Source organism: Heteronotia binoei, chromosome 15, assembly GCF_032191835.1.
Source record: "Heteronotia binoei isolate CCM8104 ecotype False Entrance Well chromosome 15, APGP_CSIRO_Hbin_v1, whole genome shotgun sequence".
Classification (NCBI taxonomy): Eukaryota; Metazoa; Chordata; class Lepidosauria; order Squamata; family Gekkonidae; genus Heteronotia; species Heteronotia binoei.
In genome coordinates, this window is record NC_083237.1 from 23,581,515 (window position 1) to 23,650,395 (window position 68,881).

Below are 68,881 nucleotides of genomic sequence, written 5' to 3' on the forward strand. Positions count from 1 at the left end.
TGGGTATCCCTCTCCTCCATTGAGCAACGATCTCTGCAGTACCAGGATGGCAAAACTGTTCAACCCAACTCTCCCCTTCCCCACCTCCGCTTTGCCAGCCCTCTGGACAGGAGTCAAGGTCATTGGCCTGGCACAGATGCCCATCCGGAGTGTCTACCGGGCACCGGAATGGGTAGATACAACCATCCGACAAGGAACGAGGTCTCTCAAAGCCGCTAGGGGGCGCCATCGAGTACCGCCTTGCCAGGCTGTTCACCCTTCTCTTCTCTTCTCTTCTCTTCTATAGTATAGCCACTCACGATGCCTCACGAATACCCAGCCCTGACCCCTGAGCAGAAGAAGGAGCTGTCAGACATCGCCCATCGCATTGTGGCACCTGGCAAAGGCATCCTTGCTGCAGATGAGTCCACTGGTAAGGATTGCTGCAAATGGCCCTTGCAAGGTTTGGGGCTTAAGAACACAAGAGAAGCCATGTTGGACCAGGCTAGTGGTCCATCCAGTCCAACACTCTGTGTCACACAGTGGCCAAACAACCCAAGTGCCATCAAGAGGTCTGTCAGTGGGGCTAGGACAATAGAAGCCCTCCCACTGTGCCCCCCCCCCTCAAGCACCAAGAATTCAGAGCATCACTGCCCAAGATAAGAGAGTTTCAACGATAAGCTGTGGCTAATAGCCACTGATGGACCTCTGCTCCATAGGCAGTCCCTTCTTGAAGCTGTCTATGCTTGTAGCTGCCACCACCTCCTGTGATAGTGAATTCCATGTGCTAATCACCCTTTGGGTGAAGAAGTACTTCCTTTTATCAGTTCTAACCCGACTGCTCAGTAGTACTTGAAGTACTTCCTTTTATCAGTTCTAACTCAACTGAGGATGGGAGAGGAAGAAGGGTGGAAATTTGACCCCCCCCCAAAGGGACTGCAGGGTCTTGACGAACTCCCGCCTCACCCCTCTGCCTCTTAGGCAGCATTGCCAAGCGCCTGAGCTCCATTGGCACAGAGAACACCGAGGAGAACCGCCGCTACTACCGGCAGCTGCTCTTCACTGCTGATGACCGCGTCAACCCTTGCATCGGTGGCGTTATCCTCTTCCATGAGACCATGTACCAGAAGGCCGACGACAGCCGCCAGTTCACCAAGGTCATTAAGGATAAGGGTGCTGTAGTTGGCATCAAGGTAAGTAGCGTGGAGGCTGCGGCAAAAGCCTGTGACCTCTCCAGCACCTCCAACTATAAAATTAGTGCTCCAGAAGCTAGGGAGTCTCTTGAACGCCGAAAATTTGTGTTTAGGAAGGTTGTATGACCTTTTAAAAGGTGACCCAAGTTGGAAGGGATAGCCTATAATTGATGTTAGCTCAGACCTGCATGGTATCAGTGAAGGAAGGAGCATATGTTGCTGGAGGAACAGAGCTAATTTGTCAAGGTAATTCATGAAACTGAAGACTACGTAGTCTTTTCCGCTATTAATATATTTACTACATAGACTTTCTTTGCTATTCACAATAAGACCTGAATCGAACAGCCTTTTCTTCGTATAATCTATTCATAAGAAGAAGCAGAGTTGGTTTCTATACCCTGCTTTTCTCTGCCCTAAGTGGCTTACAATCGCTTTCCCTTCCTCTCCCCAGCACAGGCACCTTGTGAGGCAGGTGGAGCTGAGAGAGTTCCCAGAGCCCAGTGACAGGCCCAGGGTCACCCCAACAGGCTTCATGTGGAGGAGTAGGGAGGAATCAAACCCGGCTCTCCAGATTAGAGCCTGCTGCTCTTAACCACTACACCACGCTAGCTCTCAAGGGCCTCTAATGGAGGTCAAGGACATAGAAGGGCATCTAATGGAAGTTTAGGGCAGAGAGCTTGTCTCATAGGTTTGCACCGTTAATCTCATATGTTTAGTTATTAATATGCATGTCAATAATATGGAAAAGTATTTTTCGGTAATGGCCACACATCCTACAGTAGGCATTCCCCTTGTGTTTGAGAGAAGGCAGAGTTCCTTTTCTAAGATTATAGTTGCTGCCCACAGTTTCTATGAACATGTATGTTAAAAATAGTTCAACTTAAAAAAAAAACCCCACTCACAATTCAATTGCTAGGTAGTGGGTAGCTCTTTAATCAATGAAAACATTGCAAGCATAATTCCCAGTTTTCTTTTTGGTGGTGCTATTTAAAAAGGGAAGAATGTGGAAGCAGGGGAGGCCGGGACATTCATCCTTTGGGAACAGAGCAGGGGGGTTCCACGGCAAGTTGTCACACACGTAAAATAACATTCTGGGGTTCTATAGAGAAAGCCAGGTTGGTGACACATGCCAGGCAAAGACCTTGGATGCCCACTGGTGCCCAGACACCTTGAAGGGCAAAGTGGAACCACCCATGCAGGTCCGAGTGGGGTTGTTCTGCCACAGCTATTGGGATCTCTCTCACACAGTCAAGCACCCACTTAACCATTGTGGTGTTGACTGACACAAGGTGTCACTCAGCAGTTTTAAGGACAGAATGAGGTGGATCTTGGTCTTGCACTACTTGACTGCTGGGACTGGAGGAGTTTCCAGTTGTTTTTTTCTTGGTTATTTATTGGGCTCGGAATATACCAAGTGCACACCCCTAGATCCAGTCTTCGCAAAATGTCTTAGATGAGATGCGTCACTACAGACGAGAGAAGAATACCAGGAAGTAAGTGAGTGGTCTATGGCTTGACTGATTTCCCCTTCCTTTTCCTTCCTCCAGGTTGACAAAGGTGTTGTGCCCCTTGCTGGAACCAATGGGGAAACCACCACCCAGGGTGAGTTTATAGGCGGTGCCTGGGACAAATTTGAGAAGCTGCAGAACCACTGAGGGGGGAAACGTGGCTAACCTGCAACTTAATGGTCTGAGATGCTCATACCTATAGGAGCGCCTCTCCCATTACAACCCTGTGTTCCTTTCCGTCATTGTCTAGGGGCCACTTGCAGGTGCCTGGCCCTCAGATGGCTTGGCTGGCTGTCACCAGGGGAAGAGCCTTCTCAGTTGTGGCTCCTACCCTGTGGAATGCACTTTTGGATGACACCTGTGCCCTGCTGGACTTGTTTGGTTTCTGCAGGCATGCAAACCTGAATTGGTTAGGTTGGTTTTTGGAGGGTAACTACATGTTTGGGATGTTTTAATAGTGGTATGGTGATAGCCATATATTCTAACGTTAATATGTTGTATTATTTGTTTTTATGTTATTTTTACCTTATGGGTTTTAATTTGTAAGTTGTCATGAGACCTTTTGAGTGAGCAGAGACTAAAAATATCTAATAAATAAAATAAACAGCATTTGGGAATCCATAGATTCCATGGATGTCTGTCCTTACCATGTCCTCTCCCCCACCCCTGCAGGTCTGGATGGTTTGTCTGAACGCTGTGCCCAGTACAAGAAGGATGGAGCTGACTTTGCCAAGTGGCGTTGCGTCTTGAAGATCACCCCAACCACCCCTTCCCATCTGGCCATCATGGAGAATGCCAATGTGCTTGCTCGCTATGCCAGCATCTGCCAGCAGGTGGGTGCCAAGGGGCCCTTGGATCAGGGAAAAACTTTCTAGCTGGATAGTGGCCCTTTCCTATGGTTCTACTGGAGTCTTGTGTTTGAGGAATTCCTTGCTAGTTAAGGGCACATAGATTGCCAAGAAAGGCTGAATTCTGCCATCTCCAGCTACTGGCTTTCATGGAATAGGTTTGGGGAGAGTCTCTGCCTGTGACCTATAAGAGCCACCATCCACAGAGAAAACAAGCAAGCTGAAGCTGAGTGGTAGAGAACATAAGAGAAGCCATGTTGGATTAGGCCAATGGCCCATCCAACAAACTGTCACACAATGGCTAAAAAACCAGGTGCCATCAGGAGGTCCACCAGTGGGGCCAGGACACTAGAAGCCCTCCCACTGTGCCCCCTCCAAGCACCAAGAATACAGAGCATCACTGCCCCAAACAAAGACTTCCAACAATAAGCTGTGGCTAATAGCCACTGACGGACCTCTGCTCCATATGGTTATCCAATCCCCTCTTGAAGCTGTCTATGCTTGTAGCTGCCACCACCTTCTGTGGCAGTGAATTCCATGTGTTAATCACCCTTTGTGTGAAGAAGGACTTCCTTTTAGCTTGGAGATGGTGGAGGACACTGTAAAGTCCGTCCTTGGTATCTCTGCTTAAACAAGGTCTCTGGAAGTAGGTCTGGGGAAAGTCTCAGTTAGAGACCTTGTGGGTTCAGCTGCCAATCAGAGGTGGAGGATGATCAGGGGAAGCCAGATTCATCAGATCCATATGTTGTTTTGTTTGGTGGGCAGACATGGCAGCTCCTGGCACACTGTCACAGGAAACTGTGTGTCGCAAGGTGGTGGCACTGAACTGGCAGATGAATAGTCTTCTGAAAAATTTCCCAAGGACATAAGAGTGTCCTTGAGTTGCCAATGGGCGGAGGCCGCCTTCTCCAACTGCAGTTCCCACATGTTGCTACAAGAGGGCAGCAAGGGATTTGAATAGCAGATGCAAGGTTTTTTTCCCTCCCTACCAGTGAGCTCAGAGCCATTGCTTTTAGTACTTTGTTCTTGACAATGGAAGGGATCCCTCATAGCAGGTTGAAACATGTCCTTCTTGAATTGTGTTAATGTTTTGCTATTCAGTTGAAATGCTGGGTGTGCTGCAAAGGCTCCAAGCTGTTAAGAACAAACCGCATTGGGGTCTATTGCTGTGCTATCTAACCTTTTCTCCCTGCTGTCTCTGGCTTACTCCTCCAGAACGGGATTGTTCCTATTGTGGAACCTGAAATCCTCCCCGACGGTGACCACGATCTCAAACGCTGCCAATATGTGACAGAGAAGGTGAGTGGGCTTAATTTCCCCTTCCTGCCCCCCCACAAGGATGAGAAGATAGGGGTGGACTTTTTCTTATGTCCAAATTCCAACTTCTGGTTTTTCTGCTGCGCTCAGGTTCTGGCTGCTGTGTACAAGGCCCTGAGCGACCACCACATCTACCTGGAGGGATCTCTGCTCAAGCCAAACATGGTGACTCCTGGGCATGCCTGCACCAAGAAATACTCTGCTGAGGAGATTGCCATGGCAACCGTTACTGCTCTGCGCCGCACTGTGCCACCAGCAGTGACTGGTAAGAAAGACCGTCCCAGGAGCACCTCCCGCTTGTGCTCAACACTTAGAAAGCCAGCTTGTTGTAGTGATTAAGAGTGGTGGACTCTAATCTGGGAGAACCGGGTTTGATTCCTCACTTCTCCACATGCAGCCAGCTGGGTGACTTTGGGTTAGTCACAAGTTCCTGCAGAGCTGTTCTCTCAAAAGCAGTTCTCTCAGACTCGCTCAGCCCCACTGACCTCACAGGGTGTCTGTTGTGAGGAGGGGAAGGGAAGGGAGATTGTAAGCCACTCTGAGACTCCAAGTGAAGGGCAGAGTATAAATCCAATCTCTTATTCTTAAGTCTCCTAGGCCCATGTGGTAGCTTCCAGAAACTTTCAGGACATAAATATTCCATGATGGTGGTGGCAGTCATTATAGAGAAAATTCAGTTGCATTTTTTAAGGACTAATATAGGTAGGGGTGTAGAAACTACTCTTTCAGTCTGGCTGACCCATGTTCCTGGTGCTGCCACAGACCGTGAAGTGGTTTTTGGAGGCTCCCATATTTAGTTATTGATACAGTACCCTGCTTTTCTTCCCAGCAGGAACCCAAATTGGCTTACACCATTCTCCCTTCTTCCAGTTTATTTTCACAACAAACAACCCTTAATTGGGCTGCAAGAGAAAGTGTCCCAGCAAACTTGCAGAGAAACCTGGGTCTCTCGGATCCTAGTCTGGTCACTCTTAATTATTACATCATACTAGTTTATGAACAAGGTCAAAGGATCTAGTCCCCAACTCTGTTTCTTCTTGATTCCATTTTAATGCTGGGAGAACTTCCCACATTTGAGACATGGACTCATCTTCCGCTTTATAAATTGAGTTCTACAAATTAACCTGAAACTACAACCAAAGAGCTCAAGAAATGGAAGGGAAACAAGGATAGCCTATCCTTTGATCCTAAGTTCTCCACTGTCAAAACTACTTAGTGGGAAGACTTCTACACCAGTTTGATTATAATGGTTAAGAGTGGTGGACTCTAATTTGGGAGAACTGGGTTCGATTCCCCCCCTCCACATGCAGCTGCTGGTGTGATCTTGGGTCAGTCACAAGTTCTTTCAGAGCTACTCTCTCAGCCCCACCTTCCTCACAAGGTGTCTGTTTTGGGGAGGGGAAGGGAAATGAGATTGTAAACTGCTCTGAGACTCCTGAGTGAAGGGTGGGGTATAAATCCAATCTCTTCTTCTCCCTCCCTCTCGGAACCTGCCTTGCCCTTGGAACCCAAGCCCCGCCCCCCACCGCAGGCTTCTAACCTTGTTTCCTGTTCACAGGCATCACCTTCCTGTCTGGCGGCCAGAGCGAGGAGGAGGCCTCCATCAACCTGAACGCCATCAACAAGTGCCCCCTGCACAAGCCATGGGCCTTGACCTTCTCCTATGGCCGTGCCCTGCAGGCTTCTGCCCTCAAGGCCTGGAGCGGAAAGAAAGAGAACACCAAAAATGCCCAGGAGGAGTACATTAAGCGTGCTTTGGTAAGCTTTTGTGTCCAGACTCCTAAATCCTTGGAAGAAGCAAATAGATTAGAGCCAGGAAGCTGGATGTGTCATTGGTCATTCATATGTATGATTCAGCTTCCCAAGAGACTGTCCTCACAGCAAAGCCGTCTTGAAACTTCAGTAGGATGGCATGGGTCTGCCTGGAAGAGCAAGATTTGCATCCAGAACCACCTTAAAGACCAACAAAACTTTTGAGAGGGTGCAAGAAGCATACTCTGTGATTGCCTTATTGGACTTTTAGGTTCTGCTGGACTTGAATCTTGCTCTAGTGGGATTTCTGTTACTCTGAAGAATAAAACCTGAATGTTTGCTGCTTCCTTGGCTACTGTTGAAGGTCTTTCAGTTGAGGCCACGGCGATTTTTAAAAACAGAGAGGAACAATACTCCAAGCTGTGGAGTCTTGTGAGCTACCGGCATTAAAGCTGTGAGCTACTGCATAAATTAGTTTGTCCTGTGGCCATTACCCCCTGAGCTAAGACAAAAATCTGTGAGCCAGAGGCTAAAAAAACTGAGTTAACTCACACTAACTCAGCTTGGAGGGGACACTGGAAGGGAACCATCCTGCCTCTTCCCTCCATCGCTGAAAAGCAATAATGAAAAATGAACTGATTTATTTGGAGCCAGGGGTTCTCCAGATTCTTCCACCTCCCTTTAAACAAAGGATGAGATCAGGCATGGGGTGACTAGCAGGTAATCACTGTATGCCACTTTTTGGGACAGCGGGCTGGGAGATGCAGGGCTCCTGTGCTCCTCTCTACATACATGGGAGCAAGGACACCTGACAGAGGATGGGGGTTCTAGAATGATGGGAAAGGAGAGCAGAGACTAGGAAGGGGAGTTCCTACTGTATCTGTCCTGGGGTCCTAATCCATAGGGGAAGTTAGCAAATGAAATGGGTACCTGTTCCTTCCAAGCTATTACCTATGCCAGGGGTGGCCAAACCTGCTTAATGTAAGAGCCACATAGAATAAACGTCAGATGTTTTGAGAGCTGCAAGACATGGATATCAGATGTTTGAGAACCAGCAGGCAAATAGATAAAGGGGGAGGAAGGAGTGGAAAGAAAGCAACTTTCACTTTAAATGCATTCTCCAAGCCAGCCACCAGGGCAGCGAGGGTTTTGAGAGCCACACAATATGTGTAAAAGAGCCACGTGTGGCTCCTGAGCCAGAGTTTGGCTACCACTGACCTATGCTGTCTCTCCTTTTTGTCTCTTCTTCTCACAGGCCAACAGCCTTGCCGCTCAGGGGAAATATGTTTCATCTGGCCAAGCCGGAGCTGCTGCCAGCGAGTCCCTCTTTGTTTCCAACCATGCTTATTAAAATCTGTGGCCTGGTTGCTTGTCTGCTCTCACTTCTGTTTGCTGCAATCGTGCCTGAGCTACTGTGGTGCCCCCCACTGTTTGTTCTTCATCGCTTCTCCCCACCTACACTCCACCCCCACTTTCCTTCCTGCCAGCTTCTCTAGTAGGGAATGCTGGAAGTCTTCCCATCCTTGGGCTTGGAAGAACACCCAGGTCTTGCTCGTTCCTTTCTCTAACTCTTCCCCTTCTTCCCACCCCCACCCCAATTTCTGTACGCCTGTTTGTGACTTCCAGCTTTTCCCTCTGGTGACCGACGACACTCCTGGTCCGTGGCCAAAAAATAACATCCCATTGTCTCCGGAGCTGGGACACCTGACTTCCGGACCGCTAGAAATAAACAATCTATTTAAACATTGCATGAGCCACTGTGGTTTGTCCTGCCAGGGAAGTGCAACAGGTATAAGGCCTGTTCCCTTCTGCTCTCCAAGGAGCTCTAGAAGTTGTTGGCTTAAGATTCTTCCATGCCATTACTCATTAAGAACGCAATCCACATAATAATTTTCAAGGCTCTTTTGAGCAGGAACTCACAGGAACGCAGTTCCGGCTGGCTTGGTGTCAGGGGGTGTGGCCTAACATGCAAATGAGTCCCTGCTGGGCCTTTTCTACACAAAAAGCCCTGTGCAAAGCAATGGGATGTGCCTAATATTGTGGGATGTGGCCTAATATGTAAATGAATTCCTGCTGGGCTTTTTCTACACAAAAAGCCCTGATACCTTTTATTAAGACTAACCAAATGGTACATAAGTGTGTGAGCGTTTGAGTTCATTGGAACTTTTTATCAGGCTGAATGCTACCCAAAAAAGGTTTATAAAGATCCTCTGAGCAGAGGTGCCAGTGGCTGGGAGGTGTGCTCTACTGTCAAACCTTGTCCTCTTCCGTTTTCCTCCACTGCAGCCTCTGTTTGTTCAGCTGCAGAAGCAACCATGGAGAACTGGGCTGCTTAGTTTTTCCATGCTGTGGAAACGTATATTCTTGTTACCTACATGCAGGAATGTGTATCCGATAGCGCATTGTATGCATGAGCTCCCTTGGATGGGACAGAAAGAAGTGGGTTGTTCTCAAGTCTTCACAGCTGTCTTTAAGTAGTGTTAGCAGTAACCTTTGGATATAGGGGTGCAGAGGAAAGGCTTCCAGCTTAAGCCACACCTGTTTTATTAACATGACAAACCAACTACACCAAGAACCTCAATATTGTGAAGGATTCCCAAAGAGTAACAACCCTGTAAATGGGATACAGCAGGCCACTATTAGCTACAAGTGATGCCTTTTGTATGGACCAGCCCAAAAGCATGCAGTCCTCTAAGCTCTAAAAGATGACTTGGGCAACAGAGAAAGGATGATAATAAAGGCTGTCCCCTAATTGATGAACTCTTTAGTGCAGGGGTGGCCAACGGTAGCTCTCCAGATGTTTTTGCCTACAACTCCCATCAGCCCCAGCCATGCTGGCTGGGGCTGATGGGAGTTGTAGGCAAAAAAAAAATCTGGAGCGCTACCATTGGCCACCCCTGCTTTAGTGCAATAATAGTGGCTCAGATGATTTTGAGCCAGGCCCTGTTCCCTGATGTGACACCAGCCCTGTGTTTCAGGTGAGAGGGCAAGACTCTTGCCTGGGAGCATTTGTGGTTGACAGTTGGTTCCCACCTCAAAACAGCTGGTGCTAGAAAAATGGGCAAGGTGAGAATCTTCCCAAGGTGCAACATCATGCCAAGAATGGGAGTAAATGTGGCTTTTTCACCTGATGGCAATTAGCTTTCTGTGAACCACAGAGGGAGCACCACTGCTTGAGTTGATTTGAATCTGCAAAAATGTGTAACTGATTAAAACAATTCTATGGGGAAACAGGCCGGAGATAACATTTGCACATTTAACAAGCTGTTCAAAGCCGGGAAAGTGAAAATGGATCACTGTGTGTCAAGAATGGTTACCCTGAAGAAACTAATTGAATTAGACTCTTTGTAACTATTTGCAGCTTTCAGATTTCCAGTTCCAAATCATCTAAGGGTGGGCAAGAAAGCAGGATGGCTCTTAATACAAAAGCTTGCAAAGCAGACACAGGGCTGGTCAATACCTGGGTGGAGATCTGGCAACCTAACTGAAGTGCTTTAACTCCATAATATCAGAAAGGTAGTGGATAACATGAGTTAGAAGATGAGGTAAAAACAAGGTAATACAATAAACTGTGCAATAAACTACAACCCTATTCCCTTTATAAAAGGCCCTCCTGAACAATTCTGTTTATTATACTACATTCTGCTTTTTCCCATGGCTCAAGGGGCCTTACAACTCTATATTTAAAACAGAAAATCCAACCGCCTCAAATACCCACACAGTGACAGAATACTTTGCATTAATGGGCCTTTGCCTAATTTGCATTTTAACTGCTTTTCACTTTGTCCATGCAAGGTCTTTCTAAAGTGGTCCATATTTATATTAATTTAACTAGCCTTTTCCCAACAAGAGACTCAGGGCAGTGGCTTACAATTATACACTAAACCAAATCCACCTACAAAACCACCTTAGCCAACATTGCCCCCCCTCATCAGTTACTAAGGTCTGTAAAATAATTCTGTTTTATGCTGATTTGGAAAGTCAAGTGTAGATGCTTTTCTGACACGTTCTGGAAGAGCTTTCCACCACATGAAGGCAATCACAGAGAAAGCTATTTGTTCAAATCTTTACAATTAACCCCCCCCCCCCCAAAAAAAACCTGCAAATGTTGGGGTTTATCCAGCCTTTTGCCTCCTTTTTCTTTGCATTCTACATCTGGGCTGACGAACAGTTCTGGAGAACTTGAAATCTTGCTCACTCTAGAGTTGCCAACCTCACAACAACCCTGTAAGGTAGGTTAGGTTTCCATCATAGAGTGGGAATTCGAACACAGGCCTTCCAGATTGTATTCTGACATTCTAACCACTACACCACACTGTCTGCCCTACAGGCTTATTACTAGCTTTTTACTGTCAGTTTGAAGGAGCAGTGACTCACAAAAGCTCCTACCCTGCCACAAATTGTGTTAGTCTTCAAAGTACTGCTGGACTCCTGCTCTTTTCCTACGGTTCCCACTCTGTACATGAAAGCGTTTTTTTTTTTTTTTTTTACCACCATCAGTTTAGCCCTGCGTTTAAACAGAAACCAACCCAATATACCAGGGGTGGCCAAACTGTGGCTCTTTCATACATACTGTGGCTCTTAAAGCCCCTGTCACCGGAGAAGGTAGATCACTTCTCCCAGTCAAGCCGCTTGAAGAATGTGTTTAAAGTTGCTTTCTTTCCACCTCCACCTCTCACATCTATTTAATTTCTTTCCACTTTTCTTTCTTCCCTCCCTCCCTCCCTGTCTTGTGGCTCTCAAACAGCTGACGCTCATGTCTTGTGGCTCTCAAACATATGACGTTATTCTATGTAGCTCTTACATTAAGCAAGTTTGGCCACCATACACTCATCTTGGCATGTACTCTCGTTCGGCTGCTGGGAGAACAGATGCTTCAGCCACTGACTAATGACACATCGGTATCAAAGTCCCCTGCCTCGATTTCCTCTTTGAATTTCCACACTGCATTTCTTTCCTGCGGCAATAGGCCGACTAAACGAAATATTTATTTTACTTTTTAAATAAAAAAATAAGCTTTACTTGAAATGCTCCCTTTTGTCATTTCCGCCTGTGCCCTTCAGCTACCGACCAACTCATTTAAACACCTCGTCCACAGTAGGAATTCTTTTCCCCGTCCCTTAAAAAAAAAAAAGATGTACGTCACTTCCTGTCAGCAGAACGTCCCGCCCCCTTAAAGGTATAGAAAGAAAGGTCCTTTCCTCTCGCTTTACCCCGACTTTCTTTTTTCGAAGAGGAAGCGGAAGTGACGTACAACGCGGAGCACTTGGTGGGAGAGCCGGAAAGGGAGAGGGGGAGGGGCCGGGGCCGGGAGCCGGAGGGAGCCGCGGAGCAGCCGCCACCGTCGCCGCCGCTGCCACCGGGACCCCAGGTACACTCCGCCGGCCGTGATGCGCATGCGTGGGGCACCCTTCCCTTCGCGTTCCGAATGTTCCTTGGGTCGGGGGCCGCGGGGAAGTTGGTTGCTATAGAGACAGGAGCGAAGTGAGGGCAGGTAGACGAGCGAGGAGAATTCTTCATGTGGTTCCGAGGAAGGAAGGAAGAATAATTTGTGAGGTGCAGGTTGGGGCAGCAAAGGTAGCCCGTGGGCTCTTGCTCCAATCGTGAGGTGCCTCCTTAGAGGACATCAGGTTTCGCCCCTCACCCAAGTGTAGGGCTAGGTGTGCTCTGCCCCAAGGGGTATCCAGTCTAGGGAACGGTAGAGGCGGAGAGCGCAAGAAGTAAAGCCTTCGAGTAGGGACTCTTGTGTATGCTGGTGGAGGTAAGCCACACATTTCAGCCAGGTTGTAATTTATTTGTTTGTTTTTACTTCTGCCTAGACTACCTTGGGGTGATTTCAAAGCATGTATAGGAAAATGGGGCTAAAGTTCTTAAACAGGGGAATAGGCACCACTTGGGAAGCCTTTCTAGGGAGGAGGTGGATGTTCAAGTGCTGCTGGGGTAACAGGAGGGAGCTGGATCAAGATGGGGATCCCTGTTAGTCTGTCTGCAGCAAGAGAAAAGAGCAGGAGTCCAGTAGTACCTTTAAGACTAACAACATTTGTGGCAGGGTAAGAGCTTTCATGAGTCACTATGCACTTTAGATAACAGCTAAAATGTGAGTCTGTCTTCTGTATGGAAAGAGGAGTGATTTCAGATGTCAGATAGCAGATGAATGACAATAGCAGGTGTGATTGGATTAGGTGTGCTACGCAGAGGGGTATTGGGCGTGGAGGGAACTGGCCACAATTTCTTGCTCTTTTTGCCTTCTACCCTCTTTACCCACCCCTTCCAGACATTGTTTAGAAGGTTAGATGAGTTAATGAAATGGAGATGAGGATTTTGGGTGGGGTGGTTTTGCCTAGATAGGTGATAACAGTGTCCTGAGGCTCCTTAACCAAGTCTTTGCTCTTAGGGGTTTTGTGAAACTGAAATAAAGAGGGGCAGGATGGTGGAACCAAGTGTGCTGACCTGAGTTTCAATCTCCCTGACACGTTCATTGTTTTTCAAAATGTGGGTTTCATTCTTGCCTTCCCTTCCCCCAAGTTTTCAGTGCAGTTGAAACTGACAGGGTACCTTAATGAACTGGAGGAGACTTTGTTTCCCACCTCTTCTAAATCTAACACCATCTTATACTGCTGGGGATGCCATGCAGGACCTTTGGCAAGAGGCTTGTAAAGGACACATTGTAGTTGTGACACAGTTTGTAGAATTTGGGTGAATAACCTGCAGAGCCTTTTTAATAGAAGCACTCCCATATAACAGATACCACCCATCTTGTCAGTAAAATGAGTACCCAGCTTGCTGGGGGTAAAGTGTAGATGACTGGGGAAGGCAATGACAAACCACCCGGTAAAAAGTCTGCCATAAAAATGTTGTGAAAGCAATGTCACCCTAGAGTTGGAAATGACTGGTGTTTGCACAGGGGATTACTTTTACCTTTTTACCTTACAATCATAGAGATGGTCGTGGAGGGATCCCTGTATGGATTGTTAGGCTCTGCCTCTGTTTACTTCCTAGTTAGGGGGCAGTAGTGGAATCCCAAACACAGAATCAGGGTCCTTATAACAATAGCCATTTACTCTTGTGATTAGAAGATTTGCTTGAGGTTGCGATAGCTCCCTTCTGCCCAAATGGTATACAGTGATGGTCACCCTGGAGTCCCCCCAGTTGAACTGACTTCCTTTCTGCTTCTGTAGGGAGCAAGATGGCTGAAATCAGTGACCTTGACCGCCAGATTGAACAACTACGGCGCTGTGAGCTCATCAAAGAGAGCGAGGTCAAAGCCCTCTGTGCCAAGGCCAGGTAAGAGATGGCAAGCATCTCTAGGGGAAATGGCTGTTTCAAGGAAGTGAGATGTATCCAATGATAGCGTGGAACGTTGGAGAGTAACGCATCTCTATCATTCTGTTAACAGAGAGATCTTGGTAGAGGAAAGCAATGTCCAGAGAGTAGATTCTCCAGTAACGGTAAGTTTTGGTAAATAGTGGGCATATTTGATGGTAGTCTGGGGCCCGGGAGCCACATGTAGCTCTTCCATACATGTTATGTGGCTCTTGAAGCCCCCACCATCCTGTCGTCCAGTTTGGAGAAGGCATTTGTCTTTTTAAATTAATTCACCAAGCCAGCAGGTTAAGGTTGCTTTCTTCCCTCCTCTCTCCCTCCCTCCTCTCTCCCCCATCTATTTTCCTTTTCTCCTTCCCTCTTTCCTTCCTTCCCTCCCTGAAACATTTGATGTTTATGTCTTGCAGCTCTCAAACATCTGATGTTTATTCTGTGTGGTTCTTGTGTTAAGCAGTTTGGCCGCCCCTGATAATAGGAATATCCTTCCCAATCACTAATGCATCTTTCTTTCCAGGTTTGTGGAGATATCCATGGCCAATTCTATGATCTTAAAGAGCTTTTCAGGGTGAGTTTCCATTCAGTTCTAGGGCTCCCTTCTACGTTTTCAAGTTCTTGTTGGCAAACTCTTTACCTGATGCTTTTCTCCCTTCTATAGGTGGGTGGTGATGTGCCTGAGACCAACTATCTCTTCATGGGAGACTTTGTCGACCGTGGTTTCTACAGTGTTGAAACGTTCTTGCTACTACTGGCCCTCAAGGTTGGAAAACCTCCCTAAGAAATTCCCCCAAATCCGGAATTCTACTTTCCTTTGCTTTAACCTGTATAAAGTTCTGTGTTCTACAAGATGCTTAACTTCTCATGGCCTTGCTCTAACATGGCTTGATCCCCTTCTCCCTACAGGTCCGCTACCCTGACCGGATCACCCTGATTCGCGGCAACCATGAAAGCAGACAGATCACCCAGGTTTATGGGTTTTACGATGAATGCCTGAGGAAATATGGCTCTGTCACTGTGTGGCGGTACTGCACTGAGATCTTTGACTACCTCAGCCTCTCTGCGATCATTGATGGCAAGGTGAGGGAGTGGGCCGAGCTGGCTAATCCCAGTTTTCTGAATTGGAACTGAGCTCAGCTGAAAGGAGTGGTGGCAAATATTTGAAGATCATTAAGAGTGGTGACGTGAAGGAGAAATTGTGACCCTGTGACTTTGAGAGTGGATCTCTGACTTGTCACTTGTGGTTCTTCTGGGCTCTGTTCCCTAATGTGACACTTGCCCCATGTTTCAGGAGAGTGGGCAAAGCTCTTGCCCAGTAGGGCTTGTGCTTGGCAGATGGTCAGGTAAACTGCATGCCTCTCTGAGGTGCCGGCCTTGGAGAGTCAGTTTGGTGTAGTGGTTAAGTGCGCGGACTCATATCTGGGAGAACCACTCCCAGATATGATTTCCCATTCCTCCACTTGCAGCTGCTGGAATGATTGTGGGTCAGCCATAGCTATCACAGAGCTGTCCTTGAAAGGGCATCTTCTTGGAGAGCTCTCCCAGCCCCACCTACTCACAGGGTGTCTGTTGTGGGGGAGGAAGGTAAAGAAGATTGTAGGCCACTCTGGGATTCAGAGTATAGTTGGAGTATAAATTCAATATCATCATCTTCTCATGCCAGGGATGGAACTAAATGCTGCTCTTTCCATTGATTGTTACTGTGAATTCCACTGTGCTTTTTTCATTGATTAATAGTTGTTACTCTCGACTGAGTACCATTGGCTTATAGTTCAATTTTGCCAGTACACTGAACATTTGTCATTGATGTGCTTCTTTCCCACTGCCCAGATTTTCTGTGTCCATGGTGGTCTCTCGCCCTCCATCCAGACGCTGGACCAGATCAGGACGATAGACCGTAAACAAGAAGTTCCTCACGATGGTCCCATGTGTGATCTTCTCTGGTCTGACCCTGAAGGTATGGCAGTGGGGGGCGGGGTGTCTCTGTTTATTTCTGCATTAGGCACAGGCAAGGTTTTTGTTCCAGGAGAGGAATTAACAAGGGAGGTTGTAGCAGGGAGAGGAATGGAAAATATTGGCAGAATGAGACACCTTTTTATGCTGGTGTAAAATTGTATTGGTACCCTAAGAGAGGGTGACCATTGCCTTGAGATCTTTACCTGCTTTGACATCCTATGAATCATTTATTCTGTACAAAGGGCCAGGGAAATCATCATTATGGTGGTTATTTTTAATGAGGCTGTCTTGAATTCTGGGTCATAATATTGTAATAGGAAATGAAAGTGGTCAAAGTGTCAGGCTAGGGACAGAGTTCTGGGTTGAGGGGAGTCACTCTACTGTGAAATTCATCTGGTGACAGTCACTGTGTCCCAGCCTTGTCTACCTTGCAAGGTTTCTGTGAGGATAAAATGGAGGAAAGGAAAACCAGTTGCATGCTGCCCTGAACTCCTTGGAAATGTGGGATTAAAAAGGGTGTATGTGTGTGAGAGAGGGCTTCCACTGCCAGCTGTGCTGTTCAGACAGTCTTCTCCTCATGCTGTTCCCCTCTTACAACTGTCTGTCTCACAGCTGTTAGATCACAATCTTTTTCTGTGGTAAGACCAGGCCTTTAGAATAGCTTTCCAGGCTGGGTGTGAAGTGGGCCCTGGCTCTCAGTACACAGGTAGAGGTGTAAAGCAGTTTGTTTTTTTTGAAAGGGCAATTAGTGGAAGGGAAATTGTTTGGGTAGCCTGGCTGTGCTGTTTTTATTTTATTTTATTCGCTATTTTTATAATCCACCTTTCTCATTGAGAGTCAGAATGGATAATGCAGCTTAAGTCTGTAACAGTCCTTACAAAGATATTTAATAAGCCTACTTGTAGGTCAGCACAATCTGTTTGAGACCTATGATGAGCAATGTACTCGCCCTAGGATTACTGAAATCTGAGTGGACATAGCAAACTGGTTGTGATACAGAGAGTGGCTATAATGAAGAAAATTGGTGTTACATCAGAAGAAAGCAATGAAATGACAATGGGAGCAAACTGATGAGATGTTCTGTACACAATGGTATTGTCTGTGGTCTATTTTCACTTTGTAAAGCATGTTCTGAAGTATTCTCTTATAGGACAGCCCTATTGCCTTTACAGAAAAGTCCTGAACAGCTAGGTTTTATGCAGTTTACAGAATGAACAGAGTGTGGGAGTCCTCCTGAAAATACAAGCTTCATGTTTGAACCCAGCAATATTGTCCTCATATTGCCATGGGTGGAGAGGACTATAGAAAATGGTCAGCCTCCATTTTAGGTCCAGCCTCTCACATGCAGAGAATTCACCAATGGACAGTTGTTTATGGTGGATGCCTTACTCAGGACTGGCAGCTTTGCCTTCCGAGGAGCCCCCCAAGGCCCAAGCACACACCTTACCCCAGATCCATTTTTCCCTCTCACCTGCCTTGCTTCTGTCTTGTAATGCCTCTGCTCATCCTTCAAGCACTGCAACACCTTCCAGCTCTGCTTTGGGGATCCCAGCTATAAAGCCCCCCAAGCCCACCCCATCTTACAACATGCTGCTGCCCCATCTTTTTGCCTTTCCCCAGATGTATGCGGGAAGGAGGGATCCTTCCTTGCCCCAGGCTGGGTTTCTATTTCTTTCTGGACATGCAGAATGCTTTTTAAATATTTTGCTGACTTGGATGGGGTTTTTTTTAATGCATTTGCAATTCACTGCTTTTAGCTGCTGTGAATCCAGGAAGATAAATAAAGAGAAAGGGACTTTGGTTGCTGGGAGACAGAGAATCATGTAGCTTTCATGTCATTAATGGCCAATTAGCAGCCAAATTAACAACAGAACTCTGCTTCTAGAGGAGATTAGTGTACTTTATCATCCTCCCTTACTTCCTGCTTGAATTGGTGATAATTTTGCTAAATGGACATACATATTTTGTTCTGGATTTGGCTGGGGTGGGCGAGCAGCATTCTACAGAATCTCCCCCCCCGCACACACACACATAATCCTTGCCAACCAGTGTTTTATTTTGGTCTTTTAATATTTTTTTTTAATGCACAGGCCTTTTCTTCCCCTTGATCCTGTCTGATGCTTGGTTTTCTTTGCCATAGTAAATTCCAATTTCCTTCCTTTGCAGACACTACAGGATGGGGGGTGAGCCCTCGGGGGGCTGGCTACTTATTTGGCAGTGACGTGGTGGCACAATTCAACGCAGCGAATGACATTGACATGATCTGCCGGGCACACCAGCTGGTTATGGAAGGGTACAAGTGGCACTTCAATGAGACAGTTCTTACTGTCTGGTCAGCTCCCAACTACTGCTACCGGTGAGGAGGAGGAAGAACGTGTGTAGGAATGCTGGAGAGAAGTTGTGGGTGGGTCTAGATCTGCGTATCACTTTGAGCTTCTTAGAAGGAAGCTTGGGGCCCAGGGAAACAGTTTGGACATTAGTCCCCCTGTAAGATGTCCTAGCACAGGGGTGGCCAATGGTAGCTCTCCAGATGTTTTTTTTGCCTACAACTCCCATCAGCCCTAGCCATTGGCCATGCTGGCTGGGGCTGATGGGAGTTGTAGGCAAAAAAAACATCTAGAGAGCTACTGTTGGCCACCCCTGTCTAGCAGATACTTTGGCGGGGGGGAGTTAGTGCTTGGAGCCACCCCATGTTGACCCCTGTCGTTTTTTCCACATGCAGCTGTGGAAATGTGGCAGCCATACTGGAACTAGATGAACACCTTCAGAAGGAATTTATCATCTTTGAAGCAGCCCCTCAAGAAACTCGAGGCATCCCATCTAAGAAGCCTGTTGCGGACTACTTCCTGTGAATGCTCTTCCCATCTCCATTGTGCAGTTTCTGTTTTCTATCGTGGCTGGGGTGGGCAGCCTTTCCCTCCCCCCAAGTCTGGCAGGGTTCAGGTTTCCCTCTTTCAGGTCTTTTCTCTCCCTGTTCCCCACCCCCCCACCCGTGCCCAATAAATCCTCAGTTCTGGACTCCTTAGTCTGAATTGGATATATATTTTTCTGCATTATTGTATCCCAGCCAGTCTCTCCGCCCTTTGTGGTTTTTTTGAAGGCTGCCCTAATGTTTATTCCCCACCTATGATACTGCTTGGGAAGTCTGGTTATTGGAGAGACCCAGATCACTCTGTGCAAAATCTAGAAATGCAGAGAACAGGAGATTCAGAGTTCTTTGGTTTCATTAGAGGAGCGGCTGATTGGCTTCCTTGCCCAGCTGTCTGAGGTATACGTAGTGTTTCTCTATTCCCGAAAAGTATTGGAAACTACTAGTGGGGAAAGAGCAAGCTGGGTTTAAATGCACCCCACCGCTCCCAATTCAGTGGCCAAAAAAATGTCAAGTTCCCTGGGAGGGAAAAGTCTCTGGACTAGTTCCTGTCTCTGAGAGAAAATGGGAAGCACCCTTTCTGGTCAGCTGACCATGGAACTCTTTGGATTTGGTGCCATTCTATTACATTTAAAGCAGAAAACAGGAAGTGCTTGAAACCTAGACCTGTCTGGTTGCTGGAAGACCTGGAACACTGGTTTCCCAGCACTTCAGTGCATTGTCTGCTTAAACTACGTGGAAGAGATTGACCAGAAAGTGCTTCTTTCTCTTCTTTTTTTAAAGGTGCTACCACCTCTTAAACTTATCTGGGCAGTTAAACTGTCCCCAAGTGTATCACAATTAGAAGATGCGCACAGTGGTAGACTTTCTGGTCATTGGAGGTTCCAAGTATTTATGGAATCCTTTCAAGTCTGGTAGTCAGTTTACTAAAATTTTATCACCAGATCAATATCCTGCCTCCCCTCCTTCCTGCCTCCCCCTTCTCCCTGGGTGGGGAGATTGGGACCACATCACGCTGAAAATTTTGACCAATGGGGTGCAGTTTTATTCTCCTCCCCCCACTGGACTTCCTGCCCCCTGTGGGGATGGTGTATCAAAATCCCACCCACCCTCAGGGTCAAAATTCCCCACCCTTCCCTTTATTATTTTGAAAGGGTATTCTTTGTCCAGATATCTGTTTAGAGTTAGAAGGGGGAGGGAACCTCTTGCCACTTTTCCCTACATCTAGGAGGGCTTTCCCTTCCATCTCCCGTGATCTCTCTTGCTCTAATTTTATTTTGTTTTCATTTGAGTTTTTTCCTATTTACAACTTTTTAGATAAAAAATTCTAATAAAACTAAGGGAAAAAAAACTGACCTCTTGTACCTTGCATGTTTTTGTTTTGTTTTCCCTAATGGTTTTTCGGACAGTGTGTGCTGAAAGCTGCAAAAAAAAAAAGGTCTAATACACATCACCCTTCTGTTCTACTCCTCCTCCTAACCAGCTTGGGTTCTGCAGCAGAGAAGGGGGCTCTGTAAAGTGAAGGTTTCTGCCCACTAACTAATGAAAGATGAGAGACATGGAAATCTTCATAGCAGGTGGGATCTGTCTGCTATAGAACACCTCTGATATGTTATTTGAGAATCTCACCTGTTAATCTCTATGTAAAACTAGATCTTGGTGCTACTGCTGCTTAAAGGCATGTTGAAGTTTCCACCAGTGCTGCTTGCCTCAAACCTATAATATACAAACATTATTGTAACTGAGAACTCCCATTCTGGTATGTTTCAGGCTCTCTTGATGAGAAACGTTTAAAGTCAAGAGAGAAACTGCTAAAGCCTCAAACGTAACTTGAATGGCATAGCCAGTGCTTTATCCCTCCATAGAAAAACAAATGAGAATAGAGCCTTGGGATGGACCTTGGGTGTTTGGCTTTACATAACACTTGGAAGAAGACACACAAAACTTTAGTTACAGTCGCAGAAGGATTTAATAAGGATATACACAAGCTTACCACTGTCTCTTCGCAAACAGATAAAGAGAGGAGGAAGCACCAGGATTCTTTGAAAGCAAAAGAGGATGAAAGAGCTAGGAGCCAGGATCCTGGGTTTTGTGGGAGAAAGAAGGGTTAGAGCATGGGTGGCTGGGAGCCAGGATAGCTGGTGGGAGGCCCATACACACGAGGGGTTGGGGGATAAGGTGTGAAGCTGAACTTGAAAGGTGGGAAGGGAGAAGCATCTGGTGGTTCTGGGCCCCCAAGGAATGGAATTATATCCAGGCCGTTCCAACTTGTTGGGAGCATTGCTCTGAAGTCTGATTGCTCAGGAGGTGACTTGGCCGTGGGTGAAGATGGTGGAGGTGCCATTTCTTGACTTGGGCTGTAGGGAAACAAGTCAAAAGCTTAAAGCAAAGGACACTGCCTTAACTTGTAAGAGTAGCACTGTACTTCTGACAAAGGGAGCATTGACCCCCCAAAAGCTTATACCAAAAGCTTCTTGTTGGTCTCTTAAGGTGCCACTGAAATGAATCCAGCAGTTCTACTGTAGATCAGCACAGCTGCCCTCTGAAACAAAGTTGTCCAGGCAGCCACAGAATTACATCTTGTAGTCTTCATTGTTTCTGGCCTTGTTCTAGTTTTCTCACATTTGCTAATGCTCTGTCTTTCATGCATTTCCAGACTGTCCTTTCTATATTGACCTCCATTTCACACTTGCACATCCCTCTTAGTTTACACCAGTGTTTCCGATTAACACTGCTTCTGGTGAGAACCAATGGTAAGAGATTGGAAGGCGGGGGGAGTTAGATGATGCACTGAAGAGGAACCTGTAAAGGACTTTGGAGACACCATTCGGTGGGAAGTTCTTGCAAAGAGGGACATGAAACAGTGCAGACTATAGACACCTAGTTGGTGATACAATAGCTGTTTCTGGATATGCAACAAACACAAGAAGCCATATGGCAATCTTGTCTTTACTTGGACATAGGAGGTCTTTTTCATTGAGGTATGAAGATGTGGAAATCTTTAGGGTCACTGATAGTGGATTCTAACTGGCTAGAGAACTGTCATTATAGTCACATTGCAGTAAATTGAATGCTGGATTAGATGTCAGTCTTGGCTTGAGACAAGTTGTCCTCTTAAATCTTGAAACAGCAGCAACAACTGGCACATGTATTTATATATCCTTCCTTAAACTTGCCAAATTAAAAAAAGGAATATTTTGGCAGCATCAGGGCTAGCATGACCCTCCACATTCTGCATTTCTTCAGTTCAAACAGACCTTGGTCAAGGACAATTTTTTATATACCAAGGATGTTGTGACTCCTCAGACTGGCCCCATTGCTTTAAAAAAAAAGAGTTAGCTCTAACTTTGCCCCAGTAATTGGGTTTGTTAATCACCAAATTGAACTTAATCTGAACATACATTATCGAAATCTCCCAAGAACACTGAAAAAAATCCTCTTTTTATGAAGATTGAAGGTTGTCATAGGAATTAGGCTGCTGAACAAAGTTTGAGTCAAGTTGCACCTTTAAGGCCGACAAAGTTTATTCAAGGTAGTAGTTTTTGTGTGCAAGCACACTTCTTCAAAGGAAATATGATGTGACTGGGCTCACCTGCTGTAGGGCGACGGGGCTCCTCGCAAACCATGGAAGGCAGCTGGGTGTTGCACATAAGCCTCAGCTCCACTGGGGTTTGTCCCTCCAGTGGGGAAGAAGGAGCAGGAAGGGTGTGGAAGCACCAGGGGTGGTGGCTGCTGTGGCTGGTGATCCAAAGGCATCTCCTCTGTAAGGGTCGAATCGCATGGGCCTTTTTTGCTCTCTAGGTGGAAAAGAGGCTAGGAGGTTATAATTGGAAAGGGGCAGCTCAGGAAGTGAAATGGGGACAATACGAGTTGTGTGGATGTATAGTAAGCAAGTGACTGTTATGAAAAACATAGCATAAATGATGCTGAAAGTAGAATTCACAGCTCAACAGGTTCAGAAAGAAGGGGCAGTCTGGGAAGTTGTCATCGGATGGCTCACCTTAGCCTGTTCTAGTCAGATCTCAGACACTAAGCAAGGTCAACGCCAGTTAGTATTTGGATGGGAGACCACCAAGGGTGGTGCTTCACAGAGGTAGGCAATGGCAAATCACCTCTGTTTGTCTCTTGCCTTGAACAAACACTCTGCAGGGGTGTCAATGTGCGGCCAGGGGGCTGAATCAGGCCCCCAGAGGGTTCCTATCAGTCCCACAAGCAAATCTGCTTTATTCTCCCTCTCTCTTCTGAGTCACAGTTTGCTTTGCCAGGCCAGGCTTGCTCAATTGCACAGGAGCTACAGAGCAAAGCCTCTATTTTCTCCATTGGCTGAGGCTCCACCTTTGGGGAGGAAGGGGAGTAGGGATAGCTTCCTTTGCCAAGCTCTCTCAATTGCACAGCTCTCTTTCTTCAATTGGCTGAGGCTCCACCCCTTCTCATCCCCCAGGGAGGGAGGGAAAGAGCCAGAGCTTCCTTTGGCCAGTTCCCTCGATCACACAGGAAAGATGCAAAATCCTTAATTGTGTTTGTCTGTGTCCTTTATAAAGTTCATATCTCCACTACCTGGGATTACATTTTATGACACATGTGGCCCGGCCCAACAAGGTCTCATTTATGTCAGATCCGGCCCTCATGAGTTTGACAATATTATGACCCAGAGTTCAAGACAGCGTCATTAAAAATAACCACCGTAATGATGATTTCCCTGGCACTTTGTGCAGAACAAATGATTCATAGGAAGAGGTCAAAGCAGGTAAAGATCTCAAAGCAATGGTCACCCTCTCTTAGGGTACCAATACAATTTTACACCAGCATAAAAAGGTGTCTCATTCTGCCAATATTTTCTGTTCCTCTCCCTGCTACAACCTCCCTTGTTAATCCCTCTCCTGGAACAAAAGCCTCTGCTCTACAGGTAGTGTACAATATGGTTGTATTTGACTGCGAAAGTCTATTCTTCAGATATAATAGCACTTGAAAGAGAATGATCTGGTGGAGGGAATGGCTTAATAGGTTATAGGACTTGGGAGGAGGGGGAAGAGAGTGATGGGCTATGTGAAGGTGATAGGTAAGACTACCCAGTGAAAGGGAAGAAGATGATATTGGATTTATATCCCGCCCTCCACTCCGAAGAGTCTCAGAGCGGCTCACAATCTCCTTTACCTTCCTCCCCCACAAGAGACACCCTGTGAGGTGGGTGGGGCTGGAGAGGGCTCTCACAGCAGGTGCCCTTTCAAGGACAACCTCTGCCAGAGCTATGGCTGACCCAAGGTCATCCCAGCAGGTGCAAGTGGAGGAGTGAGGAATCAAACCCGGTTCTCCCAGATAAGAGTCCGCACACTTAACCACTACACCAAACTGGGACTGAGAGGGTGCCCATGGTGGGAGATGAAAGTCTATATTGAAAAAGGGAAACTTATGGCAATGACCAACTATCTAGAACTGAAACTGGTGAGCTGAGTGAGTCATGCTGAGAATCTTCTTTATGGTGATTAAAAGATTAGGGGTAGGAAGGTAAGTGGCAGAAAAGGGGTATATTTCTCTTACCGCTTTCTCCCACATTGGTTTCGCAATCATTTGACTTCATTTTCCTCTTGATTCTGGCCTCACGCTCCCTATATTTTGGAATGAAGGAGGCACAGTAAGGCATGTTTTCAGGACCAGATTAGAAGCAGGGAATGCTTGATTTATCTTGATTTTTGACCCTGTAGGATACTTCCAACTCTATGATTCTAGTGAGTTCAGACATGAGAATGGTTTCTTCTAATATTAACATCTGCCTCCCTTTCCCCTGCTCACCTTTTGCTGTTCATCCCATTCTCCCGGAAGCCTTTGGCAAAGGGGTTGCTCTCAATCTTCATTTGAGTAATCTGAGAAAGGAAGTAGGTAAATGCTGGTGATGAAAGGTGATGCACATCTCTATAGGACATGTTATTTCAGATATAAAATCAGGGATTTTTTTGAGCAGGAACATAGTTCCAGCTGGCTTGGCACCAGGGGGTGTGGCCTAATATACAAATGAGTTGCTCCTGGGCTCCTTCTACATGAAAGCCCTGTGCAAAACAATGGTGACATCAAAGGGTGTGTGGCCTAATATGCAAATGAGTTCCTGCTGGACTTTTTCTACCAAAAAGCCCTGTATAAAATGCACATGTGCAGACACTTGGTCAATATCCTGTCAATCTTAGATTTTCAATTTTTCAAACTGAAGCAGTTTGAGTCCTCATTGCTGCGAGAATAGGGTTGAAAAAGTCTATATATCATCTGAAATCTTAGGAAGTTGGGAGAAGCGCAAAACTACTTGTGGGGAGGGCGGGATAAAAATAGAAGTAAATAAGTAAATAAATGAGTCTGATGCACAAAAGTGTCATGTGTAGTTCTTCATGTGACTAAAAGGAAAATAATAGATTGCAGAAAGAAAATATATTCAAACATATTCAGTTTGCCTAATTTCTTTTATTTAGGCTGCATAATTTAATTGACCTTCAAGCAACACTTTTTCATTTTTAAGGAAAGCATAAATAATGTCTACATATATAGGGCAATGATCTAAAAGGGAAGAAAGGACAAAGAGAGTGAGGAATTTCTTTGGAAGTCTGATGAAAGGTGAAAGATGGCAGAAATGAGGAAGTGCTCTACTTGCTCTGACAAATAGGTGCGGTGGCAAAGTCGGCACTGCCCTACAGAGCATCTGCCACAGTCACAAGTATTAAGATCCCAGTCTTAAATTTTAGGTATTTCCTGTGTGTGTGTAACATCTTTCTCAGTTCCTCTAGCAGTGATCTTAGGGTTGCCAATTCTGGTTTGAGAAATTCCTGAAGTTTTGTGGCCATTACCAAGGGAAGGGCTTCTATTTCTTTTATTCTCTATGGTATACCATAGAGTACACTCTCTGAAGCTGCCATTTTCTCCAGGGGTACTGACCTCTATAATATGGAGATCATTTGGAGCTTGGAAACTTTAATGGTTTGCCCTTCTCATCATAACCTTTTTGCAACCTGTTGTGACATTAAACTTAGCTAGCATTGTCTTGTACTGAGCAGGTAAAGCTATGGTGAGTAGCCAGAAATAACCCACATGTCCCTGCCATGCAGACAGTGTTCTTCAACTGAACTTGCTCTCCTCTCACCCTAGCAATGACAAAAATTCAGCTACAAAGGCCTGCAATTGTGTTGGCAGGAATAGAATTTTCTTTCCCCCCCAGAGGACAGGGATGATTCTGGGACATGGAAACCTTAAGTTCTCAGTCCTGGGCTCATCACTTTTCATTCTTGCTGATAATTAGGGATACCGGCCTCCAGATGGGATTTAGGGATCCCCCAGAATTACGGGGGGACATCTCCAGACATAAAAATCAGTTCCCCTGGAGAAAATGGATATTTTGGAGAGTGGACTGCATGGCATTGTGCCAAAGCAAGGTCCACGTCCTCCCCAAACTCTACTTCCTAATATTCAGGAGCTTCCCAACCTGCAGCTGACACCCTTACCACTCCCCAAAGGCCAAGGAGGACCTGGCAATCTTAACTGGTTCCTTTTTTTTCCTATATAAAAATCTGCCACAAATAACAGTGTCTACATCTTGGGGTGGGAGGAATGGGGATTGCATAGGGTTGCCAATCCCCAGGCTTTGCTATGCTTCTATTGAAAGGAACTGGCTTACTCCCTTGTAATATACAGCACAAGTGGAAGATATCATAATACTGATGAAGTGGGAAACCCGAAACGCGTCTATTATATTATTAACTAGTTGTTTGTATGCTGTATCAGTTAATCCCTATGGGCTCGGTTTATAAGGATTTAATTGTTTTTTATGGTTGTCAATGTGAACTTTTGTGTTAAACATATTAAGTATGAAGCAGTTTTATATTTAAAAAGTATATAAACATATTTTAAAAGTATTAAAAAGTTTGGTAGTTTATTCATATCACAGAGATTGTTTTTGTTGTTTGCATAAATCCCCAGATGGGAGCAGGAGATCCCCCGGTTTGGAGACCCTCCCTACACTTCAGGGTCATCAGAAAGCAGGGGTGGGAGAGGGAAATGTCTGCTGGGAACTCTATTATTCCCTATGAAGATTGATTCCCATAGGGTATAATGGAGAATTGATCCATGGGTATCTAGAACTTCTCATGGTCAAACACCAGCTCACCACATTACTGGGGCTGGCCTGGTTTCGACCGCTGGGTATTCAAATAGTGGGGGTGCAGCAGATATGAACACAAAATTTCGAGCACATGTGCCGGGAATTCCTGGAAGTGTTTGATGGGTCCCTGGGGTGCTACAAGGTGCCTCTCATCACCTTGCCCCTCGATCCCCACGTGAGACCGATAAGGCTGAAGGCCAGGTGAGTTCCGTTCGCTCTTAAACCAAAAATAGAAGCAGAGCTGGACCGCCTCACGGCCCAGGGAGTGCTAGAACCGGTATCCTATGCTGCATGAGAAACACCCATAGTCACTCCAGTGTAGGGTTGCAAAGTCCAATTCAAGAAATATCTGGGGACTTTGGGGGTGGAGCCAGGAGACTTTGGGGGTAGAGCCAGGAACAAGGGTGTGACAAGCATAATTGAACTCCAAGAGAGTTCTGGCCATCACATTTAAAGGGACAGCACACCTTTTAAAATGTCTTCCTTCCACAGGAAATAATGGATAGGGGCACCTTCTTTTGGGGCTCATAGAATTGGACTCCCTGGTCCAATCGTTTTGAAACTTGGGAGGTACTTTGGGGAGAGGCATTAGATACTATATTGAAAATTTGGTGCCTCTACCTCAAAAAACAGCTCCCCCAGAGCCCCCGAGACCTACAGATCAATTCCCCATTATACCCTAAGAGAATTGATCTCCACATAGGGAATAATGAAGACGTTTCCGTCTCCTCTCCCCCCTCGCCCCCGTTTCTGGCAAATCTGATACAGGGGATTGGCCTCTCTACTCACGAGTTGCTGCCAGCTTCTTCACAGCAACACAGACACACCATCCCAAATTGAAGCCTTTCAATCAAGCCTCCGGAGGTGCAAAGGCACATGGTCCTTTGCGGGCGGGGCGGGGCTTCCCCCCACCGCCAGCCAGCTGACTGGGGGCGGGAAGCAGCCTGGGAAAACGGAAGAACAGCTGCTGCAATCAGGGCTGGGTGGGAAGGGAAGGGCAAGGAGAAGCTGCTGTGATCCGGGGTGGGAAGGGACGAGGAGAAGCATCGAGGATTGGTGGAAAGGGAAGGGACGAGGAGAAGCTGCTGGGATCGGGGCTGGGTGGGAAGGGCCGCCATTCCCCCTCCTCCCCCCCCTCCCGCTTTCCAGATTTTTGGCAAGTAGGGGGAGGAGGCTCCAAATCGGGGGTCCCCCGCCCAGGTGGGGGATTTGAGAAGCCTACTCCAGTGAAGCCGAATGGAGATGTGCGCATATGCGCGGATTACAAGTGCACAATAAATAAGGCACTTCAGGACAACTCATACCCCGTTCTGGTGGTCAACCATGTACTGGCAGCCCTAGCAGGCTCTAAGGTTTTTGGGAAACTGGACTTGGCCCAGGCGTACCAGCAACTTCCGGTGGACGCCGAGACAGCAGAAGCCCAGACCATTGTGACTCACAGGGGAGCTTTTCGGGTGCAGCGGTTGCAATTTGGGGTTGGTGTGGCTCCGGGGATTTTTTAGAGCATAATGGATGCTCTTCTCAAAGGGATCCCCGGAGTGCAACTGTTTTTTGATGATGTTTTGATCGCTGCCCCGGATGCTGAGGAGTTCAGCAGCCGTCTGCATGAGGTACTCTGCCATTTCCAGGTGGCGGGACTTAAAGTAAAGCGGGAGAAGTGTTCCCTTGGGGTGTTGAGAGTAGAGTTCTTGGGGTTTGCAGTAGATGCTGCAGGAATCCACCAGACGGCCGACAAGACCAGGGCTATTGTCCACGCCCCGGCACCCATGTGCAAGATGGAGTTACAAAGTTTCTTGGGATTATTAAATTTTTATCATTCATTTTTGCCCCACAAAGCGGCCATCACGGAACCCCTTCATAGGCTCCTCGATAAAAACGCCCCGTGGGTCTGGAAAAGAAGCAAGCTGCCGCTTTTCAAGCAGTCAAGGACCTCCTAGTTTCCAATGATGGCATGCTCCACTGTTTTGACGAATCCTTACCAGTGATTCTGGCTTGCGATGCTTCCCCGAATGTGGTGGGCGCCGTTCTGGGGCACCCACTCCCGGACGGGAGGGAGGTTCCCATGGCCTATTATTCGAGGACCCTGACCCCCACGGAGCGCAACTATGCCCAGATAGACAAGGAGGCCTTGGCAATAGTGGCGGGTGTGCATAAATTCAACGACTACCTGTACAGTAAGCATTTCACGATCGCCATGGACCATAAGCCGCTACTGGGCCTCCTCACCCCAGACCACCAGACACCGCAAATTCTGTTACAGCGCATCCTGCGGTGGAACCAGTTCCTCAACTCGTCCACATATGCCCTGGTCCACCGCCCCAGCAAAGCTATGGGACACGCGGACGCCCTCAGCTGCCTGCTGCTGCCCTCTATGGACCTGGATCTTGCCCCCACCCACCATGTGATGCTTATAGGGACTCTACCAGAGAGGCCCCTCCACGCCACCGAGGTAGCTAGGGCCACGGGTAGAGACTGCATCCTCGCACGCATTTTAGACTGGGTGGGAAGGGGATGGCCCACGGGCAAACTGAACACAGAATTCAGGGCATTCGCATCACGCAGAGAAGAACTGGCCATGCACAAGGGGTGCCTTCTCTGGGGTAGCAGGGTGGTGGTTCCCCCCATTGCGGAAGCAAGTGCTGGAAGCCCTACACGAAACACACCCGGGGATAGTGCGCATGAAGGCCCTGGAACGTAGCTATGTATGGTGGCTGGGGATGGACGAGGAGATAGAAGGGTGGGTTCGAAAGTGCCAACCCTCACAAGAGTCCTGACCTGATCTGCCCAGTGCCCCTGTCCACCGCTGGGAGTCCAACAGGAGGCCGTGGTCCCGGTTACGCCTAGACTTTGCGGAGCCATACCAGGGCCAAATATTCTTTATCTTAGTCGATGCATACACCAAGTGGTTGGAAGTGATTCCCGTAGCTTCAACCTCCACCGCGGAGCGGTCAGAGCCTTGCATAAGGTCTTTTGCACTCATGGGATTCCCGAGACCCTCGTCACGGACAATGGGACCGCTTTCACCTCCTGGGAATTCCAGGAGTTCTTGAATCGGTACCTCATCCAGCACATTCGGTCCGCCCCTTTCCATCCAGCCACCAAAGGCCAAGCAGAGCGCATGGTGCGCACCACTAAAGAGGCCCTGGGTCGCATTGTACAGGGAGACTGGGATCACCGCCTGGCAGCCTTCCTATTTGATAACAGAATCACCCCCAACCCCGTCACCGGGTTAAGCCCTGCCAAGTTACTAATGGGGAGGAAGTTGATCACGAGGCTTGACAGGTTGCATCCTGACGGGGCTATGGACCTTCCCAGTTTCCCCGAAACCAGGGAAGCCGCTAGGGGATTCTTTGCAGGGGATCCGGTATATGCAAAGAACTTTGCAAGCGGGCCGGAGTGGTTAGCCGCCCGGGTGCTGCGGGTCACCAGGTTCCGCTCCTACGAGGTCTCGTCGGAGAGGGGGGCCAGATCCTAAGGAAGCATATTGACCAGCTGCGCCGTCGCACATTGCCGGAAGAACCGACAGCGATCGGGGGAGCGGGAAGTGGGGGAGTGCTAACAGCAACACCCCCGGAAGCTGCACAGCCTATGCTGGCCGCACCGACTATACGGGTGGAAGAGCACCACAGCGGAGGGAGCACCCCCCCCCCCCGAGAGGAGATTCCGGAACAGCAACAGGTGACGGACAGCCCTTTTCTGGCGTCACCCCACCACGAGGAACCAGCTGCCCCGCCAGCCACAGCGGCCACTCCAACTCCCCAAATAACCCCGAGGAGGTTGACCCGGGAACACAGGGCGCCAGCCTACTTGAAAGACTTTGTGTCTTGAACTAGGGGGGGAGGAGTGTTGTGCCCTGCATTTCAGTCCCGAAATTACAACACAGCGGACGCTACGGAGGTGACCAGTGGAAGTCCACTGGTCCCCGGATGTAGCTCCGCAAATACACTCCGCCAATCAAGATCTGTGGCGGGAAGTTTAACTGGCCAGGATTGGTCCTGGCCAGACTGAGGGTTGTTCGGGGTATGTATATAATCGGGACCCGGCCTGTGTTGCCTGGTCTTGTGATGTGCTCACTAATAAAGCATGTTGCCTTCAACATGTCTCGTCACTCAGTACATTACACTTTGCATCATAAATTCTTATAAGGTGCAATAATGAAGGTTGCTTGGAAGGCTTTTTAGGGTTGCCAGCCTCCAGGCAGGGCCTGGAGATCTGGAAATAAAACTGATCTCCAGACGACAGCGACCAGTTCCCTTGGAGACAATAGCTGCTTTGGAGGGTGAATTCCATGACACCAAAACCAACTGAAGTCCCTCCCTTCCCCAAGCCTTGCCTTTACCAGGCTCCATCCCCAAATTTCCAGGAGTTTCCCAACCTGGAGCAACCCATCCTAAAACACAATGGTGTCTTAAGAGGCAGTGAGGGAAGCTATCCATGTGTTACAATTAGGGTTGCCAAGTCTAATTCAAAAAATATCTGGGGACTTTGGGGGTGGAGCCATGAGACATTGGGGGTGGAGCCAAGAGCAATGTTATGAGTGTGACAAGCATAAATGAACTCCAAAGGGAGTTCTGGCCATCACATTTAAAGGGACAGTACATGCCTTTAAATGCCTTCCCTCCATTAGAAATAATGAAAGATAGGGGCACCTTCTTTGGGGGCTCATAGAATTGGACGTCCTGGCCCAATCTTTTTGAAACTTGGAGGGTATTTTGGGGAGAGGCACCAGATGCTATGCTGAAAGTCTACCTCAAGAAACGGCCCTTCCAGAGCTTCAGATACCCGCAAATCAATTCTCCATTATACCCTATGGGAATCGGTCTCCATAGGGAATAATGGAATGTCCAGCAGACATTTCTCTCTCCCTCTGCTTTCTGATGACCCTAAAGTGGGGGGGGGGCTCCAACCAGGGGGATCCCCTGCCCCCACCTGGGGATTTTGCAACCCTAGCTACAGCTGAGCACAGGTATATCCCAACTTCAAGGCTAAACTTTGGAGGAATCTCTACTCAAACAGCCTCATTGGTTGGGCCAGTCTTGCTTGCTGCTCTTTCAGTCTTTAAAATCAAAATAGCAGCCTATGCTAGAAAGTACTGGGATTCAACGCTTGTGCCAGTTCCAGAGTATCTAGGAAAAAGGGAGATGGGGAGTTTTAAGGAGAAATTTATTTTATTTTCATTTATTTATTTAAAACATTTATTAGTCTCCTTTGTTATGGAGCTGAAAAGCATCTTAAATTATAGAGATGGCTTTGGTCTCACCTGTGGATTCTGGTAGGCCGTGACAGTCAGAAACTGGGTCTCCGGAAAAGTGAAGGAAGCACAGCCGCCTCCTGCACCTCGGCGCCCTCCGGCTCCAACCACGTGAATCCGTGGCTGGTAACGATGCATGGAGTGGACAATCAGCTGAGAAACACAAGAGTCAGAGGTGAGTCGTCATAACCATATAGCTGCCCATAAGAACATAAGAGAAGCCATGTTGGATCAGGCCAATGGCCCATCCAGTCCAACACTCTGACCGTTTTCCCACTGACCTTACTCCGGAGCGACGTCCCTCTTCACCGCGCAGCGTCTGCGTGGATTTCCCACCAACTGCTGCGCACAACCAGGAAGAGCCGCGGCTTTTGCGTCGCAGATGTAAACTGTTTTTTAGCGATTTACATCTGCAACGCAAAAGCCGCGGCACTTCCTGGTTGTGTGCAGCAGTTGCTGGGAAATCTGCGCAGATGTTGCGCAGTGAAGAGGGACGTCGCTCCGGAGTAAGGTCAGTGGGAAAACGGCCTCTGTGTCACACAGTGGCCAAAATTTTTTTTTTATATACACACACACACACACACTGTGGCTAATAGCCACTGATGGACCTCTGCTCCATATTTTTATCTAAACCCCTCTTGAAGGTGGCCGCCACCACCTCCTGTGGCAGTGAATTCCACATGTTAATCACCCTTTGGGTGAAGAAGTACTTCCTTTTATCCGTTTTAACCTGTCTGCTCAGCAATTTCATCGAATGCCCACGAGTTCTTGTATTGTGAGAAAGGGAGAAAAGTACCTCTTTCTCTACTTTCTCCATCCCATGCATTATCTTGTAAACCTCTATCATGTCACCCCGCAGTCAACGTTTCTCCAAGCTAAAGAGTCCCAAGTGTTTCAACCTTTCTTCATAGGGAAAGTGTTCCAGCCCTTTAATCATTCTAGTTGCCCTTTTCATAACATTCTGCCTGGCATAGCTTGTGTTTACCCAGCTCCCCTGCTAACCCTTTAGCTCTCAGATAGGATGAGTGTGTTCTTGTGATTCTGCACAAGGATAGATTCAGGAATTGTCATCTTGAGAGAACTGGATTTTTCTTTAAGAGAATATGCAAGTGCACAAGTTTCTAGTCTTTCACGGCTATGAAAAATAGAGATAGATGCCTTGTGAGATTTCAGGACCTGGTGAGGACTTGTGCGCCTCAGTGACCTGCAAAGTATCTTGCTGTCCTTTCATGAATGGTTGAAAAAGCATAATAAATGGAAATGTGCTTGGTTTGCATAACTGTAGAATGCATCTTTTCTTGATGCAAATGTTACAGCACCTTGGGGGAGGATTTTTTAAAAATATATTTATTTTCAGCACTGATCCAGTGTGGTATGGGGGGTTACAGTGGCAGAGTAGGATCTGGGAGACCCAGGTTTGAATCTCCAGTGGCCTAGACATTTGCTGACTGAGAGTAGGTCGGTCTCACATACACAGCCTAACCTACCTCACAGGGCTGTTGTGAGGTTAAAATGGGGAAAAGTGAAACACTAGTGAAAAGGGCATGGTAAGGGCTTTCAGACTAAACCAACCTTCCCATGTATTTTTCCGTTTCCTCCTATGAAACTCTGCTATAGAGCCTGTTGGGGCTTCCCCTGTATACATCTTTCTTCCCATATCTTCTCTCCTGTCTGCCATTCCCACACAACCCTTCTTTCCCTCTTTCCATACGTGTCCATGGGGGTCCAATGTATTGTTGGTGAGCTTCAGCCGGTGGAAGGATACAGGTTGGCGCATCCAGTGTGCCCCTGATGCAGGTGAGTCGGGGTGGATGTAGACCCGGTCTGGGGGCGGCAGTTCAGCCTTGCCACTGGCTTCCCACCGCTTGCCGTGCCACTTGTATCGGGAGCCGCCTACTGGGACTACGTCCACCAGCATCAAATACTTGGCCTCGGGATCCAGTCCGGTTACTGAAACTTTAAGCTGTGGAAACATCCGCCTAGAAAGTTCATGGAAAAACAGGGTCAGGAAATTCTAACTAGGGAGAAGTTGAGGTAGAATGAGGGAAGAGCAAGACAGACACTTTTTGTTTCTCTTTCCTGTTGAAATTATTTTTCACATTTGAGGCTAACAGTTCAGGTTAATGAAACCATAACAAGGGCAAACTGTGTCCACCAAGTACAATGTGTGACATCCATCTTGTTTAAGGAAAAAAGGTACTCTTAATACTCCCTCTAAGCTGTGGAGTCTTGTGAGCAAAAAATGTTCTTTGTGGGCTGCTGACATTAAAATTGTGATCTACTGCATAAATTATTGTGTTCTGGAGTCATCCTTCCTGAGCTAAGATAAAAATATGTGAGCTGGAGGCAAAAAAACTGTGAGCTAGCTCACACTAACTCAGCTTAGAAGGAACAGTGCTCTTGATGCTTTCATATATTTGGCCCTCAGACCTCTTGAAGGCATTGGAAGAAAATTAAAATTCCCCCCATGCTGCCTAACATGGTTGAACTTCTGTGCAGGACGATGGAAACCTGCAAAATGCCCACATTAAGCTGACTGGGACAGAGGAGGTACCCGTTCTTTAATTTCTCTGTGCTTTAATTTCTTAGGGGCAAGTCCCCATTATTTTAATTTATTAAATTTTTGAATCACCCAGTCCCTGCTACTACAAGGCTTTGGGTGATGCACAACATTTGATAAAAACATCAGAGCCTATAAAATAAAAAACATAAACAACGCTAGTACAAAAAAGCTAAGAGAATCAGATGATGAATTACATATTACTTCTCATTCTGGACTGCCGCCTGCCAGCCACCTTGTGGGCAGGGGGAAAAGAGGAACAGAGCAAGTCTGGAGAGCAAGGGGAGGGCGCCAGCCAGAGTAGAAGCCATTGCTGTCCTCAACCAACCAAAGGCCTGGCAGAACATCTCTGCTTTACAGGCCCTGCAGAATTGCATAAGGTTCTACAGGGCACTGATGATGATGATGAAGAATTAGATTTGATTGATTGCTCCATACTGGCCAAGGCCAGGCTCTGAGCAGTGTACATCGGATGGTGTTAGGCAGAAAGTTCCACCAGGTTGGAAAGTTCCATCTTTAACTTTTTCTGCTAAGGAGCTTTCCAACTATGGTTGACAACCTGCTCTGTGGCAGCAAACCGGCTGCTCACTCCTTGAGCATCCAACTTAGTCTCACCCCTCTCTTCCCTTATTTCAAAACATTGCAGGTGCTGTTATATTAAATAATTACTAGAGTGGGAAAGACAGACACTCCCCCACCCACCCCCAGCTGCACAAATATATAGCTGTCCATGTGTATGGGGTCCAGGCCTAAACATGAAAGATCTCTTTATGAGATCTCTAGGTAATTTTCCTGGGTTTCATTAAATGTTTCTGGGTAGCACTTTAATTTTAAAAAGAGAATGTGTTGCAGCATTATGGCAATTCCTGGCTGTGGTTACTCAGGGATGAAATAAATCTGAATACATTCAGAACCTCTTTCTCTACCTGTTCCATAGCTGGTGCTGCCTGGCACAGGGAGAGGGCTCTGTGGCAGAGCCCTGACTCAAGATATGTTCTCTTCCTCCCTCCTTTCTGCATCATATCTCACCTGCCTGCCTTGGTGATGATCATCTCTGTGCCAATGCCGCTGAACCGCTTCCAAAGCTCCCCATTCTCCAGGCTCATTCGTACTCCAGAGGGGATGCGTGCGTTTGGTGGGGGACCTGGTGGCAGAGCCTGACTAGGCCCATAGGAGAGGCCAGGAGCCGGGGGCAGGAGGCGCCCTGAAGGCTCCAGGCTGGGGAAGAAGCTGTCCAGCTTGGGGCCAGTGTCGAGGTCTAGGAAAAGAGCAAGATAAAACAAAGGCAAGAAGAAAGAAAGTTAATATGATAGAGGGATATTTCTTGAGGTGAGTGTGTGTGTGGGGGGGGGGCTACAGTCAGGGCTGAGAAGCATCCTAGAGGAATTTATCACCCTTCTGTTGGTTTCCGCTCAGTCTCACCCCCCCCCCCCAAACCTCGTCTCCTGACCAGTTGGTCTCTGTCAGGTGCTAAAAGTCCAGATGACTTGGGGGCTGGGGGGTGGGAAGGGTAAACCACTGAATTTCTGTGATTTTGGCAGCCTTGTTATCCCAGTCCTGGCTTCCCACTGATCTGTCCAAAACCAACAACTGTTTTCCCTCTTTTGGGTACCGCTGTGGTCCATCCTTTTGGTTTGTTCCAGCCTCTGCCTGGCTGTCAACCATCATCTTGCTTGTTCAAATTAAATTCCCTTCTTTTTCCCAAGCACAAAGCAGCCCCAGCTGTTGTCCTCTCCAACCTTTCCTGTCATTCCAGGAGTTCTGCTTCCTGGTGTCGTTTTGGCTCAGATCTCTCCCCGCCTTGGTAAACCAAGGAGTCCCAGCTGCAACCCTCCTTCTCACATTTGCTAGGCATCACTGTGTTCTTAAAGAAATCAAAAGACTTGTGCTCCCTCTAAGCTGTCTTGTGAGCAAAAATTCTACTTTGTGAGCTACTGGCATTAAAGTTGTGAGCAACAGCATAAATTAGTTTGTTCTGGAGCTAAGACAAAAATGTGTGATCTGGAAGCTAAAAAACTGTGAGTTAGCTCACACTAACTCAGCTTAGAGGGAACATTGCTTGCAGCTCCTTCCTTCTCCATTCTCAGACCCTTTGAACCATTCCAGGAAATCTCAGTCTTCCTAGCGTTCCTTCTGTATAGAATTTTTATTATATTCTTTTCTCATATGAAAAAAATTCTAGTCTCTTTTCTCCATGCATCTCCCAGCCTATTGCTCTCATACACTCAATCCCATTTATCTAAAAGATTGCCCAGCATGTCTAGTTCCCAGCCATTCTTCTGCATACATCTCTCGTCAGCCCCCCCCCTCCCAATCTCCCACTACTCCACCACATCCCAGTTTCTCACCTGGATATCTGAAGGCTTCGTATTGGGGTGCCTGACTCTGGGTATACCCAGCTCCTGGAGGTGGGGGAGGTCGCAGAGGGTAGGAGCCCCCATACTGTGAAAACATCTCTGAAGGGTGATACATGGGTTGGTAAAGGGAGCCTGGGAGCCAGGCCTCTTCGGTTTTCTGGGAAGGGAGTGGGGATCTTGTGAAGTAGGACAGATGAAGTTGGGAGCCAGGGCTTCTGCCTTTGGTGGGTAGGCAGGGAGAGGTTCTATGGGCCTGGCGAAAGTGGTAGGGCACCTGGAGGGCAGTGAGGTACAGAAGCCAGGAGGGAGGGGAGGGGAGGGGAGGCTGTTGGGGTAGAGCCGGGTCGAGGGGCTGAGACGCAGGTCTCCTTGGTTCTGTCTCCTGCCGCAAGACTGGGTTGCTTCCACCTCCGGATCTTTTTCTCTCCCTGAGGAGCCCCTGGCTGAGGCTGTATTTATGATTCCGCCAAGACTCTTTGAAGTGAGACCCCAAATGGCACATTCACACCTCCAGGAGGGAGGGGTTTGGGGCTGGAAGCAGGGAAACTGGAGCACAGAAGTCACAGGGACATGTATTTGCTGTCCCAGGATGTCCTCTCCCTACACACCCTCCAGCTATTTCTATCAGGGTCCCTCTATTTTATCCCTCTCCCACCTTTCCTGGTATTTCAGCCTTGACCTGCCTTTCCTTCATTCAAAAAAGTTGTCTCCAGCCTTAGTTCTCCAAAGATCCCTTTGTAACCCCCCCTCCCACCATTCTGATGCCAAAGGACCTTCCTGTGGTCCACACAGTCATCTCTCCCACTCCATCTCAGACTTCATTAAGAGTCTTGGCCCAGTCCCTTTCTGTGCCCACCACTTGAATCCTCCTAATTGCCTAATTAACACTTTGCCTCCAAAGTTTCCTGATTGATCCTGACCTATGAGGTCCCTGGTTTACAAGTGGGTGAGGGGGGAGGTGCCATGGTCATTTGTCATCCAGATGTTTTTGCAGCTGGGCTGGACAGCTGCGGGATCCTGAGAGTGAAGGAATCCAGTGAATTATTCTGGGACCCTAATTGTGGCTAATGGCTGGGTTCTTTGTAGCCTCATAACACAACTGATTTTTATATATTATATAAATTTGTCACAGTAGTTCTAACTGATAATGCTAACTGAGTGTGATAAAATGCTGTGAAAAGTAGAGTAGTTATTGATGCTGTTGTGTGAGTGTGTAATGCCGTTTATGCCAAGGCCATATACTTGCCTATACAGAATGCATATTATGCCACTTGAAGTATTAAGACTTGTAGGAGTCTCTTCAGCCAGCAGGATTGTGTTTATTCCTCACTTTTAAAAAAGTTTTGTAACTTCAGATTATGTTCTGTGATGACCTAAATTTTGCAGCCTGAATAACTTACACACATTTTCCTGTCCTTTGCATTAAGCCTCCTGCTTCTTCTAGCTGCGACTGAGAGCAGAAGGGCACCCACTCTCTCGCTACTGGAAATCCTTCCATCTTTGGAAAGACTGTCCATGCTTCCAAGTCTTTCTGTAGCTTTAACAGCTACAGAAAAAGAAATAACAGAATTTTGATTCTAAGGTTGCTAAATCCTGCACTCTTATCAGTTTCTCCACTTTGTCAGCCATGCCACACAACTTGCAGCTCAGATAATCAGTGTTATCACACCAACAAGAGAACTTCCGCTTTTGTATGTCAGATGGAGTATGTCTGTAGCTCCTCTCCACCTGTGTATCCATAAGGAAAAATACTACCACTGTTTTTCTCTCTCCTTAAGTTACAACTTAACTGCCCTATGGCGCAAAGTGTTAAAGCTGCAGTACTGCAGTCCTAAGCTCTGCTCATGACCTGAGTTAGATCCCCGGCGGTAGCTGGGTTTTCAGATAGCGGGCTCGAGGTTGACTCAGCCTTCCATCCGTCCGAGGTCGGTAAAATGAGTATTCAGCTTGCTGGGGGGAAAGTGTAGAGGACTGGGGAAGGCAATGGCAAACCACCCCGTTAAAAAGTCTGCCGTGAAAACGTTGTGAAAGCAACATCACCCCAGAATCGGAAACGACTGGTGCTTGAACAGGGGGCCTTTCCTAAGTTACAACATGTATATAGAGATCAGACACTTTCTTCTTTGACCAGGCTTCTATGCACTCTAGTGACTGGCTGCATTTGAGTTTGCCTTCCTGGGTTGCGACCACACACACTAAATAATGCACTTTCCAACTGGATTTTAGTGTGTGAACTGGCAAAATCCAGTTGGAAAATGCATTGAAAATGGATTGAAAGTGCAATTATTTAGTGTGTGTAATTGCAGCATTTGTTAGCTTATCTACAAGTAATTTCCTTTTACCTGTTTGTTTTGATACCTGCAGTTTCTGACTTAGAAAAAAAATGCACCCACTCCCAAGGGATGACCCTGAAGTGTGCAGTCTCTCCTCCTCCCCTTCCCCCACAAGCTTATATGAGTCTTTTGTGGAACCAACATTTGTTGGGGGAACTTCATGAAGCTGTAAAAGAAAGAGCTGACAAAACTGATTTGAGTCCTTGTTTTCTTAAATGTTGTTTCTTTTAAGGAAAAACTGGGTTTATAGGAACTGTGTGCATTTTCGAATTCTGACAAGAAAAGTTAGAAGTGGGATGCCTGATTTCTCTCCTTCTGCCGGGCAGTATGGAGCGAAGACAATATAGCCCTATGACTCATGTTATATAAAGTCCTCAGGGTATGATACCTGAGCACCCTCATGAGCTCTTTATAAACTCATGAAAAAGGGAGATTATATTCCTCCAAACTGAGTCCCCCCTTCTCTTGCTGCTCCCTGGCGCAAGCAGGGGTGGAATCCTCCAAGAGCTTAGGGGGCTCTTCGTACAGGGCCTACTGTAAGCTCCAGGAGGATTGGCTACATCAGGGGTGTGTGGCCTAATATGCAAAGTAGCTTCTGCAAGAATTCCACCCCTGGCCATGCAGGTATCCTTGGGGTGGAAATTTTAGTCACGGAGTAAGGAAGTGGTGGATGGCTCTTTCCTTTAGATCTTAAATCAAGATGCAGAGTGTGGAAAGCATATTTATTTAGTTATCTCCTCTATTTGGCATATAGCCAGAGGACCTAGCCAACAATGAAAAATATTTTCTAGGGTACCTGTGGATTTCAAGATTGCTCTGAAATCAAGCAGATTTCTCGAAAGCTCCCTCATGATGAGGGGGAGAAACCAGCTCTCAGTTGAGTTCCACTCACAATGTGCCTTTTCCCCCTTCCCTTCCTTTGCTCATCCTGTCTTAATCTAACAAGTGCTGATGTCTGACCTGGACTGGGTGTCACACACACATCTTCTTGCCCAGTCATATGTATTAGGAGGATGATGAGCTAGCCTCCTTGTGGACACACAATTTTTGAAAGAAACACATACCTAGTAATCAAAGATACACTGCTCCTAAGGGTTGTAAATCTCTAGTTGGGGGCAGAGGATCCCCCAGTTTGGAGGTCCTTCCCTGCTTTAGGGTCATCAGAAAGAGGGGGGGAATGTCTGCTGGGCACTCCATTATTCCCTATGGAGACCGATTCCCGTAGAGTACGAGGGAAAATTGATCCGTGGGTATCTGAGGCTCCAGAGGGGCTGTTTTTTGAGATAGAGGCACCAAAATATCAGCATAACATCTGGTGCCTCTCCTCAAACCCCCCCCCCCCCAAGTTTCAAAAACAGTAGACCAGGAGGTCCAATTCTATGAGCCCCCAAAGAAGGTGCCCCTATCTTCCATTATTTCCTCTGGAAGAAAGGCATTTAAAAGGAGCACAGACCCTTTAAATGTGATTGCCAGCTCTCTTTTTGGAGTTGAATAGTGCTTGTCACACCCTTGCTCCTGGCTCCGCCCCCAAAATCCCCAGATATTTCTTGAGTTGGACTTGGTAACCCTAACTACCCCTGAATATGGAAGTTCCACTTTATGGAAAAGTGCTTAACATCTTGCTGGCAGCTGTTGGAGAACAGAAAAGTGGACTGGATGGGTTTGGGGTCTGATCCAGCAAGGCAGTTCCTATTTTTAAAACTCTTAATTGTTGAAATAAGATGAAGAAATAGGACCTTTTGTCTGCTGAGCTAGAAAGTGTGTGTGTTTATGGCAACTTCACAAACAATTCAATGGCCATTCATTTTTATCATGTGATTTATGAAAATCTCCTTTAAAGGTGGAAGAGGTTATTCTCATCTTTACTAGTGATTGCTTGAAAGAATATAGCATATTTTAACTCTCACAAGCAGACGGCAGGTGGAACACTTGAGCACTGTAGGACAAAACAACTGTTTCACAGCTGAGGCCACCTTTGAGGATGTGTGTACTTGTACATCTGATGATTCTGGGGCTGGCAGGACCTCTGGCTAAGCACTTAAGAGGCAGGAAAGAAAACTTCGTCTGTATAAGCCAGCTGAGCCCTTGTTCTCACCCCTTCCTGCAATACACTCTGCACCTTTTTAATCCTCTGGGATTTGAGATTTCTGTATCCTTTGAGGGAATGCCAGAGTTTTGGATGGCATTAGTACTGGGGACAAGCTCAAAAGGGCAAGAGAGTGAAATTTACATGGGGTGAAATCTTTGATGAAGAGGTGGACAGATCTTTAGATAAATTCAATAGATCAGGTAGAAGGGACTCTGCCTCTGGGCTTTAAGCCTTCTATGAGGAAGGAGACTTACTGTGCTGAAACCTTCAAGAGGTACTGCCACTATGTGGTAGGACCAGGAGCTTCTGCATCTGAAGCTGCTGAAGAATTACTAACCTCAGGGCTTTTTTCATAGCAGGAACTTCTTTGCATATTAGGCCACACCCCCTGATATAGATAATCCTCCTGGAGCTAACAGTAGGCCCTGTACTAAGAGCCCTGTAAGCTTTTGGAGGATTGGCTACATCAGGGGTATGTGGCCTAATATGCAAAGGAGTTCCTGATGCAAAAAAAGCCCTGACTAACCTCAAGGTGAGCAAACCCATATGCATAATCTGCTTTTCATTTATTTATTTATGTCAAACATTTATATGCCACCTTTCCATCCAGGTAGGGCCCCTGCAGCTCCCTTCAGCTGAGAATGGGGCCTTAGCAAGTGTGGAAATCTGCTGTCCGATACAGCAACAGGTGGAAGAGGTGCAAGGGGCTGTTTTTTCAGACTTCCTTAGGCCCAGGCTCATTTCCTATTGTGAGATCTTGAGAAGAGATACAACATACACAAAGGTCTGGCCAGTGGAATAATCAGGAGTGATTATTGCCCTGGCTACTTACCTTGAGAACCCTATGAGGTTACCATCAGCACTTCACACACACACACACAAGCCTGGGGTTGGCTAATAAATCCCTAATTGACAGAGTCTTTTATTGGTAACAGCAACCCCTGCTGTAAGAAACAATGTATCACTCCAGTGCTTTTATTTATATATATATATATATAATACACACTCTCACAAAGTCACAAATACTGTACAATCCTTGCCTTCCCCAATCCACTATACAATTGCGGTCATAATTTTTGAATACACACTCTGTACAACAAACCTCACACTCCTCCCCTCCCCCTCCCATACCCTGCTTGCACACTGCCCCAGCCTAGGTGTCTCCTTGTGCGCTGCCTCCTTTGGCCACATGAGGGCATAATATCTGAGCCATGGGTATGGCCTCCCAGCAGAAGCTCCGCCCCCCCTTCACAACTCAGAGGCATCCAGTGATGATTTGGGTGGCAGCCCATTGGTTGGGAAGGCAGAGGCAAGTTTGTGGAAATAGTCATTTCTTAGGCTCCACCTTCTACATGTCATTAGCCAAAGGTGGCAAAGATCCTGCTTCTTTCTGCCGACCTGGTATTTTCAATCCCAGCCATTATCCTTGATCATGTGGTTGAGTTCAATGATATATTTCCCCTCCTTGTATTTCTGACTGGTCTCGAAGGCTTGTTCCTGCAAGACACAAGAATACAAAGGGTGTTGAAGACTGTGTGAGCTACCTTAAAGCAGCACAGTAGCTGTAGGGGGAGGGAGAGGAGGGGCGGCGGGTGGAAACTCACATATTTCCATCCAAGCGTGGTTTTGCAGTTTTCACAGTAGATATCAGCCACAGCGTGCAGACCTGTCAGCAGAACCCGTTCTTCGGCTGGGCCACATCCGACATTAACTCTGTGTGAAGCCAAGAAACGAGACAACCAGTGAGGTATAGAGGTGAAAGGGTTGAACTATGACTGGAGAGATGAATTCCAGCCCCGGCTCAGACATGAAGTTCCCTGGGTGACCGTGGACCTGTTATGCTTTCTCAACCTGACCTGTCTCACACGGATATTGCTGCCCTGAGCTCCTTAGAAGAAGGGCAGAAAGAAACATCAGGCAAGAAAAATGGAACGAGTTGAGGGGCACGGTGTCACATAGCTCTAGCCATGCCTGTCATCCCTAATCCATAATCCCTCATGATCTTCCTAGTCTTAGTTTTTCCACGCCTTTAAATCAGCGGAAGCCTCTCAAGCTCTGCCTGTATGGCGTCACAGATTCAGCCTTGAAATTCATGTTTCCAGACAGCTTGAAAGACTGGGTTCATGATTGTGTACCAGTCAGGGTCATTTGAAAGCTGAGGTTCCTTTGGTAAAGGGCCATCTCTGGCAATTCCCCTCATCCAGGGCTTTTTTTGTAGCAGGAACTCCTTTGCATATTAGGCCACACATCCCTGATGTAGCCAATCCTCCTGGAGCTTACAGTAGGCCCTGTACTAGCCCTGTAAGCTCTTGGGGAGATTGGCTACATCAGGGGTATGTGGCCTAATATGCAAAGGAGTTCTTGCTACAAAAAAGCCATCTGCTGTTCCCAAGCTTATTGGTTTGCACATTCCGAGACAATGGGAAGAGCGTAGCACATCATCATCACTGTCATCTCATCATCATCATTATTAAATTTAGATGGCACCTCTCACTACCAAGTGATCTCGAGGCGGCTAACAGCAGCTAAAATGTTAACCGACATCAATTAAAAACATAATACACATAAAACTAAAAGGCAGCTCATATAAACAGACCCTGATAATGAAAAGCTAAATGGAAGAGCTCTGCGTTGAAGGCCCTACAGAACTTAGAGAAGTCCTGCAAGGCCTGTGTACTGTCTGACAACTGGTTCCACCAGGACAGGGCCACCACAAAGAAGGCAACATCCTGGGGGCCAGGTACCACAAGCAGGCTGCCAGGCAAACATCCTGGAGGCAAGGTACCACAAGCAGGCTGCTGGTTTAATGCAAATTCGGGGGAGGGGAGACATATCAGAGGAGGTGGTCTGCCAAGTATGAAGATCCCAGACCACTGGACTTTAAAGGTAATCACCAGCATCTTTAATTTGATCCAGAACTCAATAGGCAGCCAGTGCAGCTGTTTCAAGACAAGACAGATATGATCTCTCCAAGGAGAACCTCTGAGCTTGTTGTGGATTGCCTGTAATTTCCACAGCACCTACATAGAGCACATTGACCTCCCCCCACCCCGGCACAGAATCTCTCTGTCTCTTGGGACAGGTCCTGCCTTGCTGCTCATTGTGTTTGTTTTTCCTGTTTACACCTGTGCTCCCAATTGCCCTCTTGCCTTGTCCCGCTTCCGTTTAAATCCCGTCAATACACCTGGCGCTCTTCTGGCCCTTAAAGGGGCCAGCACCCTCCTATACTGTCACACCTTATTACAGAGATCATCACAGTTTGCAAATAATACCTGTGGGCAAAGTTGTAGTTCTCACTGAGTTGTGCCTTGGATGAACTAGTTCAGATTACAGGCAGGGACTGCATGAATATTTATTGACTGATTTATTGGGAAACATGCATGCTGCCTCTCCAGGAAATCCGCCTGATGGCATGCTTAGCCCATGCACAAGATGGTTTTGAGCAAAAAAAAAAGGATGTTAAAGTCTGGTTTGGGATCCTTTTTTTCAACATGCTGCCCCTCTGGCAGAGATGACCATGCCCTAAACACTGAGAACTAAGTCACTGGCACAACAACGGGAGCCCACAATAAGGCTGGGATAGGGCAATAGATGCTTTCCCACAGAACTGCTTTGCAGCCGCCCTTTGACCAGAGTCTGCTTCTTCCTATGATACTCACACAGAGTTGAATAAATATGCCCGACCTTGGCTTCCTTGAAAAGACTGTAATGACAAGAAGACAATGGGAACAGCTTTAAACAAATTCCTCGATTGACTCTTTGACTGCACCTCCCCTTTGCAGAATCCTTTGAGAGCCAGTTTGGTGTAGCTGTTAAGTGCCTTATCTGGGAGAACCTGGTTTGATTCCCCACTCCTCCACTTGCACCTGCTGGAATAGTCTTGGGTCAGCCATAGCTCTCACAAGAGTTGTCCTTGAAAGTGCAGTTTCTGGGAGAGCCCTCTCAGCCCCACCCACCTCACAGGGTGTCTGTTGTGGGAGGAGAAAATATAGGAGATTGTAAGCTGCTCTGAGTCTCTGATTCAGAGAGAAGGGCCAGGCATAAATCTGCAGTCATCTTGTTGTTGTTCTCATGGCAGTCCTGACCAGCAACATTCCCCTCCGATTTTTGGTCTATCCATGAAGCCCCCAGCAGCTTCCCTGCTGAATTCCCTTGTTTGTTCTCTGGCTTGCTTTCAGGCACACACCTCATCTCTGCATGCTGAATTCCATTTAATCATTAATCAGCTAGCAGCCGAAACCTGTTGACCTTGCAGTATCTTAGCCACCAGGGTATGAAGAGTTGGGCAAGAATCGGCAAGCCCCCCCCCCTTGAGAAAACTGTCGGGCTTGGGGAGACAAATATCCCAGCTCCTTGCTGCTTTCCAGATTACTCCCCCCTCCACACACACACACATCACCTGCCTTTATCCCTCACTCACAACTTACGCTCCCTTCCTCTAAGTACTGGGAAAATTTACAGTAGTTTTGTCTGCTTCACTGTGGTTCCCTGAGGAATAATCCAGCAGCTGAGGATGGCTCCAGTCCTTCCCTTTTCTCACTCATCTGTTAGAAACTAAATTGCTCACCCTGACAGGAAGTGGGAGAGCTTCTGAGTTTATGTTCTGGCCTAACAGGGAGGTGCGTCTTGGAGATTTCCCCAAGATCCTCTGGCCCATTCTGGAGATTTCAGCAATGCAGCATAGTGCTGTGGGTTAAAGCTGAGGCACCAGAATGGTGCAGTGAGTAAAATAATCTCTCTGAAAGATCAAAGTACAAATCCTGCATTTGCCACAGACTGCCCAGAGCCCCACAGCCTTAATTTCCTTGCCTTTGTTCCCCATTCGTAAACTGTGAATACTGGTGACCTACCTAGCAGGGTTGTTGTAAACAGGGCTTTTTTTGTAGCAGGAACACCTTTGCATATTGAGCCACACACCCCTGATGTAGCCAATCCTCCTGGAGCTTACAGTAGGCCCTGTAAGAAGAGCTCTTGGAGGATTGCCTACATCAATCAATATGCAAAGGAGTTCCTGCTACCAAAAAAGCCCTGGTTGTAGAAGGTCATTTGAAAGTGTGTGATACATAATAACCCACATTAGGGTGAGGATGGGAGAAAACAGTAGGATTCCCTGTAACGACTGCTTAAAAACCCCCACTAATGTTGCTATACCACTTCTGGGGGGTTTTGTTTGTTAAACCAATTTACAGAAAAGACAACCACCTCTTTCCTGGGGTGCTGTCTGTCAGGAATATTCTGGTACTCTTTTTTTTTTTTTTTACCTTGGAGATAAGGTCGTCGTGGTTGGCCAGGTGTGCCCGGCAGTGCACGCAGCTGTAGCGTCGGTGGCAGTTGTCCAGATAGGCTTGGAAAGTTTTGGGTTTGGACAGCCTCACCATTGTCGTGGGGTCACAAAATGGAGAGAGAAGCTGCAGGAGAGTTGTGCAGATATGTACAGTCCCCCTGAGAGGGAACCCTAAAATGCCCTATGAGAGAGGAGTAATGAAATCAGCAGAGTGTTGGAGAGGTTTGGGAGGGGTAGGATATTTGGTGGGGGCAGGATTTTTGGATTCTCAGTTGGGGATGTGTGTGTTAGCGCCAGGAAGGTTAGGAGTTGAGATACCTGGATTCACTTTTCCAGCTCTTACCATTGGCTAAATACTGTCTAACCAGACTGGTTTCTAACCAAAACAGTACCACGTGCTCTGGCTCCCAAGGCAGGTTCTAGGAGGCTCAGTTTATAATAAACCCGAGATGTAGGTCAGCACAGATCATCTTGTGATGGAGAAGTTTTGCCCAGAATAGAATACAAGCGTCTTGGCTCTCCCATGCTGCCTCTCTCCAAAGAACTTCCCCTCCTCTTTCCACTAACACTGACACTCTGATGCCCACTAGATCCTCTGCCCTTCCTTTAAAAAAAAAACACCTACCCAGGAATCCTTGCCTTCCAATTCCCTTCATTTGTCCCCATCCATCAGATCCAGGAGTTCAGGCATTTCAACCAATATATATATGTAAGGCAAACTTTTTATTGTTTTGACACATGACAAGCTTTCCCTTTGGCCTGTTTTAGGGTGTCTGCCACCCACCTCAGTGGGAATGGGTTGTCTCTCAAGAAAGCAGGCTTTAAAAATGCTACTTTGTATTCAGGAACAATTTGGGGAAGAAGGGCATGGATGGATGCATGCAGGGCTTTTTTTGTAGCAGAAACTCCTTCGCATATGGCCACACACCCCTGATGTATCCAGTCCTCCAAGAGCTTACAGTAGGCCCTGTATTAAGAGCCTTGTAAACTCTTGGAGGACTGGCTACACCACTGTATGCAAAGAAGTTCTTGCTATAAAAAACCCCCCGATGGATGGATGGATGGATGGAGTTGTGGTGTTAAAATGTAGTGCCCAGTTATGGTGGGATTGTTGAAGGATAAATACAGGAAGAAGCAAACAAACAATTTGCAGAAATAGTGAGGAGAGGAGCTGATAAATAGTGCTAAAAATATGCAGTTGTAAAATGATGGCAGGAGTAAAGAATCCATACAATGTCATCTGTTGACGAGTGCAGAAGGAATGTTTGAAGATGTGAGATGAGAGCCCAAGGGGGAAGGATGATCTGGAAGACAATGTGATAAAGCAGGGGTGTCGAACATGCAGTTCGGGGGCCGAATCAGGCCCCTGGAGGGCTCCTATCAGGCCCCTGAGCAACTGGCTGTCATCTGCTTCCTACTCCCTATATCTTGCTTCCTTCTGCATAACAGCTTGCTTTGCAAGGCTTTCTCAATTGCACAAGAGCCACAGAGGAAAGCCTCTATTTTATCCATTGGCTGAGTCTCCCCCCTTCAGTTCCCTGGGGAAAGAAAGGAAAGAGCCAGAGCTTCCTTTGCCCAGTTGCCTGGATCCCAAGGAAGAGATACAAAGAAAGCATCTTTAAGACTAATGAGTGCTAACATTTTAAGCATGTTTTAAGTTTTTAAAAATATATATTTGTGTTTGTCTGTACTTTTTATAAAATGTATATTTCTGCTACCCAATCTTAAACAGGTACACACATGGCTTGGCCCAACCTGACATGGCCTGGCCCAACAAGGTCTCATTTATGTCAGATCTGGCCCTCATAACAAATGAGTTCGACACCCCTGCGATAAAGTGACTGAAATGCTGACAGAGGGAATGGTGTAGGGCAGAGGCAGATGATTACAGAATCAAAGGCAGAGAAACTGGAACTGCCAAACGAATGCGGAAGAGAGAGGCGTACAGCAACCTGCGGATGAGTCTAGGAGAAAAAAAAATAACTAGTGCAGGGAAAAGGGGGCTGATGAAAACGCAGTGGCTTCAATGACCGCTGCACAGGAGCGGGGTGGGGTGGGTGGGAGGGGAGACGGCAAACTAAGAGCCCTCTGCAAGGAGGCTGGAGGCTTCCTTTTCAGAGGGAGGCGGCCGGCTGGCAGGCGGAGGGGGAAAAGTCTGGAACATGATGAGGGGGAGGGAAAGTGAGGCGGCTCCTTGAAAGCGAAGCAAGTGAACCAACCAAGCCTGCGGGCAGGGGAATGCTGACTTGGGAAAATGGAGGCTGTGTCTCTGTCTTTGCAAACAAAAAGAAGATCCTCTGTTCCCTGGCACTGGGGGATGGGTTCTTTTTTTGCGTGTGTGTGAGGGAGGGATTTAGGGGATCTCTGTGATGTAGTCTGCAGAAGACACTGCATTCTCCAAATTTCCCACCTTCTCTCTAAAATGCTTTCTTCTTTCTCATTGCAGATGCTAGATGTGATCTCCATTCCCGCAGCAGACCCATTACCTCTGAGTTTTTAAATGCTTGGGTGGAGGGATGGAGAGATCATCTCTGTTCTTTAAATGTCTGTATGGCTCCTGTTTTCCCTAGCTGTAAATAAGAGTATGTTAGCAGTAGCAAAGGTGATTATGGGAGGAACAAAGAGGAACATGGGACTAAATGTGGCTGAGAGAGCCAGCAATCTAGGACCTGGGAGACCCGTTTGCCATAAAACATACCTAATGACACTGGGCCAGTCATTTTTCTCTCTGCTTAATCCACCTCACAAAGTTCTCATGAAGATAAAATGGAGGAGGGGAGACCCATATATATAGCCCTGAACTCCTCAGACAGAGGGTGGAATAAAAATGCTCTATAGGAAAACAGTGCTCTGGGACAAGATAGGCATCTATTCAGGAATTCTAAACAAATATTGTCCAATTATTAGAGAACATATGGTAAGTGTAGACAATGTTACTGGTGATTAGGATTCAGCTCGGATCCTAATTACAAGATAATAGGACTAGCCATTATCTTAGCCAATAAGGAGGCACCTTATTAGCCAGAGATAATATCAGTTTGACCACTTACTAGAAATACAGTGCAGCAAACATGAGAATCACAGGGATAAGTCTGTCTCAGTCTGGTTTAAGGTGAGATAGATATTGAATGCTTGGCAGGCATGAGTGAGTACCTTCTATAATAAGTTGCTTGGTATATCAGGGGCATCAAACAGTATGTAAGGGCTTGCTTAATATTATGGGAAATATAGACTGTTCCATGTCACTGGTACAGTATGAGAAGCAATTTTCTTAAGATGGTTTAATACAGGAGAGCTATAAATAGATAATCTTATATGGGGGCATAGGGTCCATTCCTGACTCTGGTTTCCTGGTTCATATATATATATTCCTGGTTCATATATATATGAAAATTATGACATTTTAGAAACCTTAACATGAAATATAGGCTTGGTTCTAAACTTTTATCGGTGCTTTCTGAAGTCAACCTTTTCCTGTGGGAAGTTAGGGATGAAAACAGATAGCATGTGATTTTGAGTCTATCCAGTACTTGAGGAATTATACTACAATAACCTCCCTTCTAAGAAATATGGGATAATTGACTAGTGGGGAGGAGCCCATGAAAGCAAGTTGTATCAAGCATTAGACAGTAAGCCACGTTGTCAGAGGTATTGGATATGTATTTAATACTCCCTAATCCTAATCTGGTGAATAAGAAAACTATAATTTATATGCAGGAGGAGGGAATGAAGAAACAAGAGGTGTCACAGGTGGAAAAATGGGCACTGAATGATCATACACTAAAATTCCTATTTGGATCATCCGCTGCAAGGAAGTGACAGAACCTAACTAAGGAGGCAGCACAATATGCCAGAGTTGTAATTTTTACATTGGACCTACTGAGGCAAAATGTTTTCCAGTGATTTAATCAGTTATAAAAATGCATTTTAGAATCCATATAATATGAAAAAGAGTTCGGGCAGAATTTTTTTTTACCTAGCATTTTTTTTAAAAAATCAGAATTCTAATGTGTTTGGTTTCAAGACTCTAAAAACCAGTATTTCTTCCCTATCTGTCAACTGTTGAAATTTGGGGCTAGAAAAACCAAATGTCCCTCTGCAGTAGGTTTGAAGCTTGGAAATCATAAGACCTGGGATTCTGGGAAATACGGTAATGTATTTGCTGTTCTAGGCAATAAAGACATGGGTAAAGTAACCCACCCTTCATAAACAGTCCACAGTAGCTATGACTCCATTTGGTTTGGCTCAGTGCCTCCAATCAATAGTGAGCTGGCAATGTATTCTAGGGAACAACAACAATGCAGGCTGCTCAAGCCGAGCTGGGTGCCATATTACCTTGTATTACAGGATCTCTAAAAAGATATCTGTAGCTTTTCCGCTCTGATGGCAATATATGAGCCACTGAAATATAGGAGAGGGCACACTGTCCTATAGAGAACAGCCTCCTTGGAGTCTGGTTTTAAAAATAATTTACACAGTGGGCGCATGCAAGTATTTTAAAAACAAGAGTCATGGAAGATATCACCAATGACTATCTTACGGACGGGTAAAACAAACTGCTCCTGATATGCATTTTATCCTGTGTTGTTTACCAGATCTCTTTTTCTCCTAGTAGCAAATTAGAGGATAGTTTTGTGCCCCAATGAGATGCCCATAATCGACCACTGCGGTCACCTGGCCTGAATGCCTATCAAGTATAAGGTACCCACCATAATCTTACCTGGCAGGAGAGAAATGCCAGAAGAGCCTCCTTCTTTTGACGAAGCCTCTTCGCCCTCCTGATGCACAGGTACCTTGCCTGGAGAGGGTGTCGGCTTAGCTTTGTTGAGAGAGGAGGCACCCTGCGGAGAGACCTGCAGGTCCCCCCGAAAAGCGCCAGCTGGAAGTCTAGACTTCCTCTTGTTTACAAACCAAAGCCGAGAAACAAAGGTGTCTCCTCCCCTTTTCCCCCTCTCTCCCTCCTCCTTTCTGCGGGCTTCCCCCTTTGCACCTTCCTCTTTCTGGCCAGCCAATGAGAGGAGAGTATGCAAATAAACTGCAGAACTTTAAAAGGGGAGGAGAACCACATCAACTGGCACATACTTTGTGGGTGGAGACGTTGCGCTGCGTGTGCGTAAGCCGGCTGGGGTAATAGGCAGAGTTCAGCCCCTTGAGTGCTTCTGAGTCTAGGCAGAGTTTCTTTTTCTGAAGCAAAAGGGGGAGCTTCCATATCAGAAGCCGTTAACTTACAGGCAGCCCTGGCGCTTATGTTCCGAATCAGTACTAGAACGGCAGTGAGGATTTTTCTACTATCAGATCCCAATATCGAAAATCGGAGAATTCAAACTTGGCTCCTACAACTTTACGTTTGTCTAATAGGCGTCTTCCATTAGGGTAGCTGTTCTCAACATATTTTTAAATTTATTTTTCAGTTTCTATTCCACTCTCCCCCACTACCATGGGGCTCAGAGTGGATTACAGCATATAATAAATAGTTTAGAATACTGTTTAAAACATAAATTTAGGTATGTGCAATTAATTAGATGGCATAAAACATCACTGTCCCGGGGAAGAAATAAAGGGGGGAGATGGGTCAGGAAGAGCTATGTAAATAGGAACTCCCCTGGACTCACTTGTAGGCTTGGTGGTACAACTCTGTTTTACAGGCCTGTTTTTTCCAGCCAGGAACTTCAAAGGGAAACTGCTGGATTAGAATCCATCAAGAAGTATGCTATTGTGATGTGTGCCTCCCTTCTCTAAGTGATGAGACAGTTTGGAGGCTGGCACTTATTTAGGTTAGTACTCAAGGGAGCACTAGAGATTTGTGACTTTTTAAATTCAAAATATACAGGTAGGACCCAAATGAAGGCACAGAGAATCATACAAGATTTGCCATCTTACATCAGATCCCCACAGACAGAAGTCCTGTACCTTTTGGGTGCTTCAGCCACCACTGCCACCCCAGCATCAAACACAGTGCTTCCTTTTTACACAGACACCCTCTTCCCACTCCCTTCAGTTGCAGGGCTGTATGTAGTGTCATCTCCCTCAAGCCCTGATAGGTTTCTTGAACAGCCGGTTTCCTAGCATCTGCCTGTGGAGACATCCACACTCATTAAACCACTGTTTTTTTTCTCATGCAGGATGTGCACAATTGTGGTCACCGTGTCTCTAAAAAGGCAGCGCAGCACTGTGGAAACAGTTAAGGGCAAGCACACCTTTTTTTTGTAGCAAGAACTCCTTTGCTACAAAAAAAAGCACCCCCCAGATGTAGCCAATCCTCCAAAAGTGTATAGGACACTTCTTACAGGGCCTACTGTAAGCTCTTGGAGGATTGGCTACAGCTGGTGGCATGTAGGCTACAGCCTGATATGCAAAGGAGTTCTTGCTATAAAAAAGCCCTGACATGATTAAAGCACCTTTCCCATGAAAAGACTAAAGAATCTGGGGCTTTTCAGTTTAGAAAAAGGATGCACAAAGGGGCACATGGTGGAGGTTTATGAAATTGCACGTGAAGTGCAGAAAACAGACAGGGAGAGCTTATATATTTGGGAAGGACCAAAGCAAGCACTTCATTCAAGAAGGAATTAAATTGTGGAATTCCCTACCAGTGGATGGAATGATGGCAACTAGCAAAGATGGCTTTATAGAGGCTTAGAAAGATACATAGAGGATATCATAGTTCCATCTTTGGTTTACCATGATGACTAAAGGGAATGTTTACTTCCAGCAGTAAACCTGTGAATACTGGTGCTAAGAGGCAACATGGGAAGGCCAGAGCAAAATTGCATAGAGTCCAGACAAATGAGTGCAAGATCCAATCAGCACAGGTGTGATCCTGTCCCTGCCGGAGGCTACTGGTGATAAATAGGTACAGCAAGATCAAAAATGTAAATAAAAAGGATCAGTTACTTTTTGTAATGACTAGCTGTTCTTGAGTCTCATAGTGTCAGATTTTCCTCCAGTTCAGCACCTTTGCTTCTCATGGACATTTTATTTTTGTTCATCTCTTGCAGCAAAAAGGCTGAGAATTATTTGTAAAGACTATCTGGCTCATTAAACCTCCATAGAGAAGAGGGAAGTTGTTAACATACGCATGGACTTTAGCCCCAAGATAGTGTGGTGGTAGAGAGAAATTAAGCTGGGTGCTAAATTAAATAATTTTTTTTTGCCTTCCCTTGTAGTTTGTGATGGCTTACTTGCTGGAGCAGTCTGTTCTGCAAAGATATTTTTGTGTGACTTCTGCTTTCTTTTGATGTTTGGATTGTATGTGTTATGGGGCTGATCTGTTATAGATAACTGTATTGGAGCATTGGGGTTGGATGATGACCACTTGGGTCTTCTCCAGCTCTGTTGAGTCCATTATCCTAGGATGTTTGTACAATAATCCTGGATCATTCAATCTCCTGTCATAGTGTCTCTTACCTGTGGCCATTCATGTTGAGGTGCCTAATATCATTCCCTTCCTTTTGGATGTCAATTTTCCAGATACTTTGGCAACATTGTATTGCTTAACAGAGCAACAGACTGTCTTTAAAGACTTCAAAGGAGGTGAAGAGGGAGTGGTTAAGAGAGCAAGCATCATCCAGTGATTGAGAGCAGAGATGTGTGAAATGAGTATCTACAGAGACAGATGTGGAGCATTTCTGCCATTATTTATTTATTTACTCTATTTATTATATAGTATGACTTTCTCATTGAGACTCAAGCAGATTTTAAGATGTTAAAAGCAATGCAATAAAAAACAATGTAATACAAACAATATACAATGCAATCCACTGGGATGTAATTCATTTGAACTGTGACTGAACTAGAAAACCTGTATTTTAATGTTAAGGTTTAAAGCTGCAACACATAACTAAATGTGTTGAGGATGCTTCTGAGCATGTGCAGAGGATGATTGTCTTGCCACTGAGTTCTGTGTTTGGAATGATCCCTTGGTGCGTACATTGAAAGAAGGGGCTTAACCCCCCCCCCCTAATTTTCCCAATCAAAAACTGCTGTGTTGGGAAAACTTGTGAGCATGTTTCTCCATTGAGGCAAATAGCAGGTCTTCTGGGGCATGTTCAGATTAGGAAAATGGCGAGGGGGTGCTTAAGTCCTGCAGTCCTGATCCAAGTTGCGTTTGGAACACAGATCTCTCAGGACATATTGATCAACAGGAACCGTGATGCCCATGTAGGGGACATGAGGGCTTCCTAACATGTGGCTAGGTCTGTAGGGGTTTAAGTTTTGCAAGATAGGGGCTTTGGGTTTCCTTGAGGATTGGGATGCTCATCTGAGCTAGGGTTGCCAATCCCCAGGTAGGAGCAGGGGATCCCCTGGTTTGGACGCCCTCCCCCCACTTCAGGGATATTAGAAAGTGTGGGGGGGGATATTTGCTGGGCTCTCCTTTATACCCTATGGAGACCAATTCCCACATAGGGTATAATGGATAATTGATCTGTGGTTATCTGGGGCTTTGGGGGACTGTTTTTTTGAGGTAGAGGCACCAGATTTTCAGCATAGCATCTCCTAAAACATTTGCCAAGTTTCAAAAAGATTGGACCAGGGGGTCCAATTCTATGAGCCCCAAAAGAAGGTGCCCCTATCTTTCATATATCCAAATGGAGGGAAGGCATTTAAAAGGAGTGTGGTCCCTTTAAATGTGATGGCCAGAACTCTGTTTGGAGTTCAGTCGTACTTGTCACAACCTTGCTCCTGGCTCCACCCCCAAAGTCCGCAGATATTTCTTGAATCAGATCTGGCAACCCTAATCTGAGCACTGAGGTTGTAACCCATCTGCAGGTAGTGTCTTGACTTCCTCCCAAAAGGGTTTTAGAATCTGTACTCAAGACAAAAATAATAAGACAGTAAGGAGACTGCAGTAAATGAGATCCAGTGGGGTGTAGTGTTTGAATGCCAGCGTAAGATCCAGGAGAACCAGGTCTGAATCCCTGCTCTGACATGGAATTTTGCTGGTCTGATCTTGGGCCAGTCACACACATTCAGTCTCACCTACCTCACAGGGTTGGCTGTGAGGATAAAATGGAGTTGTAAGCCAGCTTGGGTCCTCGCTGGGGAGAAAGGGTGGGGTATAAATAAATAACTAAAATACTATAGTAATATATTGTATTTGGGCAAAAATACTTAACAAGGATGGAACAGTTTCACCTGTTCTTCCCACCTCTGGCTTTATAAATCTTAAGATAATCTTGGGAGAATTAGTTTTGGTTGAGTGGTTTGGCATTGAGAGTTGTTAACATAGCAATTTAACTTGTCAAAGATTTTTTTTTTTTGCATGACTAATTTTATATTACACCTGTGATGAGTACTTTGTTACCTGTCTATTTATGAAACTAAAGGTGTCATAGGAGAGTGGGAAGTGAGAGCCCAATGGCGTAATGTAATCCAATTAATTCTGCCGCATATCCTGTATTCTATTTTAAGACTTTACAAACTATAGATGGGAGGCATCTCCATCACACCCTGAAACATCTTTCTATTCCACATACCCATGTTGTTTGCATTGACTACCCAGCGTAGTGGAGAGTTCTGGGGAGCTCAGAAGGTTTCACAGAGTTTTATGATATTTAGTTGACCCAAATAAAAAGGTTTCTCGTTATTGTTTTTTTTTTAATGTTTCTATGGCCAACAGCAACAGCTTACAGCCTTTGCCTGTTAGCTATCGCTCTCTGTGAAGTCACAGCCTTCACTCAATCTTGTACGATTTCTGATTGAAACATTTGAATAACTTTCAGCTTCTCATCTGTGAATCTCTTGTGCCAAAATGAAACTTTGCAATTGACATGATGTTGGGGCATGTTGTAGGGACAATCTCGTGGTAGGAAGGGCTATATTGAGTCAGCCAAGACTTATTTCAGGATGCAAAATTCTCCCAGTCCTTATTTGTAGATGTGTCTACAGAGCCTCGTGGCGCAGCGTGTTAAAGCTGCAGTATTGCAGTCCTAAGCTCTGCTCACGACCTGAGTTCGATCCCTGGCGGAAGGTGGGTTCAGGTAGCTGGCTCAAGGTTGACTCAGCCTTCCATCCTTCCGAGGTTGGTCAAATGAGTACCCAGTTAGCTGGGGGGAAAGTGTAGATGACTGGGGAAGGCAATGGCAAACCACCCCGTAAAAAGTCTGCTGTGAAAATGTTGTGAGAGCAACATCACCCCAGTGTCGAAAACGACTGGTGCTTGCACAGGGGACCTTTCCTTTTTTCCTTTCCACAGTGAGCATGGGGGCTGCTGCTGATAGGGATGCCAGCCTCCAGGTGGCACCCGGGGATCCCAAAAAATTATCATCTCCAGACTACTGAGATTAGTTCCCCTGGAGAAAATGGATACTTTGGAGGGTGGATTCTATGCCATTAAACCCCACTGAGGTCTCTGTCCTCCCCAGGCTCCATTCCTAAATCTCCAGCAATTTCTCAACCTGGATCTGGCAACCCTACTCCCCCATCCCCCTCTGATTGCCATGGGGAACCTGGAAACCTGATGGAGGCACTATGTTTAGAGTTCTTTGCAGGAAATGAAGCTTTGGCCTCAACAAGATCATAAAGTTATGGGGAAAGTCTTCTGGGGAGGTCTGTATCAGTTGGGATGGCCCAAAGCTTAAGGAGGAAGGCAGAGAAATGCAAACTTGAGGCTGATGAATATTAGTCTTGGAACAGAAATCAACCCAGCCTTATTTTATATGTGTGTATAAGAAGAAGAGATTGGATTAGACAGGTTAAAACGGATAAAAGGAAGTACTTCTTCACCCAAAGGGTGATTAACATGTGGAATTCACTGCCACAGGAGGTGGTGGCAGCCACAAGCATGGCCACCTTCAAGAGGGGTTTAGATAAAAATAAGGAGCAGAGGTCCATCAGTGGCTATTAGCCACAATGTGTGTGTGTGTGTGTGTGTATGTATGTGTGTGTATATATATATATATATATAAAATGTTTTTGGCCACTGTGTGACACAGAGTGTTGGACTGGATGGGCCATTGGCCTGATCCAACATGGCTTCTCTTATGTTCTTATGATTCATACCACACCCCTTCACTTAGAGACTCAGAGCGGTTTACAATCTCCTTCCCTTCCCCTTCCCACAACAGACACCCTGTGAGGTAGGTGGGGCTGAGAGAACTTTTTGAGAACTGCTCGAGAGAACAAATCTGAGATAACTTGTGAGTGACTGACCCAATATAACACCAGCAGCTGCTTGTGGAGGAATGGGGAATCAAACTTGATTCTCCCAGATTAGAGTCTAAACCACTACACCAAACTGGCTCAGTGCAGGAAACTATGTGCAAAAAAGCATAAATGGAAGGCATATTTGGAAACCTGTCTTGTGACTTGGTGTTCATGGATGATGCCAAGAATGTACCCAGGGAAGGTGGAGACCAAATGGCAACACACCCACCTTGGAGAACACGTTGGCCTTCTCACCTCCATAGAGGAAAAAGCAAACCAGACCCAGGAAAGCAGGTTCTGAGAGAGAGAACAGCTTCTAAGCTTGTCAAGCTCTGCTAGGCCTGGGTTTTTGTTTCTTGAAGCACAGAATCCTGCCTGGTCTCGCACTGCATTAAGAACAGTATAAGAGCTCACTTTCCTCCTCTCCTCCACTCACCTTAAGTCCTGCCTGAGAACATAACCACTGTACTGTGGGTTTGTGTATGTTTTCTTGCTTTGTGTATTTTGTTATTTTGTTTGCACTGTTTGCCTTGAAAGGCTCTGTCCCCACACAATTAAGGAATTTCTGTTCCAATCTCTGTGTTGCCATTGGATAAGCGAGAAAATGGGAGAGAGAGTAAAATGTTGCTATGCTTGCCTAGGTTGATGTTTGTGGAAATGCTCTATCGGGGCTACCCTTTGGGCTGAATGAAGATGCGTAATTGAAGCATTTTGGAGTGAAGATTTATTTATTTATTCCTATTGATTTATATCCTGTCCCTCCCGCGAATGGCTTGGGGCAGCCCCATCTTCAAGTACTTGAAGGGCTGCCATTAGGGCTTTTTTGAGCAGGAACGCACAGGAACGCAGTTCCGGCTGGCTTGGCACCAGGGTGTGTGGCCTAATGTGCAAATGAGTCCCTGCTAGGCTTTTTTTACAATAAAGCCCTGTGTGAAACAATTGTGACATCAGGGGTGTGGTCTATTATGCAAATGAGTTCGTGCTGGGCTTTTTCTACAAACCCCCCCCCCTGGCTGTCATATAGAGGATGGTGCAGAGTTGTTTTCTGATGCCCCAGAAGATCGGACCAGAACCAATGGGTTGAAATTAAATCAGAAGAGTTTTTGACTGAACATTAGGAAGAACTTCCTGACAGAGCGGTTCCTCACTGGAACCGGCTTCCTCGGGAGGTGGTGGGCTCTTCTTCTTTGGAGGTTTTTAACCAGAGGCAAGATGGCCATCTGACAGCAATGCTGATTCTGTGAACTTAAGCAGATCATGAGAAGGAGAGCGGGAAGGGTTGCATCTGTGCTTAGTTCTTGTGGCCCTTTCTTACATGCCCAGGAAAATGCTGTTTGCCACTTTGGGGTCAGGCAGCATTATTTCTCCAGGCCAGTTTGGTCTGGAATCCTGGAGGGTTTGGGTTGGGGGGGGGGTTGCCATCTTTTGGGTGTGGAGCAGGGGTCACTGGGTGTGTTTGTGGGGAGGGGAGGTACTTGTGAATTCCCTGCATTATGCAGGGGGTTAGACTAGATGGCCCCAGAGGTTCCTTCCAACTCTGTGATTCTACTATTCTAATTCCCCTGACTACAGAGAACCTCTGCCAGGTGACTTTCCCTGGTCATTGGTAGGAGCTTTCATTATGCTGTAAAATGAGTACTAGCAGTGTGAAGTGCAAGCCTAGATTCCTGCGGGTTCTATTGGTGCTTTACAATATGACTCCGACCAGGCAGTTTCTAGACCCTCTTCTTTTAGATTGCTCATTCAATGAAAACACTATATGCTGTTAGCTGCAGTAAGTTTATTAGCTTTGTGGTTTTCCCTTCTTCCTTTCTTTCTGGGCTTGATTCACATTTTGTCTCCCCCCTTCCCTAAGCCCTAGAATCTGTCTAGTAAGAAACATGTTTGATTCCTCACCACTCCCCAATTAATTAATCATTCATTGAGAAGAGGTGGATGGCTGTCCAGATACTTTCGGAGGTTGGTGGGGTAATCAGTCATGACGCCAGAGACCCCATACTTAAAGGCTTCCTCAAAATCTTTTTCTTCATTCAGAACCCAAAGAAGAACCTGCATGGAAAAGAGGATACATCTCAAAACAACAGTTTTCCTGGTTCTCCCCAAGTTAAATTTCCCCTTATGGCTTTCCTGCTAGTCACACGCATGTGCCGTTGTTGATTAACCTTTCCCCTGTGCTCAGACAGAGAGATAGCGTTGCTAGGCAGAGAAAGCATTTGGTGGTGAGCAAAAGTCACAGTATGATCAGCATGCACAAAATGGTTGCACTAATGCCTCAGGCACCTGAGAATAGGCGAGGGTGAACACACATATTTGGAGTGGTGAGCAGTATTCCCTCAAAGCTGAGTTAGTGTGAGCTAGCTCACAGTTTTTTAGCCTCCAACTCTCACAATTTTGTCTTAGGAAAAATGGCCCCAGAGCACACTAATTTATGCAGGAGCTCACAACTTTAATGCCAGTAGCTCACAAAGTAGAACTTCTGTGTTCCTTCCCATTTGGTTTACAAATCCCCAGGTGGGAGCAGGGGATCCCCCGGTTTGGAGGCCCTCCTTCTGCTTCAGGGTCATCAGAAAGCAGGGGTGGGGGGAAATGGAGACTATTTCCATAGGGTATAATGGAGAATTGACCTTTGAGTATCTGGGGCTCTGGAGTGGCTGTTTTTGAGGAAGCAAATTTTCAGTATAGCATCCAGTGTCTCTCCTCAAAACATCCCCCAAGTTTCAAAAGGATTGGACCAGGGGGTCCGATTCTAGGAGCCCCCAAAGAAGACACCCCAATCTGTCAGTATTTCCAAATGGAAGGAAGGCATTTAAAAGGCATGCAGTCCCTTTAAATGTGATTGCCAGAACTCCCTTCAGCGATCAATCGTATTTGTCACACCCTTGCTCCTGGCGCCACCCCCCAAGCCCCCAGATATTTCTTGAGTCGGACCTGGCAACCCTATGCTGTAATGATCGAGCAATCACTGAGTTTTTAAAAGGTCTTCTGGTGGCTTGGGGAGGTGGCTATAGGGAAGCTGTATAAAGGAATGTGTTAGGAAAACTGCTATTTGGATGCATCACTACTAATGCAGAGAAAGCTACACAGAGAGAACTGTTAAACATAAGAATGTAAGAAGAGCTCCGCTGGATCATACCAAAGGCCCATCTAATCCAGCATTCTGTTCACACAGTGGTCAACCTCTAGGAAGCCCACAAGCAGGAAGCCCACAATACCATTACCCTGCCTGTTGTGTGGAAGCAAGTAGATTGATCCCAAGAACAAATAAATTTGTTTTCCTGTTTCTAGGGGAAGCAGGCTGTGCTGGTAGGCTGGCCTTTGTGACAATCACAAAGTATTTCCCTCCCACCTCCAATCTGACTATGCAGAGTACTGGCTGGTTGGCTGGCCCTTGTAACAAGACACTTTCCTCACCCTTGCCCAGAACACACTTCACTAAGCCTCTGAATCGCAGAACCAGGAGGCAACATCAGAGGAAGGCCTCAGCCTCTGTGCCGTGTTGTGAGGCAGGATGCTGGACTAGATGGACTATTGGTCTGATCAAGCAGAGCTCTTCTTATGTTCAAGTTACAAAAACAAAACAAGGGAGAGGTTTAAATAACAAAACAAAAATGCTGAATAAATATTAAAACTGGTAGAACATGGCAGGCATTTTTTTTTTTTTTGGCCATCAAGTCACAGCTGACTTATAGCAATGTGGTAAAGCTTTCAGGGCAAAAAACATTCAGAGGTGGTTGGCCATTGCCTCCTTCTATATATTGGCCTTGGACTTCCTTGGTGGTCTCTCATCCAAATACTAACCAAGGGCGGAGCCAGCTTAGCTTCTGAGATCTGATGAGATTGGGCTGACCTGGGCTATAGGGAACTTGTTGGAAAGGAATTTTTTTAAAAATAAAATAAAATAAAAATCAATGCCTCAAAGAAGAAGAGGAGGAGTTGGTTTTATACCCTAACTTCACTCAGGGACTCAGAGCGGCTTAACAATCTTCCCTTCCCCGCAACAGACACCCTGTGAGCAATGTTCCCTCTAAGCTGCAGAGTCTTGTGAGCAAAAATTCTACTTTGTGAGCTACTGGCATTAAAGCTGGGAGCTACTGCATAAATTAGTGTGCTCTGGGGTCCTCCTTCCTGAGCTAAGATAAAAATGTGTGAGCTGGAGGCTAAAAAATCTGTGAGCTTGCCCACACTAACTCATCCTAGAGGGAACACTGCTTGTGAGGTAGGTGGGGGTGAGAGAGCTCTGAGAGAACAGCTCTGAGAGAACTTGTGACTGGCCCAAGGTCGCCTAGCTGGCTGCATGTGGGAAAAATGGGGAATCAAACCTGGTTCTCCAGATTATAGTATGACGCTCCTAACCACTACACCCCACTGGCAAGGGGTGGGCAGAAATTCATGAGGAATTTGTGTCAGGTATGTGGCAGCAGAGGAGTGAGAGGAGCAGGGACAAGTGCAGCTTCTCTCTGAGCAGAAGAATCTGCAACTGCTCCTAGAGGAGCACACTGTTTTCATACAAATAGTGTGAATTTTGAGGCAGGAAGTCCGTGGTTCAAATTTAATCTAAGTCATACATTAATTAAGGCTTCAGTGCCCTATATGCTTGCTGTAAATACCGTTAAACTCAGTAAGGTAGACTTCTGAGTAAGCTCATGCAGGATCAGATAACATGTAGCCTTAGGCACACTCCTGTCTCTATGTCTTGAGTCTCCATCAGCAATGTGGGTATAATAATACTGACCTATTTTAAAGCATTGCTGAAAGATTATTGGGACGGGGGAGTGAAGTTCTTTGAACACTGTACAGATATGTGCTCTACAGATGAACTCCACATGGCAGGAAGAGAATCAGCATACAGATTTCTTGCCTTGACCATCCATCCATCCATCCATCCATCCATCCATCCATCCATCCATCCATCCATCCATCCATCCATCCATCCCAGTTTCCTGTCACTGCTGGGGGTGGGATCAGTGAAGCCTTTCCCTAATTTGACACCTCTCCTCTTTGCACCTTCCACTGTGCTTTGTGCACCCCACCATATGGTGGCTGCATGCAAAACACTGTAAGATCCTAAGGAAAAGGTTTATTGGTCAAAGCATCTTTGGTAATTTTGAACCTCTAGAATTTTGAGGCAGGAAAAAAAAAAGCAAGGTTTTGTAATCTTTTGCCAGAACCAGATGTTGGACGTGAGGAAGGCTGTTCTGTCTTCCAGGCCTGGGAGATGCTCTGAGAATTATAAGTGTCTAATCAGCTAGAAACTATGTTTTCCATTAAAAAAAATTCCATGTAGATCTCTATTTGTAGATATCCTTATTCGTTTGTGCACTGAATAACATTTTTGCTAAAATTTGGTTCTTTGGGAGATAATTTCTGTATTGACTATCCCATGAGCCAGCCACTTTTAAACCCCCAAACAGTGACATAGATGGAGGAAAGAGAGGTGGGGTTCCTGATATTTTCTTGCAAAAACACACTCAAACACACACACAGAATGACTAGACTGAACTGGAGCAGCCAATCATAAAAAAAACCCAGCTTCTCCAGGTGCTGGCAAGCGAATGAGCATGGCTGTTTCTTTAGGGCCCAAGAGTGTTGAGTATGGACAGCAAAGCCAACTGGGTCAGAGAAACACAGAGATCTCTGTAGAGTAGGTCTGTTACATGGTGCTGAGCATGAGTAGGTTGTTCATGGGCAAGTTAATCCAGAAATTCTCTCCCAGTCCAAAGTACCAAATTTTAGAAAAGTTTTATTTTGTGCACACACAAATGATAGGGAAACTTTTAATTATTTGATAATTTTTCAAAAGCTTACACTGGAATAAATTCTGCTCATCTTTAAGGCTGCACTGGACTCCTGCTTGATGAGGATGCTAATCTACGAATTTAAATCTGGTCCCTGTCTAGAGGCTGTGGTAGGTGACAAGAATGTACAAGTAAACATTCTGACCCTAGAATGGTGACAGTTATGAAGCCTGTTGGGTGTGGAAAGCCACAGTGTGCTTCTCAGGGTTGTCACAAGTATAGACAGCAGTGCTTCTTGGGTGGAGGAAAGTACTATTCAAGTCATAAGCAACTTATGGTGACCCCTCTTGTGGTTTTCAAGGCAAGAGATGAACAGAGGTGTTTTGCCATTGCCTGCCTCTTTCTAGAGTCCTTGGACTTCCTTGGTGGTCTCCCATCTAAATACTAACCAGGGCTTTTTTTTGCAGAAAAAGCCCAGCAGGAACTCATTTGCATTTTAGGCCACAACCCCTGACATCACCACTGTTGCACACAGGGCTTTTTTGAAGAAAAAGTCCAGCAGGAGCTGATTTACATATTAGGCCATACCCCCTGATGCCAAGCCAGCTGGAACTGTGTTCCTGTCTGTTCCTGTTCAAAAAAAGCCCTAGCTTCCAAGATCAGACAAGATTGGGTATGCCCTTGTGTCCCATGGAGGAAAGATGGGAATTACACAGGTATAACAAATAGAATGATATTTAACACCAGGATTCAGGGAGATTTTGCTATAAAATGTTTTTGTCAGGCTTGCCAAGCTCTCAGAGGTAGTTCTGCAATCCTGACTCCAGCTTACTACCCCACCCCACTTACCTGTATCCCTCTGTCTTCAAGATGTTTAAAAAGCTTTTTCCTCATGGTCACCCTGTGTGAAGGAGAACAGAAAGAATGCCAAGGGTTTAGTAAGAGGAGGCAGTCAGCTTCTACAGCCCTGCCCTGTTTGCCTTGGAGACCAGCCAACGAGAGAACCAAGGAGGTGTAGTGGTTAGTACTAGACCAGGAATGGACAGGACCGGATCTACATGTTTTTTGAGGCGGGGGGGGGGGCAAAATTAAAAAATGGTGCCCTCTTATGGGCCCATAGAATAGAATGGACTCCATACCCAATTTGGCACCCCCCTCTGGTGGCACCCGGGGCAAGCACCCCCCTCTGCTCCCCCTCTAGATCCGGCCCTGGGAATGGAAAGACTTGGGTTCAAATACTGCCCCCCACCCCCAGGAGCCATAAAGCTTTCTGGGTGACTTTGGTCAAGTCACTCAGTTTAGCCTATATCAGAATGTTAAAAGGTGGTGGAAAGGACATTGTAGGTTGCCCTCAGTTTCTGGGAAGAACAGTGGGATAGAATCATAGAAATGTGATACACAGATGGCTTTAAAAGATAAAACCATAGAGGTGCATGGAAGATCAGTGGGAATGGGAGGAAATAAAGTTTTGGAAAATAGCAGAGTTAAACTGAGCAGGTAAAATATTGCATGCCATCACTCACCTGTGGGTAAATTTAGCCAGCAATGCTCCACAGTAGCCCTTTTCCACTGGAAAATAAGTCCTGTGGGTTTAAAAAAGGGGGGAGGGGTTAAATGACCATTAAGAAATGCTGTTTCCCTGCCTTTCTCCCCTTTAAACAACTGGACCCCTCACTCCTCTCAACAAAGTCAAGATTCACAATACATGTCTTTCCTCCTGTTCCTCTGCAATCACAACTTTTAAATTAATTTTACTCTGCTTTTATACTCTTTCCCCTTACAGTTAAACTTGATAAAACTTCATACATATGGAGGGTGAGAAGAAGGGGTTGGGGAAAACACTGGAGGAACAACTCAGAGATGCTAAAAAAACAAAAGGTCTTGCCTGTCCAGTTAACCTGGGTCTCATTTTCAATAATGACTTTCGCCTAAGTGACTTTCGCCATCATGTTAACTGACAGAATAGCACCAGAAATGCCTACTGTTATTGTTAATTTATTGTTAAATGCAAATTAGAATGGTTTTTAAGACTAATGGTGATTTTAAAAGTTTTGTATAACTATTGTATGGATATGTTGTTAGCCGCCCTGAGCCTGCCTAGGCGGGGAGGGAGGGATATAAATAAAATTTTATTATTATTATTATTATTATTAAGCTGTTAAACTTGTGTCTGGGCTATACCATTTCAAAATTCAGGTTATGGTCATGCATGCTTGAATTTTTCACTATACAGAATAAATGCCCTCTAAGTAGAAAAGATTGGAGAGAACCCCTCTTCCTGGCAGGCTGCTTTTCAAAGCGGAGACATTTTTCTTATATAGAGGAGCATTTCATCCCATGCAGCCTGGCTGCTACAACTCAGAAACAGGCTTTAGCACCTTAGTGAGGCCTGAAACAGGCAGAACACACAGGAAACCCATCATTTGGTCTCCCCTTCCCTCTTCATTTAAAAGCAGCAGCAGGGAGACTCCAGTTTTGGTTGCAGCAGTGTCCCTGGATTTAACCTCCCTTTCCAAAGCTACTAGTGAAGAAAAAAACATTGATGCCACTTATACTTTGGCCTTAAATTCTGGAAAAAGGAGCTTTGATTCTGGAAAGCTTATTCCCTGGAAATTTTGCTGGTCTTAAGGTGCTACAGGGATTTGAATCCTGCTCCTACCGCAGACCAACATGGCTACCCACCTGAAGCCTTAAATTGTAAGGATTCTGGTGGGGACACTGCCAAGTTCATTTCTTGTACTGCCTAGCATGTTCTTGGTGCATTCTGTCAGGCAGCAGAATCTTAGTTCTCAGGGTCTGATCCTCTTTGTTGATTAGGCCCTCTCTCAATAACAATTTTACCCTATCTTACCAAGTCCTGTTTCCTATACAAAGACACTACTGTCAACCAACATCCTAAGACCAATGTTCTCTCTGTCTGGTGGAAAATTAAGCCCTCTTCATTAGACTCGCTTCTGTGTTGTTGTTTTAATTTATTTTTAGGGTGGTGGACCAGCCCCTTACCACTTCCCGAAGTGTCACAGGCCTGGTCCAGGACACAGCAAACCTCCTACAAATTCTGTTTGCCACAGCCATTAATACCATTAATACACAGCCATTACACCCTCCTTCTTGGCTCTGGTTAATAAATGAAATCAGATTTTGCCCTTAGCCTTCTAGTTGCTAATCCTTATCTTCAAGAGCCCTTATATTTCTCTTCTCCCTCTGCCCAGCCCCGCTCAGCTCAGCTGCTATCACCTGTTCATGATGGAGGGCAGGAAAAACTCGAGGAAAGATTCTTTCAGTGGTATGAAAGGCAGAAGCCCCACATAGTAGAGGAGGAGGATCATGATGCCACGTCTGACCGAGAAGATATAAGGCATCTCTTTGTTCTAGAAGATGAGAAAAGAGGAGAAAATATTTTTTCCCCACCAGCATCTACTCTGAGGATGTGGAATCTTTAGAGCTCATAATTCAGAAGAAGTGAGTGACAGGACTTGATCACCCTTGCTGGTCCCTGTAGCTCACAAGTTTTCAGGGACAGCCTAAATAGTTTATATTATGTCCCAGAATAAGAGTTCCCTTTTCTTTGGGGCACATCAGTAAAATTTAAGGTATGCCATAGCTAGGGCTGCCAATCCCCAGTTGGTGGCAGGGGATCCCCCAGTTTGGAGGCCCTCCCCCAGCTTCAGAGTCATCAGAAAGGAGGGAAATGTCTGCTAGGCACTGCATCATACCCTATGGAGAATAATTCCCATAGGGAATAATAGAGAATTGATCCACAGGTATCTGGGGCTCAGGGGGGCTGTTTTTTTAAGGTAGAGGCACCAAACAGAGAGCCGGTTTGGTGTAGTGGCTAAGTGTGCGGACTCTTATCTGGGAGAACCGGGTTTGATTCCCCACTCCTCCATTTGCACCTGCTAGCATGGCCTTGGGTCAGCCATAGCCCTGGCAGAAGTTGTCCTTGAAAGGGCAGCTGCTGTTAGAGCCCTCTCCAGCCCCACCCACCTCACAGGGTGCCTGTTGTGGGGGAGGAAGGTAAAGGAGATTGTGAGCCACTCTGAGACTCTTCGGAGTGGAGGGCGGGATATAAATCCAATATCATCATCTTCTTCATCTTCAAATGTTCAGCATAGCCTCCAATGTCTCTCCTCAATACACCCCCAGGTTTCAAAAGGATTGGACCAGGGGATCCAATTCTATGAGCCCCAAAAGAAGGTGCCCTCTCCTTCATTATTTCCAATGGAGGGAAGGCATTTAAAAGGTGTGCAGTCACTTTAAATGTGATGGCCAGAACTCCCTTAGGAGTTCAATTATGCTTGTCACAACCTTGCTCCTGGCTCCACCCCCAAAGTCTCCTGACTCCACCCCCAAAGTTCCCAGATATTTCTTGAACTGGATTTGGCAATCCTATGCCATATAGATTTAAATCTGTTACCGTTACCTCTTCTCTCAAAGGTATGCAGAAATTGTAATGCTACGTGGGTACTTAACAGTACTCTGTTTGGGATGCCTGGCCCTTTCACAGAACAACAATTTCCAAATTTCTTGGTCAAGGACCATGACAGCTTTTAACAAGTTTTGAACTTGTTCTAGTACAGCAGTTTCCAGCCGAGGGGCCAGGTTCCCCAGTGGGGGAATGGAGTAACTGCAAGATATCTGTGAATCCATATGCGCACTGAGCATGGTCATTTGCATCTTTTTTTGCCTTTATGTAATTTCACAGTCCACAGATTCTAAAAGTACAACTACTATCATGGGGAGGTCCACAAAAAATGTTAAAAAGAGGTACATGTTCTCAGGGCTTTTTTTGAGCAGGAATGCAGTTCTGGCTGGCTTGGTGTCAGAGGGTTTGGCCTAATATGCAAATATGTTCCTGCTGGGCTTTTTCTATACAAAAGTCCTGTGTGAAACAATGGTGATGCTGGGGGTGTAGCCTAATATGCTTGTACTCCAGAACACTGGAAACTTCTGTTCTAGAGTGTTTGGCCTATATTACATTTTGTTGCCTAAAGGATTCAAAAAGATAATGATCTCTGGAGTCACTACGCTTTGGAACAAGCTAGATTTTTGCAGCATATGCCAATGCAAACTGGGCTACACCATTTGTGTCTGGGCTATACCATTTGGCAGCAGTGGTGGACTGGGTCTAAAAATATTGGTTGCCAGGAGACATAGGGGCCCCTCCACAACTATAAAGCTATCATTTAATTTTTGTAAGAAATAATATTTTTTTAAAAAAAAATACGTAAGTGGGGGAAAAGGTACAATTAGAACT

At 46.2% G+C, this 68,881-nt stretch overlaps 5 protein-coding genes and 1 long non-coding RNA gene across 8 annotated transcripts in view; 3 read left to right on the forward strand and 3 right to left on the reverse strand.

Moving 5' to 3' along the window:
* Positions 1–272: 272 nt before the first annotated feature.
* ALDOA (aldolase, fructose-bisphosphate A) lies at positions 273–8,344 on the forward strand. 2 transcript variants are annotated; one of them, XM_060256812.1, is made up of 8 exons: positions 273–412; positions 961–1,172; positions 2,720–2,774; positions 3,353–3,513; positions 4,744–4,827; positions 4,936–5,110; positions 6,404–6,603; positions 7,853–8,344. In XM_060256812.1, exons 1-8 carry the CDS (start codon positions 301–303, stop codon positions 7,946–7,948), a joined length of 1,095 nt encoding a protein of 364 aa, XP_060112795.1. In that variant the 5' UTR covers positions 273–300; the 3' UTR covers positions 7,949–8,344. The 2 variants fall into 2 exon arrangements, with proteins under 2 accessions (XP_060112795.1, XP_060112794.1); XM_060256811.1 differs by lacking the exon at positions 7,853–8,344 and having other exon boundaries at positions 6,404–6,943.
* Positions 8,345–11,785: 3,441 nt separating this feature from the next.
* PPP4C (protein phosphatase 4 catalytic subunit) lies at positions 11,786–19,684 on the forward strand. Its single transcript, XM_060255757.1, has 9 exons — positions 11,786–11,968; positions 13,776–13,881; positions 13,994–14,045; positions 14,435–14,485; positions 14,576–14,677; positions 14,821–14,994; positions 15,745–15,871; positions 18,037–18,226; positions 18,593–19,684. Exons 2-9 carry the CDS (start codon positions 13,784–13,786, stop codon positions 18,720–18,722), a joined length of 924 nt encoding a protein of 307 aa, XP_060111740.1. The 5' UTR covers positions 11,786–11,968; positions 13,776–13,783; the 3' UTR covers positions 18,723–19,684.
* A 1,132-nt stretch (positions 19,685–20,816) lies between these two features.
* TBX6 (T-box transcription factor 6) lies at positions 20,817–37,171 on the reverse strand. The gene is made up of 8 exons (XM_060255884.1): positions 37,033–37,171; positions 35,714–35,942; positions 33,836–34,103; positions 32,134–32,277; positions 24,530–24,600; positions 24,278–24,345; positions 22,332–22,536; positions 20,817–21,096 (listed from the first exon to the last, which is right to left on the reverse strand). The coding sequence occupies exons 1-8, from the start codon at positions 37,154–37,156 to the stop codon at positions 20,847–20,849; spliced, it is 1,359 nt and encodes a 452-aa protein (XP_060111867.1). The 5' UTR covers positions 37,157–37,171; the 3' UTR covers positions 20,817–20,846.
* Positions 37,172–42,422: 5,251 nt separating this feature from the next.
* Positions 42,423–51,744, reverse strand: YPEL3 (yippee like 3). The gene is made up of 5 exons (XM_060255298.1): positions 51,468–51,744; positions 46,725–46,928; positions 45,123–45,166; positions 43,068–43,176; positions 42,423–42,960 (listed from the first exon to the last, which is right to left on the reverse strand). Exons 2-5 carry the CDS (start codon positions 46,839–46,841, stop codon positions 42,871–42,873), a joined length of 360 nt encoding a protein of 119 aa, XP_060111281.1. The 5' UTR covers positions 46,842–46,928; positions 51,468–51,744; the 3' UTR covers positions 42,423–42,870.
* Positions 51,745–51,819: 75 nt separating this feature from the next.
* On the forward strand, positions 51,820–54,490 carry LOC132583678 (uncharacterized). The gene is made up of 3 exons (XR_009556215.1): positions 51,820–51,856; positions 53,460–53,597; positions 54,215–54,490. It is a non-coding gene; the product is annotated as an uncharacterized LOC132583678 (long non-coding RNA).
* A 5,159-nt stretch (positions 54,491–59,649) lies between these two features.
* Positions 59,650–68,881, reverse strand: part of GDPD3 (glycerophosphodiester phosphodiesterase domain containing 3) — a 14,880-nt gene continuing 5,648 nt past the window's right edge. For both annotated transcript variants that reach the window (XM_060256816.1, XM_060256815.1), the window contains exons 8-11: positions 66,862–66,995; positions 65,148–65,207; positions 64,474–64,525; positions 59,650–59,938 (exon numbers count right to left, since the gene is read on the reverse strand). In XM_060256816.1, the coding sequence (XP_060112799.1) occupies positions 59,804–59,938; positions 64,474–64,525; positions 65,148–65,207; positions 66,862–66,995 (381 nt within the window). In that variant the 3' untranslated portion in view covers positions 59,650–59,803. The remainder of the gene's footprint in view (positions 59,939–64,473; positions 64,526–65,147; positions 65,208–66,861; positions 66,996–68,881) is intronic.

Coding starts and splice junctions, on each gene's coding strand:
- ALDOA (XM_060256811.1), top strand. CDS start 301: ATGCCTCACGAATACCCAGCCCTGACCCCTGAGCAGAAGAAGGAGCTG. Junction 3,514..4,743: donor ATGCCAGCATCTGCCAGCAG/GTGGGTGCCAAG, acceptor TTACTCCTCCAG/AACGGGATTGTTCCTATTGT. Junction 4,828..4,935: donor GCCAATATGTGACAGAGAAG/GTGAGTGGGCTT, acceptor TGCTGCGCTCAG/GTTCTGGCTGCTGTGTACAA.
- PPP4C (XM_060255757.1), top strand. CDS start 13,784: ATGGCTGAAATCAGTGACCTTGACCGCCAGATTGAACAACTACGGCGC. Junction 14,678..14,820: donor TGCTACTACTGGCCCTCAAG/GTTGGAAAACCT, acceptor TTCTCCCTACAG/GTCCGCTACCCTGACCGGAT. Junction 15,872..18,036: donor TCTCTGGTCTGACCCTGAAG/GTATGGCAGTGG, acceptor CTTCCTTTGCAG/ACACTACAGGATGGGGGGTG.
- TBX6 (XM_060255884.1), bottom strand. CDS start 37,156: ATGTATCACCCTTCAGAGATGTTTTCACAGTATGGGGGCTCCTACCCT. Junction 34,104..35,713: donor ATCATCACCAAGGCAGGCAG/GTGAGATATGAT, acceptor TGAACTTTCTAG/GCGGATGTTTCCACAGCTTA. Junction 32,278..33,835: donor CATTGGACCCCCATGGACAC/GTATGGAAAGAG, acceptor TGTGTTTCTCAG/CTGATTGTCCACTCCATGCA.
- YPEL3 (XM_060255298.1), bottom strand. CDS start 46,841: ATGGTGAGGCTGTCCAAACCCAAAACTTTCCAAGCCTATCTGGACAAC. Junction 45,167..46,724: donor ACGACGACCTTATCTCCAAG/GTAAAAAAAAAA, acceptor TTGTCATTACAG/TCTTTTCAAGGAAGCCAAGG. Junction 42,961..43,067: donor CCACGCTTGGATGGAAATAT/GTGAGTTTCCAC, acceptor TGTGTCTTGCAG/GAACAAGCCTTCGAGACCAG.